A 72089-nucleotide genomic window follows, 5' to 3' on the forward strand; every position below is an offset into this window, starting at 1 on the left:
AAAAAATCAACTACCTACTGTATAAAGACTATTACAGGCATGATTTAGCATCGTTGCCCAAACATAAAGAGAGAAAGCAGATTGCAACGGAACATAAAGAAGATTATTTATTATTAATTTATTAAAAATTCGTTTTGATATTACTTTTTAACTCCGACAATTTCTTGAGATAAAAATACATATTTTCATTATTTCACTTTTCTGTTATTCTACTTATTCATATTTTCTATTATTTTTTATTTCTCAAGAGAACCTTTACTGCAATTCTTTGCTGATTCTTCATAATATCTGCCTTGTCTCGCGTTCTCGTCGTAAAAGTACAAAAACGTTTATTTATCTGACAGCTCGGTCACTGTCTTCAGTATTTTCGCTTTTTACTTGCTGTATATTTTTCTCGTTTTTCTTTTACTTTTATTATGCCACTTTTTTACTTATAGAGTGAAGTCTCACTTTAACAAGATCTATTTTTTACGTGTTCCAATGCATCCTTATTTGAGATAGCTTCATCTTTTTCCGAATAATAGAATTTTATTTATCAAACGATAAAATATTCTATGCTCATCATTCAAAGCCTAATTGATATATCTTGAGACGAAAATTTCATTTGTTCTACGCCTTTTTTAGCACGCTCCTTCTTCGCTATTTAGACTACATCAAAGTTGTAATCAACTCTAAAATTATGTATTCGATTATGCCCGAGTAGAATTTATTCTTGGGAAAGAGTTTGCACCAAATTCTAATTTTCTTAATTCAAATTAGATGCCAAGTGAGATACCACATTAGGCCCACATTAGGAATGTTATGTTTGTCTCCATTGAGACCAAGTGATGCAAGCCTAATTAAGGCAAGATAAATATAAAAACAAAGTTGTTTAATTATCTCATTTCTAAAGATTTAGTATTATTGAAATACTTAATTTCTGAACGTATTTACATTGAATTTCCACGAAAAAATACATGCTGGTATTTGTTCCCTGGGAGATTCGAACCTACGATCGCTAGCATGTACGCATATTAGACCGGTGACTTTTTTTTGGAAAGTTTTTATTGCAGAATTTCTATAAATATTTACAGAGATCAAACACAATTAGTAAACATTAACTCACACCTTTAATATCACTTCCGATCTCGAATTTTAGAAGTGTTTTAATTTAAAACACTTAAAGTATTTTAAAATGATGTCACTCATTTGATTAACATTGTAGTCATTTTTTAGACACTTCCAAGTATTTAAAAAGTGACTACAATGTTAATCAAATAGGTGACATCATTTTAAAACACTTTAAGTAAGTATTAGAGGTTCAAGTTCAACCATTTTTTTAACGCTATAGCAAGCCCAGTAATGAGAGTGACTCATGAATTATTAATTATAACATAGTGGGAAAAATAAAAAACATTTACATTGTTATTTTTAAAAAACCACTGAAACTATTTTATAAGAGTAGAATGCAAGTGAATTGCTGTAGGCTACATCTCTTATAGAGATATGTATGAGGAAATATCTTATGAAATTACCGTTATCTTAATTCTAGTCAATTTTAAATAATAATTAGACCAGTGTTTTTACCCGCTCGGTTATTCATTCAATTAGAAAATTATTACCATTGTACTGATATGAACAGATCAATATGTATAATTTTTTAAAAGATTTACATTAATCTTGATTTACTTTAAATCTCATTAGTAAATAATATTAATGATTTAAATATTTTCATACCTCTCAATTAAGTATTCTCTCTCAAACTACAATATATTTCCAGTCAACATAATCTAATTAAGGTTCAATAAAAATAATTAACTATTATTTAAAGAAAAAAGGATATCTGAAAACATTTTTATCATTAAGAGATTTGTTATTGAAATTTTAAAAAAATACTTAATTTAATATAGATCTTTTACACGGAGAAAAAATTCCAATAAAAATTACCGTGCTCAGCACAACAATCCACGCGCAAATGTCAATTCCCTAAAAAATTAAGACAACCTTCAAAGAAAAATTAGTAATCCTTTTAAAATTTTTATTATAGATTCAATATTTATTAAGAAGAGTAAAAGTAAAAATTCTTATGCAGCACGGTAATATTCGATAAATATTAATTTTTATTCAAACTTTAAACAAAAATTAGTAAGTGACTAGAAAAAAATGAGAATCTGTATATAATTTATTATGATCCGTGTGGTAGGAAAAATTCGGGTGCTCTCCTATAATTTTTTCTATTCTCGAGAGTTTCCGTGCTGGGTCGGGAATCTTCGAATTATCGGTCCAACACAATCTTTCTTTGTATTGTAAGACCGTTCACACAATCAAAAACATAAGCCGTAAAACGTACAATTTAAGACGTACGCGTGCATACTAACATCATAATAAGTTAAAAATTGGTTTGTACGCATGCGTACATCTTACGGCTTTTGTTTTTGATTGTGTGAACACCCTCAGTGCTATAGTTACTTTTTCCATATTGTAAACAAAGATGACATTCATATTTTTCGTTACGATTCAATATTGGCGGCAACACGTTATATCTTAACAATTTATGATAAGCTTAAACGGATTGACGCGGTGGACTCATGGGTAAGCGTCAGCTTGACACACGATGGGTCGCGGGTTCGAGTCCCGGCCGAGACAAAAGTCATTTATATGATTTTTCTCGGGCCACCGTGAGCGGGAGAGGAAGATCTCTTCGGAGAGCCGGGTGGTTGTATCGACGACACAGGTTTTCTGCGTAAGATCCCGATCGTAGGGATAGGGGGGGGGCAGTATTGTAAAACGTGTGCCGTATTTCATTCCAACGAATTAATTAGTTAAGAAAGTTAATTATCAATGAACCTAATTTATTTATTTATTTGTTTATATAACCAAAAAAATTATCACTAAACTTAAATAAAATTGTTTGTCGGTTACGTAGTTATCACAGCTAACGTTACTAAATTTTCAGGTGCTGTGGAACACTAAATTTTCTGGTGCTGCCAAAGTAATTTTCAAAAAACTGAATGATACATTTTCTTATGTAACTTATAATTTTTGTATGTTGATCATTACTTTTTACTTTTCAGTAAGTTTGAACTCACATTCTTGAGCAGCACGGTAATTTTTGTATGGATTTTTAAATAAAAATTAACGGAATTTTTTCTCCGTGTATATTGTAACAAATTCATTTTGAATTCATCCTTACAACTTTTTTATTCGTTCTTCAAACATTTTAATGAGACCAATGTAATAAGTACCTAATTTAGATGTAAGATGTAATTTAGATGTCATTATTTAAATATTATTCATTATAATAAATAACTAACTAAGACATCATTTTAGTTAAGTTCACAAGGTTGTAATCGGAAATTTATTAGATAGTGAGAAACTGAAAAAATTTTATTGTATCCGAAAAATAAATTGATCAGGCATAGGTTGGGAATGCCTAATTTACGCTAACCTATTCAATTTCTAATAAAGGCTTAACAGATATTTAGGTATGCCTAAAATAAATTCTACTCGGGTGCATCTACATATAAATTATAAATGATAGGAAAATGAATACTAAATATTTAATAGAATTAATTGAAATTTTTATTAAATAAATAAATGATGACATATTGAGAAAAGATGTCTGATCAAGGCTGGTCTCAATCAAACACTGAACATAAACAAATCAGTCAAGCATTGCTTACATCAAAACTGTCGACTATCCGAAAAATACAAACTTTAATAAAATCAAATATTTTATACTACATATGATTAGAAAAAGAAAATAGGGTAGAGTAAAAAAGAGTGAAGAAAAATCGATAAGGAGAAATGTTAATATAGAAAAAAGTCTCATGTAAAGTTGTCAATACTATGGAGAACCAATTATTAAAAATAATCCAAAAAAAATGATGCTGATTAATATGCGGTTAACGATCGTAGTTGTTTCATTATTTATTTCAGTAAAATTATAATAAAAATGATTATCTGATTTTAGACATTGAAATAATCATCTAAATAGAAATTGTATTGACTAACCAATCTCTATAAAATTAATAAATAAAACTTCTCTATTTTATCTTAACTCTTTCTTTGTAATTTATTCTTTATTTTCCAAGTGTTTATTAATAACTAAAATTGCCTTTGCATAAAATCCACTAATATCAAGCGATTGAATTATTTTTTTATTGATGCGTTCCTTTTTAATGAAAGCAATTCAAACAATAGTTTAAAATTCTATTTAAAAGAGTTGACTACATCAAATAATTTTCTTTTTTTTTCTGAATATCTTTCATGTGCTTTTTTGTGAAACTCATCATATCATCATGCAGAAAACTATCATTTAAATTATACTTTTCTCAGAAAAAAAAAAGTAGAAAAAGCAAAATATATTTTGCGTGTTTCGTTTAATGAAGAATGCATAGATCTATGAGTATATTTATTCGCTCAGACTTTAATGCTAACTCTCCAAGGATGTGAAACAAGACGCATGCGCGCAGGTGTAAATGGTCCGTGCTTGAAACAGAGTAAGAGTGAGCTTTCGTAGTCCGCATCCGCCACTCGCGGCGCCAACTTTTTCTCCGTCACCACGTGCGTCGCGAGACAAACACATTTCGAACGGAAAGTTTCGAGTAAAAGGGAAGTTATTTCTAACGAAAAAAATTCTAATGTATGTTTAATTATGATGAACGATAGTTTTTTTCATTCAATTCATTTTTACTTGGAAAAGTTGAATTTATAAAAAAGAGTGAAAAAAGTTTAAAGTTGTTTCCTATGCAGATATGATTTTTCATAATTTATGAAACTCATATGTTCTGAGAATTGACTGAAATATTGTGTGGCTAATGAAAACAAGTATTGTGGGTCACATAAATTTTTCATCTACTTTTATGACTTGTGATCATTGGAATAATGTGGAGATATCAACGGCTAATAGTTTATTGATGTCATGACTCTGTTATTGCCATAAGAGTTTAGTATTGAAATTTATTTCACTCACAAAATTCAGTCTCAATGAAACAAAAGAAATATTTACTACAATTAATTTAATTTAAAACACTGTTCATTAGATAATTAATGTGCAAAATTTAAACGTTGATTGATGATCATCTTGCAGTTTCTATCATTTGATAAACGGTTAGACAATTAATGAGCTGTGAAGAAGTTTATTCGAACTTACAGTTTGCATTGGATAGCAAGTTAATTGTTCGAATGCACCTGGGTTTGTTGTTTAGAGAACAATTATTGTCTAGTAATGATGCTGTAAACAAAGCTGAAAATAAATTCTGTAGAAAACTAAAATAGCATCGAGCGCTTGCAACAAGTTGCATTGAAAAGGTCCGGTTGTGTAAGGCTTTCTGAAAGCTTAAATTCCAACATAAACCCTCCGGCATTCTCTAATCTCAGTGGTTTGTATTTTGTACGAGTTCACGTTAATAAAATTGGTCGGTTTGGACAAATACCAGAAGATAAGATGGTGTTATATGATTTGACGGTCATAGAGGCATGATAAGGATAAATAGTGGTTAGTGTAAAGTTTGGGAAGGTAATTTTGGGTCATAGTGAAAAGTATTAACCAGTGAAAAAACTCAGATCGTTATACAAGAAAATTATTCGTGGTTCCCAGATCTTGTTTCGAAACGTAACCCAGCAGAGTCATTAAATTTAATTGACAGTGGAATAACAATGTGACAGCAATTAAGTTGTACTACCCCTCGGACAGAGGGTGTGTTTCAGTAGTGAGTCGAGGAGTATGCCGGCCTGTTCACTTATACAACTGTAATCGACGGAGCGGTAATCGAATTGCCACTAGCAATCTTTTTTATCTGAAGTGAAAAGCAAATTTCTACTGATAGTGTGAAATAAAAATTATAAAAAAAAAATAAAAACATGAAACAAAAATTATTGACGGGTTCTGATAAATTTTCCGCTTGCAAAAATGACATTTTTGATTGAGGTGTAAACGAGTAAAGAGGTATAAAATTGAAGGATCTGAAAAATTTTTGTCGACGAAGAGAAAAATTTATCGAAGCGAAACCACGCGGAAGGGTAAACTATTGTAGCCCCCGGCGATGGATTTGGTGATCTTGCTACTCTTCCTACTTCTACGGCATGAAGGTGAGTCACGTACGATTTTCACTATAAAAAAATTCATATAAAAGACTAACTTTTTCTCATTTTCAAAAAAAAATTATTTTACTCAAAAACTACGAGCATATTCAGTTGAAAAGTTACAGAAAAGATCGTTACAGATTTATACGACGTATTTGGCTTCAAGCTAACTCCAAGAATAGTTTAAAAGATTCAATCTCATATTTAAAGCTTTTCCATTTAAATAAAGTAACACAACCTCGAGTTTAGTCGTCGAAACTGATAAGTTTCTGATAGAAAAACAAGAGAACTCATTAATAATTAAAATGAAACTTTTCATGCTTATTATCCTACAACTTTAGAATAAATTAAACATTTGGAAGAATAACTAATGAGATTTTTTCGAAAACATCCTATGGTCAGATAGAGAGTAATAATGAAAAGAAAGAGTTATAACTAAAATAAGTATATAAATATCAATAGAGTTGATAAATGATAGAGTGAGTTCCGCTAATACTGAAAGAGTTTATACAATGAAATATTGTTGGATTAAGACAACCAATAACTGCACCAGAGTTTATTTATCTTTAGGAAGTGTGGAAATAGTCTATTGGTAGCATCGATCCTAGTTGGTATGTAATTTTTATACATAAGTAACGAAAAATCGATATTAATTCGTTCGGTTTATTTTTATATCCTTGAAAGAATGTTATTATTTCTATTAATATTTATTCAATAAACCACATCCTCATCATATTTCATTTTATTTTATTAGATTCCTTTTAATATATGTAAATAACACAAAACCGTTAATTTCGATTTTTACCAGTGGGAAAAAATTGAAAATCACTCTTGGCGGTAGGATAGGATGTAAGGTAAAATAAAATATACCTCTGGCTCATGTGTTGATCGATATGTAAATTATTTCATGGGATGTCGCTCATTGTTGTCTGAAAGGATTCAATACACTTCCTCCATTTGACAAGTATTTTTCTTTACTTACGAAATTATTCTAACTATGTTGTTGCCTTGGATTGCAAAAATAGAGAATACAGAGGAAACAAATATTTGTTTTTTATGACCTAAATACAACTTTGTTTTTTTCGAAGGATTTTTATTAAGTAGGATAATATACGACAAATCCTCTTATTCATTTATAAAATTTTTAAACGTGATTTTGGCAGTTAATTTATTCCATCAAGTTACGTTTAATGGACTCTGAAAGAACAATTTTCTTTTTTCAAAAAAAAAATGCTTGATCCAAATCATTTTTGAATATTAATAGTAGCATCATGATGCAAGTTGAGTTTTTTTAATACGTTTTCCTTTTAAAATGGATAATTACTTTTGAATAAAAATTAATTTATACGAATGAAAAATTTTCAAATATTGTTTTAACAATCGGCATTAATATTTGTGCTAAAAACTCTGGAAAACTTTCATCAAAATATAACTCTATTGACTGCTCATTCATAGATTCATTGTATTGAAATTGAAAAATCTTGTAAATTAGTATCAACAAATTAAAAATAAAATAACAAAAGTAAATGTTGATTGAAAAATAACTATTAATGATCATTAAAATGAAAATGGTATTGAAAATCGAATGTAACAGTTTTTCAGTGCTACTAAATTTTTACAACAGCGCTAATGACATTACACTGCAAACCCAAGTATTGAGAAACTAAACACTATAGTTGACTCTAAATGCTTTTTGTCGTTTACCAAAATGCTATAGTTTGTTTATGATGTTCAACATGGTAAACACTTTGGTGTTTAATTATTAAACACTTTAAGTGATTTATCACTAAACACTTGAATTTTCTCGGACTTGCAATGTATCAATTATCGAAATTAACTGTTTCAGCTTTTTACAAAACTATTATATGAAAAAATATTTATTGAAATAAATATTTTTTTGACCAAATTTTTAATGAAATTTCTCATGCAAAATTATAAAACGTGACATAGTCGGAGAGTTTTGCTCTATCATAAAAATCGGTTTGCTTTTCAGCAAAATCTGAAAAATAATATTTGGTATTAATTGTTACAGATGTTTTTTTCAATTGGAATTTACAACTAAATTTTTTTTTGCCGATTAAATTGTTTTGAATGGAACCGTTCTTGAATACTTCAATAGAAAGTTTTGCGGTCATTTGAATTGATAAATCATTCTATAAAAATTTTGAAATCAATATGAATGTATTTTGCATTCAGCTATTACGCTAGAAAATTTGACCACTTTTGAAAAAAAAGAAATAAAAACAAATCAATATTCACTATTTTACCAGGATTTTTACCTTTTCATTGTTGAAGAGTAGGAAGTAAATATTTACGATCAATTTTTTTTAGTGTATATTTGACGTAGGGTCATAATTAATAGTGGAAGAAATAAAATTCATGAGAATTAAAGTAAACTGTTACTTCTCAATTCGACAATAAAAAGAATTCCTGACGTGATAAAATGGTTCGATGCCACGCAGGGTTTCATTTAAAATTTAACATTAATATTTAATTAATATGAAAATGTTAACAAACGTTATTTATCTCTCATTTGTATATTATTACTACGTTTCATGATGACATCAGAATATCACTTTAAAGACTCCTTGTTAACATTTGGTGGTTTAGAAAAAAAAATACAAGTGTTCTAATTTTCTTTGTTAAATAATTTTTTTATTGTATTTATGACAAGTCTTTTGATTTTATATCAACATTCAGGGTCTGGTTGGTTTTTAAAATACTAAACAAATTATTGCAGTAGATATTGGTGAATGAGTACAAAAATAAAAGCCGACAATCAACAGAAAAGAAATAAAGAGTAATTCTTGACATAATAACGTTTATTTATTTCTTTACTATTAAAGTAGATAACTTGACCTTGAGCATAATTCAATACAAGTTGCTTTTGAGTTTATCTTGATAAGAATTGAATTTTCTCAATGATACATCTTTTTATCTTGAGTTATTTAATTTATGAATATTAGGTTATTATGATACTTGAGAATTTTTGCAATTATGAAATGATCAAAATTATGCTGACATTTTAAGCAATTTTTTCCTAGAATGTAGTAATTCGCCAAATGATGTTTATATTCCAGTTGTGGAGAAAGTAGAACACTGTTCCCTCAATGGTGTCATTGCCTGCTAGCAGAGAAAACTAGATTGCAAAAAGTATCTGACAAAAATTGTAAAAAATTACCATTCAGAAATTTTTATAACTTTGAAGTATTTCCAGGTTGTAGAAGTTTGCATTATTTTTTATATTAAATGAATTCATGAGATGCTTTATAATATTTATGCAATGTTTAAACTTTTTTTTATTTACTTGAACTTCATAAAAAATATTTCTTACATTCACTAAACACATTAAAGTTAAAAATAATTTACAATTGTACTTAATTAAATGCAGACAAATTGATATGATCATTACAGTTAATATCTAAGAACTTATTGATTAAATTCATTCCATTATTTGCAATGTTGAATTTTGTTTAGAGAATATGTTGAACTTATGTACAAAAGTTCAACCTTTTCTCGTAGGGTTTATAATTTTAAAGAAAATACTTTTGAAGATATAAAATTTAGTTAAAAGCTTTATAATTATCGAAAACTCTAGACTGTGTTTCTATGCATTCAGTTAATAATATTCGAATAAACGCGCACTAAGCTTAAAACAATTGGCCTAGATTGGTATGCTACCAATTTGCAACTCTACATATTTAAGGATTAATTCATAAAATCTGCCAAATAGATACATGAATAGATTAATAAATAACAGCTACGTTGATTAAGCAATTAATGAAATAATTTTTAGAATTCATAAATAATAATCCTCAAAGAAGCTTTTTTTTTGACTAAGTACTAAAATAAAAAAAACTAAACATAAAAGTGATAAATTTTCCAAAATCATGAAAATTATTATGTCATGCTTGAAAAAAAATAATATGCTTTTTAATTCGTTATTTTGCTAAACATGTCTGTGATTAATTACTTGGTTCAATATAACATACAATTGTAAGTTACTGAATTTTAAAATGAATTCAAATACAATGATTAATCAGTTTAATAATTACAAATATTTAAAAAAATGTATAGTTTTACGAGAAAAATTTGCAATGCCTTAAATAAAAAAAATGTTTATAATTTAATTTGATGTACTTAGGCAAAATATTTCATATTTCTTAGTTCAACAATACAGTGTAACGAACTGTGAGCGTGGAAAATTGCAATTAATTTTACTAAAATCCTCCAATCACGTCAATCAATAGATTTTATTGGCCATTTATCGGAATCACACCAGGTATAAGATCGCCGATGCGAGTCAGTCAGTCACTAGACTACACGAATAGAAGTTAGTCAGTCAGCAGTGCTGTGACAGTGTCAGCTGATGTTATTCGCGCCGTTTGGGCAGAATAATCAGCCCTAGCCATTTACTCGACATTGTCAGCTGGTTCATCCAACGGGATCCGTCGCCTTATTATTGTCCGAAGACGTCCTTTTCAAGGTACGGCTCAGTATAAAATTGATTGTACATTAAATTGTAAATTTTTGGCGATTGATTCTGTCTGGTGCCCGATCATTGTCTTCTTATTGTTTATTTATGAGAAAGTTAATTGCTCATTAATTATAAATTTACAATAAAATCCCTATCAATAATCGCCCTATGTCCAAAACCTGTTAGCTTGTGGCACAACAGACAGGCTAGCACGGTTTTGTTGTTACAACAGACATAATGTAAAAAAACCAGAAAGATTTCCGTTGAAGAATATTGAACAATATAATTTATTTATAAGTGATCAGTCAGCCCAAACAGAACTACAAAAATATTTAGAACAGTTGAGAGGATAAGACATTAAATTGACTTTAAATAATTTCTTTTATCAAACAATATCTATGAAATTTTCTGTTAGTTTTAATTGGACTAGAAATATCAAGAAAGATAAAATTATGCTCAAAGATTCTAAACTGAAAGATGTGTTTTTGAACGTTCTATCCGCTTATCAATTTCCACCGTCTAATAAAAAAATGATCGACAATTGTATGATGCAAGCATTGAAAACTCTAAAACAGCGTTATTATGATTCACAGAAGAAAAAAGAACCTCAACCCAATACAAATAATAATTGTAACAGTAATCATGAGAATGATAAATAAATCAATGTATAATAGTAAAATAAAAGGACAATTATAATGACACAATTAACATTTATAATAATTCAAGTACGATAGGAATAGTTTACATACATTAATAGATAATCTGTCAAGTATGCCAATTTAGGTCTAAAAATGAATTATTGTTAGTAATTAAAATCACTTACCTTTATTTAATGATGTCTGAAATGTTAAACAATTCACTGCGAAATTATGTATATATATATATATATATACATAACAATATATAATTATAATAGATTTTAAAAAATGTATATTTTTTCAAAAATTATTGTTTTATGTAATTATTTTTTAGTCTTGTTTATGTTTTATTATTTCTAATATACGTTTGAATTGAGATTCTACTTTACTTCTGTTAAAAGTTTGTTATAAGACTTCATATACATACCAACGACAGAATCTCACGTCTGTATTCTTCTAGCAGATTCTGATCATAGACTAACATCAGAAAGGAAAGCAGACGACCTCAAATCTGATCTACTTATCTTATATTAGATCTGGCTACATAGGTATGAATGTTACATTTATCTTTTCGAACTGATTTTCCAAAAATTTGGATGTTCCAATTTTATAATGAACTTACTTGAAAATAATTACAATTACTGTTTAAGAAATTTCTTGTGATAAATAAAAACCATTGGATCTGGACAAATATATTAATACATTTAACTAGGTCAGTGATAATAAAAACTTAGAGAATCCATAATAAATTCTTCTCTCTGTATTCCTCACGATCTTTTCATAATACACTATGAATTCCATTAAAGAAATTTTTAATAAAAGTATTTTTCTATTGAATACACAATAAAACTGGTACCAACTTAAGATGAAGAACTTTGATTAAATATGGCAAATAGGCATAGGTTCAATTACCGACATTCTCACAATTTATAAACGTAATAACCTACATTTGAATTAGCTGTATCTCTATAAAGTTAAGCACATTAATTTAACTCGTCTTGAATATTTGAACATAGTAAAACGAAACATTTTCACCAACTTCTCATAGAACCAACAAACTTAAAATATGGATACCTACCTAGACCACTCAAAGATGCTTGAAAAATATAACGAAATTTTAGTTGTATTGAATGTTATTGATTTTTAAATATTATCATCATACCGAATATATCTTGTTTAAGAATAAAATTTATACGTTTGAAAAATGACTTGATATGTTTGACATCGATAAATAAAACCTTTTACAGTATTTTTTGGTAGTATACTGAATATCACTCGACTATCGAACACCATAAAAAATAGAAAACAATTTTTGTTGAGTGCATTGAACAATATTTGTATCCCAACTTAGAGCAATATGTCTACCATCTCGTTTGGAATATAAAATCGTAAAAGCTCGAACATCAGGAATGAATTTAACATAAATAAATAAAATATGAGTTCGTTGGATGCAATTGAGATCATAAAATACAACATGTTGGTTATATATATATTAGAATTATTGTTGAAAAACGATTCCAAATTGAAGTCAATCAGATACTCATAAAAAGTATTCATAATAGAATTCTTTACGTGAATTTCAAATATTTGTGCAATTTTCGACACGCACGAAATGAAACTTTTATTAAAAAATTGTTTTAGTCACAATTAGTACATTATAGCTCATAAAATGCTTAAATTGAAAAATCGTTGAAATAAAAAAATTAAAATGTTAGTTATTTTTTAGAATAACTGTAATTTTACAGATTATAAGAAAATGATATTTAATAAACTTTCGTGCTACTCTATTAGCTCTGTATTTAGATTTAGGTAGCTCGCAAGCTAGATTTGTCCGTAGGCTACCTTAAATGATATGTTGCTTAAAGGTTGATAAGGATTGCTGCTAGTTTAGCCTCACACGAAGTTTGTTGCTTTGCTAATTTGACAATTAGAATTATGTGCGGATGAATGACTGATCATATCACGTAATGAAAACTTACTTCACAATTAAATAAACTCATCAGTGACCTTATAATTTGGTAGCAATTTGAAACAGAATTATGTATTTATTTTCTTCAAAGAATGCGAAATTGGGGATGTTTATATTTTTTCTTCTGAACATTTTTCTGTAGATTACGGAATTAATTTATTAACTAAATTTGTATCAATTAAAATGTTTGAAAATTCTGCACAATTCTTCAGTTTTCGTTGTTTAAAAAGAAATTGATATCAAATTTATAATATAAATTCAATTATTGTGATTTTCTAATTACTAGCTATTATTTTAACAATTACTACAAAATTTTACCTACAATTTTTTTCTTTGAGATATCTTTACGTATACGTTCAGCTCCTTAAAATAGATTTTTTTATCTTAAATAGTAAATATATTCACTATAGTATTCTATTTCAAAAAGGTATAAAAACTTTCGATATCAAAATAACAATCAATAATCAATTGAACATTATTGAATATATTTTTTTACACATGAAAATATGTTTAGATGTTTCAAGTGTGATAAAATGATTCTAGAAGAATTAATGCTAGTGATAAGCGTAACGTCGTTGAAGAATTAAAGTTGAGAAGTAGAACTAGTGAGGCTGACAGAGAAGAGGAAATGCTTGTAACGCCCACAAATATGGAGAAGTTGCTTGTCGTAGAAGCAGATGATGCCAGAGCTAATAACGAAGAAGGCGTCAAATTAAAGTAATTTACCAAGTAACTGTAGCAATGGTCGACAAGGAGAACTATTCCTTAAAAGCAAGAACACTTAATAAAGACTCGTTGAAAGCATAGAAAAAACTGATAAATCCTCGAATTCTAAGAATGGTCCAGGAGTGACAATTCGAGAGACAAGTGAAGGTAAAAAATCTCACTCACCTTCGTCATTTCACGTGATGAAAGTATTCAGTTGGAACTGGTAAAGGTAGCGGGCACAATTTAACAACTTGTAATGGTTTATTTCTAGTTTTAAACTGTGAAAATTGGATGTATTAAAATTTCAATTATCAGACGATTTAACTACTAATTAATCGTTATTAATTATTATGATTAATTAAGGAGTAAAATTCTCTTGTCTCTTTTATACCTCTAAGCTCGGTTAGACCAGGATTTCATGATAGGAAATAAGACAAGAGCCCATAAAAGAAATTTCGTTCTCCAAACGTTCTTCAGCGAGGATGTTCCTCTCGTGGGACTATGGAGAACGTTTAGGGAATCTTCGGGGAACGGAATTTTTTTTTCTTAAAATTTTCCTCTCTACTTCAAACGTTCGTTACTTAGGAAAACAACAAACACAATGAAATCAATGAAATATTTTTACATATCAATTTAAAGACATTTTTGACATTGACAATTAGATTAACCCTCAATCTCTCGCGCTATCTTTTGAACCTAATTCACTCTAACGTTGACTAACGTTAACTCAAAATATTCGTAAATGGTCAATTACAGAAAAGGTTTTACATGTGAGCTTGATTCATGAAGTTCTTACTTGGTCTTCAACCGGTGAATTTCATGAGAAAAATAGTCTTCTCAAGTTATTATAACCTAGTACCTCTGGAAGCCATCCACTTCTACAGATGACACCGGTGATTTCATTGAGACTTCTGATTGCTTTTAAGTTGTAAGGAATCGGCAACAAAGACTTTCTTCGAATACAATACTAACCGTTGACTTCAATTAATAATTCTTAAAAGCGCCAGCGGTAGCAATGTCCCTTACAGCAGTGATAGAGATGGTATACAGCTTACATGGTATATACATATGGTATATAGCTTGGTTGGGCGAGCATAGGATGTAAGGTCGTGCATAGCGATCAAACAAAGACTTGACTCTGAAACTTCGTTACCCAGGGTTATCGTGAACCGTAGACCAGTTCTTCTGGTCAAGGTCAACGTGATTGCATCTGACGATTTGAATCAAAAAAATGTTAGAATCATCGCACAGGTCTGACAAGGGAATATTTACGTCTTATCAATTGAATCATTTCTTCAACTAATTCTACTTAAATAAAATGGCATAAATATTGATAAACTAGTAATATTTGAAAATCGGTGGATTTCGAAAAAACAAAGAATAAAAATGATTTAACATTAGTAAGATTTATTGAATTTCCATTCGAACTTTTAAACTTCTTCAGCAAAATTACTACAGGAAGAAAAAGTGAGTTTTGCAGCGTAGTTGGAGTTTCTGTACGATGAAGTGCACGACTGCCCTCAAGCCCCCAACCATGATGAAGATAAAACGGAATAATTATAGAGCCTATCGGGATTGTAACTGAGGTAAATTTCATAGAAACACGCGAGAATGTTGAATAGTATACAAAGAGTAACAGCAAGATCAGTGAAAAAAAAACCTTCTTTTCCCTCTTTTTCCATATTGTATCAACACTTCTCGATTTAATCAACAAAGGTAGAGCACTTTTTTGCTATTAAAATTGAACTACTCAAATAAACGGAGACTTTTCTATTCTGTATAAAATACAAAAATTTGATATTTTTTTCATATTATTTGACGTAATAATATATTAATTACACATCATAATGTTTGTTTTGTAAAATAAATTCAATGTGAATTTTTGACAACATTTTGATGGAAGAAGAGATTTATTTATAAATTTTGAATATGTTCATTAACAAAAGTTTTATGCTAATTTGAAAAAAACATAATTAAGGCTTGAGTTGTGATTTTAAAAAAATTTGTTGAAAAAGTTTTTTATGTTACTAATCGTATACGAATGCATGGACTAATAGCTATAGATTGGTAATAACAATGAAAGATTTTATCACGTTATTACCATGAATTCATGAAATGATAAATTCTGATGGATAATTAGTACTGCAATTAACAGACATATTTTTATGCAATAAGTGAGAGTAAAACAACAATAATGACTTTTATTAAAAATTAATTGTTGGATTGAGTGAGAGAGTAGTTTTGCTCAAAGTATCTAGAAGTAATTTAACTCGCTAGAATGTTTGACACATTCTTCTTTGACTCATAGACGTAGTTGACCTCTTTTAGTTTTACAGAAACTTTTTTTATGGAAATTTCAGCCTAATTTTGTAAATAAATGCACAAGCTCACACCTGCAATTATGAAACTATCTCTAATGGAGTTGTTCCCTTATTATCATATGAATCAAATTACTAGTTCAGGTATTTTAACACCAATGGACAAATTTGTTGATACAATTTTATCGTTACATCAAATAGTATTAACTGGAACACCAAAAAACTTGTTTTTTACTTATATTCTTATTGTCTCTGAGAGTTAGCGAAGCAAAGAAAATCGAAACAACGAAGTGATGTTTTTATCCACTCTTTCTACAACCTTTTAAAGTATTAGTGCCATGAAAAATTTTTTTTTTCAATAGCCTTCAGAAAAAGATTAGTTCAGGCTTCAAAATGTATCTTTTATCTAAGTCACTACACGATTACTTTCATGAATATTATATTTGTTTGTTATAAAAATTTTTTAAAAAAATTTTTTTTCTGAGTCTGAAATTCAGTCCCCGAGTCGAAATATAAGTATTTTTTTTAATACTTTAAAGCCCTGATCAACATTTCAGAATATAGTTTAGTACTTTTTAAGAATTATCGATGAATTCTTCTGTGTATGCATAAATAATATAAACAAAAAAAAAATTTTTTATTTACATTCGCTTGAGGTGCATACTTGAGTTTGATTTTATCGAAAGAAAAAATTTCTAGTCATTTATTTGCATCAAGCTCTCTTTTATTGATATTGTAAAACTTATGGACTGTCCATAATATTATTGAATTATTTTAATTGAATTTTGAAAATTCCTATATTAAATTTATATTTTTTACAGAAAAATATAAATGTTTTATTAACCACGACTAAAAATAACTGTTCTTGAAAAATATATAACTATATATACACATTAGCTGTTAAATATTAAAGAGATGATATTAACGATTATAACCAAAAGAAAAAATTTTAAGTGTTAAAACAGACTTCAGAAGAGGCAAAAATTGTCTGAAAAGACTTGAACAAGCACCTATATTTTAACTCGAGTCTACTGAGAAAACAAATAACTTAGATCTACGCAATATTTTTTTAAATAGTCGTAGTTTTGTTCTTTTCATTACTTCGCTCATGTCCTTTCTTCTTCAGCGCTTAGCCTTCAGGACTATTATGATAGGTCTATGCAGTAGAGGTGATCGTCTTAGGCATTCTCTTGTTGGTTCAACTTGGCTTCATTGCAAAACTGCAGAAGCTTAGCTGTATTAACGTATGTGAAAATAAGTCTGCTGGTTTTTAGGTTTTTAAGGAGATGCCTCGGTGCCTTTAGCCCCACAGTCCCTTAACGTGTGAAGAAGAATCTCCTCCAGTGCTCTCCAGTACCAGCTCACGGTCCTCTCTGCACGTCCCTGCATCTTTATCTGACGTCAGATGAACTAGTGTCTCGTTATGGTGCCAGTAGCTACCTGTAACCGTTTCTTACTCAGTCCAATCAGGTTCTTACTGACCTGAGCTGTGGGTTCCCTGACAAAAGCCTTGGGTGCCTCATCCCTAAGGCCTCTGCATAGCAGCTAGAGAACCTTCCATACGTGCATTTGTCTCCCAGCGCCTTTACAAGTTCCTCAAAGACACATATCTTTACTGAGCTCTTGTATCCTCCACCCATGGCACTTATACGGACCAGTCTGTCAGTTTCAGTGTTGCTGCGTATACCGCAATGACTCGATACTCGTAGTAACTTTAATTTATTGCGCCACTGCAATCTTTCTTTATAACATGATTCACGCAGATCAGGATTGAGTTAATTTTTGGTTGGAAAACGGATGCATCCGAGCCCAAAGTCTAGAACTCCTTCGTTCTTGGTTCCTCGAATTATATTTCGACTCCAGCTCCTCTTCCTCAGTCTTTGCCCTGTCAGCACCCCCTGTTGCCTACTGAGAAGCGCTGAACGAGCCTTCTTCGCTCAACGCATTACGTCAAGAGAAGAAAGGAGGGTGCAACCCTCCGATTTTTGCCTTTTGGATTACTTTGAAGTCTCTAACTTCTTAGAGTTAGTGACTTCATTGTCAACTAGAAGTTATCCCAGTTCCGACTGAAGTTGCATCGCTTCCGGGGATTCCACCGCTTTTCTCAACATCAGCTCGACCTGTTCTCCTGCTGCTTCGGCTCTAGATTTCTCCTGGTCCCGCAGCCAATTGCCGCCTCCTCCTTTTTGCCCCTGATAGCCTGGACCTTGCTGGCGACATATCGCCCCTGACTGATCAACTTGGCTTGCGCCTTACTCTACATACACCCAACTACACTTGCCAGCGGCTTCCCTCGTGTTCACACTCGGTACCACCCGGACAATGCTTCCGGGAAATGCGACCAGATGGTACTCAACTAACGTTCCACTTTCTTGTTTATAGAGTTCCTTAAACCTGAGATAGTCATAATCAATTTCTTTATTTCTTCGGATAATATTTCATCAATTCCATTGTTTATTTAATATTTCAAACAAGAATAATTCTAAGAAAACAAAATAACTTTTAAAAAAATAATATCCTCTTTGGAAACTGATCAAATGTTTTCTAAATTCGTAAAATTTTTTATCATAACTTTTTACCAAGATATCGAATCAATATTACACGCAGATAATTTTTGCACTTGATGTAAGTGCAAAAAATGACAAGTGCATGATTTAAAGTTCAAAAGTAAAAATATTTCTATCTAACAATAAATTTTGAATTCTTAAGAGTAAACTTGATATTTAACAGGTGTCTTGGTAAAATAGTTACTCACGACAACCCAAACTTCACTGCTGAATAAAAATATTTGTACTTCTATTATTCCGAAAGTGCACTTGTCATTTTTTACTCATGGCTAATGCAAAAATTCTCTCGGTGTAGTATTTTTTTCCTGTTATATTACAATTCCAAGAGAATTTAAATTTGTATACCTATGTAATTAGTTATTAAAGTTAGGACTGACGCATAGCAACAACATCTGTGTACATGACCAGAAATTGATGGAATAATTTAAACGATAAAATATAGGTGAGCATATAAAGTCATAACAATAAATAAATGGATTAATGAAATTGAAATCCCTCTTTTTAATGTTGTGAATAAAGTAATTCTAACGAAATGGAAATGCATTGATAATAAATGTAAAATATAAAAACTTTTCATCGTATTTTGACTATTGCAATAAAGTGATAGGATGCATTTCAATAGTTTGTTAACGGATGGTAAAGTGAAGGTAAAAAGATTCACATCACAGGAAATCGAGTTTCGTTACAAATTTGAATATGCTACTTTAAAAATTAGAGGGTCGCATAAAAACTTATTACATTTTTATAAACAAAACGAGTTTTAGTTTACCTTCACTTAAAAAAGTAAATATTTAAAACGAATTTTTTTAATCTTTCTATAAAATTAAGATGAAATTACTAAAAAAAAAGGAATAATAGAGAAAATTAATTTCTCTACTTTTATTTCAAGTTCACGAACGTCTTTTGTGTTCTTTTTTCTATTTTTTATAGAGTGATAAAAGGTAGTTGAAAATTTGTTATAAAAATTTTTTTCAAAGTGAAAGGTGATGGATGTCAAAGTGTACTCGTGTAATTTTACAGTATTATTCCATCAATTATAATTTCTTCCGAAATGGAGTATGTTCTAGAGATGATCTTCCTAAGTAAAAATATATATATATACATTCCTTAACATAGTTTTTTTATGTTAAAGTTTTGAAAATCATTATTTCATTTGTAATTCAATTTCATTGGAACATGATTTGTTTCAGTGGTGATTAATGGAATTAATTATACAAAGTGCATTTTTCACTAATGAAAAAATATCACTTGAATGAATAAGATAGGAATAATAAGGTGGGGGAGGGGGTGGTAATTTGAAGCAATATTAGCAAAAAAAAAACAAAATTCTCTGTAAAGTTTCTTTGCATATATTTTTGATTTACTTTCTCACCAATTTTAACATACTCTGAAAATCTTGAATTAACTTTTACCAGAGAAAAGAAATATAATATAACCGCTCTATTGCGTGGCCCCTCATACCCAAGATATATCCATAGCAAGAAAATTAACCTCGCTCTAGCAAGGGTGAGGATCTGTAGGACGAATTTTTCGGGACACATGAAATTTTAGCAATAGTTTTGTATCCCAGCTATATATCTGCTCTTACGCACGAATTTCCAGCCGAACGCCATCTGGCTGACGAGCGTAAACTACTTAGTCTAGACCTCAAAACTATATAGAAACACAGATGACCCTCGCAAATGCTATTATCTGAAATTTTGGAACCGTTACATTTTTTCATACAAAATTCATATTTTTTATTAAAGTTCTAAAATCTTTTGAAGTGAGCACAGAAAAGTAAAGTGAATGCTGAAACAATCATCAGTATTTTTTTTTACTTTTTTACTACATTATCAACATAAACATGTTCTAGCTTTGGTTATAGTTTCTAGTTTTATTTTCTATCGGTGAAAAACGAGTTCAGAATCGACCAGATCTATATTACGATTTAAAGAAAAATACATAAATTTCCTTGAAAAAGAAATCAGGTTTAATGAGATCTATGAAAAGTCAATCATTTTTGTAAACGATGTAATAACAATAAATAGCCGCAGTTATACAAATAGATAATTTAAAAATAACATCTTAAGTTTTCTGGGTTAGTATAGTAGTAATTATGCATGTCTACTGCAATTACGAGGGATCTAGGATCGAGTCTACCTGAGTATCATTACTTTACCTCAAAAACTATTTTCAGCACAGGAATTAAATCATAATCATGACATTAAAATATTTATTCAATAATAAGATTTAAATTAAATAAATAATTCATTTTAATTAGCATTGTCTTTTGAATTGATATTTAGATGACATTTGATCTGAGCAGATCTGAATTTATTAACAAAAATAGTCCCACAATACAGATCTGCTCAGATCTGAAGTCGTTTTTTACGGATAGCGTCAAACATCGGTGCCTTTATTTACCATACTTTAATGAAAAATAGAATAGAATATTTAAGGAAAAGAAAATATGAAGGTTTTCAGTACTCAAAAGTAACTTGAAACAATAAGAAAAGCAGTCTTTTATGCCAATGAATAATTTTAATCTACCAGAATGCTTTCTTTAGAATTAAGTAATGTAAAAAATAATTTTACTTCTTCAACAGAGCATTTATGGCTTTATTATTATTGTTAATCTAAAGTTTTTTTTATTTTTCATTAAGCCATTTCAATGTAAATAAAAATCAAGATCTATACGTTTATAATTATCTTAAATCGAGTACGAGAAAGTAATCAAATGTCATATAGCAGAAGTACGCAATATTTCTCGGAAGCACTGGTTAGTGCATGAAATGAGAAAGTGAGTGAATAACGCAGACTCATGAGCACGCAGTAAAGCAGTTAATATTAATATTTTACCCTATAGCGTGCGTTTCTCTTGCCTCAGACGTGACCAACTATGTCTGCGTGACGCTTAGAAACTTCTATAGCCAAAGTGGCATAAGGAGTAGAGGGTGAGAGGCATCTTGACATAACGTGTAAAATCGATATTATGATGACTAGACAAAAACTTGAAAAATCTTTGTTATTTTTTACATCTACTTTATATCCAATATTCATTAACTAACAATATAGCTGGTAAAAATAAATTATATTACAAAAAATCATTTTTTGGCGGGTTATCTTGAGTAAATAACTTTATCTGTTTAAATTTAATTAATTTTAATTTTTATGTGTATTATGCAAGTTAATATTGACTAGTTAATTTTTAATGCCATGAATATAATTAAACAAATTTAATCAATGTGAATTATGGTCAACGGTAATATTTTTTCTGTATCGGGGATTTAATAAAATTAAGTGGATACTCGAAATGGAAACATATGGCTTAGGAAAAAATTAAAGAAAAAATATATAAACAGATGATGTTTTTAAATAGGTTTTAGAGTATGCACGTGTAGTTACAATTGCTGGTGTTAATTGTTGGTCATATTTAATTATTAGGTGAGTATTGTATTCATTCTATTTAGCTTGAAAAAATGTCTTGGTGATAATTACCCATATAATATAGGTGACCCAGAGATAATTGGAATATATAGAAAAAATAATTTCTATTTTCTTTTGTTTTCACTTTATTAATTATTTCGTTTGAAATAAAAATTGTTTGAGGTCAGGACTGGAACAATTTTATATTAATTAAAGTAAAAAAAACTTATGATGGACTCGAACTTGGATCCAGTGTCTTTTTCACTTGGTTTTATATTATAGGAATCATTATGGGGTACTGGAGGTGTTCAGCTTTAAGCTATTTTGATTAAATTTGATTTCTTTTGAAACAATTTTATCCATAAACAAAGCTACCCAATGCATAGTGATATCTATTAAATGTAATACAACTCAATTAGCAATCAAATGAATGAATCTGATGCAATTCAATCATAAAAAAGATTCTGTGTTTCAACAGTTTGGATGTCTGCATATACAATAACCTTTATTCCTGTTAAAGAAATCTATAAATACATCAAAATAAAAAATAGTTTTAGCTATAAATATTTTCAATTCAATGAAAGTCAATGGCTTGATATTCAAAATTATTTCATTTTGTTGATGTGAAGTATTTTAGGACACTTTGAAAATTTTGGGTTTGTAGTATTTGTGTTAGATTGTAATCATTCTTTACATCACATGTTTTTTCTTTAACTCAGTATAATTAACGTTAAAAATATTTTCGACCACAATTCCAGTATAATTGCTTTCATGCAAATACCAATTTATTACCTCAATTACAGCTATTTATCCTTTGTTTAAAACATGTCTATCTATCGGTCTCTTTACTCCAGACAAAAAAACGGGTAAAAAAGACCTTAGTATACATTAGTCGAAGCTGTTAGTGATATATTAATCGCAAATAAGGTCAGCATTTAAATAAAACATCGAAAAATCTATGATAAATTCGATATATCTTGGAAAGGAAATTTATCTAACTACAGAGGACATTGGAATGAATAGGGGAAAAAATCAGAAAGTGTGGTGAACTTTGAACTAACGGCAGGCCAATAGGTCACGTCAGACTAAATTCTAGTAAAAAGAAAAAAGTGTATGGTCGAAGAAACAAGAGTAAAAGAACTGAAGCTGACGAGATGGCATCTAGGGTATCCAAGTACACAGAGGTAAAAGGTTGGTGAAGTAAAACGAGAATCGGCGATTCGTTCTGCTTGCAGCCCACGGTTGAAGATTTACGAATGAAATCCTGCTTTAGATACAGAACAAACCTCGACAGTACCCGCAATGCTGTGTGATACTGTAGTGATACAAGCACCGTTTATTCGTCACGACTATCACATCTGTCACTGGCTTTCTCGTCAAAATAGATCTATCAGAACAACGATATTTTCTACTCGACATTTTTTTCGTAATAAAATAAAGCTTTATCGAGAGACAACAATCATATTACACAAGATATGTCTACTGACTTTAATGACAATTCTCATATTCCTGTTACTAGTTTTAATATTTAAATTGTTTTCTCTTGACTTGACAAAACCATTTTATCAAACTTTCAAGTTAATCATAGTGCCACATTCATAAACCACCTAGTTATTTTGCTCATGACTATGACACGTGAGTGAAAAGCCTCATGACCTATCTCACTGACGTCGGTTTTGCTACTGGTCCTGGCAATTAGCTATCATAGATGCTAGAATTAGTGACAAAAGGAGAGAACCTGTTAATTAAAGCCGACAACTATTTTTTATTGAAAATATTTTTATAATCTCATTAGTCATGCTTCAAATCGTGTAATAAAAATATCATAATATTCATGTAGTTGTAGGGGAAAAAGTTAGAGTCGTTAGTGTTGAAAAAATATTTTTGAGAGCAGTAAATGGATGGAGTGTTTTAGCCAACGTAAAGAATAGTAAAACTTTCACATAAGCTTATAAAAAAACTTTTTTAACTATCTATTTTAACTATTTTTTTTTTTACTTGTATGCATAAAAGTACTGTTGCTTATGGTTTTTTTATTTAATAGTTTGTCTTTTCGCTGTTTTTTACTGTTATTTGCTGGAAATGTATATTAATATTGTAGTTAACGTGGTGAGTCAGAACGTAATTGATTTATTCTACTTTGAGAAATTCTTGAATGCAGGAAAAAGTAAAGGGATGAGTTAACTTTGATGGAAAAAAAATTTTTTCAAATTATTTCTACAATAATGATGCAATAGAAAATGGAGCTTAAAAGTGGATATTTTTTGAAATTTTTGATAATTTTAAAATAATTGTTCGATAAAAATAATTCTCATCAATCCAATACCATTCGTATCAGTTTTGCTTCATTGCGACTGTTGGTGAAATTGAAATATTCATATAATACTACAATTTCCATTTTCCAAAATATATTTTCATTATAACATTACTGTTATTGATATACAGCCTTCAATTTTATAAATTTATCAAAAATAGCTTTACTATTGTGAAGTAAATTTCATAAAAATTATTATTTTGTTTTCAATCTTGTCAAATCTCCGTACTAAATAAAATCATTCGAAATTTATTCTCGTTTATTGTTAATCTTGTTTGAAAACAAAATACAAAAGTTGAATAGCAAAGTTGCTTTTTCAAATTTATTATGCACTTTATGTAAAATAAAAATTGTATTTTAATCAAATGAATTTTTTTATGATTTTTAAAGTTGTGAAAATAATCTTTTTTGCTCTTTACCTCGTTTATTAAAAGTAAAAATCTTCAGATTGAATGAATGATTAAGTGAAACGAACTTGTCATCTTTTTTTAAAACTATTCTAGTATACCTCGTACTAAAAATAAATTAATTGAAATTTATGAAATATATTTTATTGAAATTCAATAAATTTTAACAGTCAGTTACCGATAATTATCGAATATTTGAGAGCATTAAAAACATATTTCATGTCGACAATTTTAATAGATTATAGGCTTTAATTAATAAATCTTTTATTCAATCAATTTTCTTTACTTTTTTACAGTAGATGGCTTGTGATCTCTTGATTATTCACTAATACCTATGAGTTGTGAGAAAAGGCATCTATAATAGATTAAAGCTTTCATAAACTATTACCTAAAAGGTATAAGAATAATTTTCTTGCTATTAATGTATTGCGCACAAACACATGTTGTTAAAATGCTTTTTAGAACAAAAGGTTCTTCTGTGGATAAAATATTAAATGAATACTTTTAATTAAAGTTTACTTACTATTGATCTTTTGATATATGATTTTCAATGATCCATTAACTCAAGCTTTTTAATTCGATTGAGTGAATATTAAAGTATACAAACTTCGTCCGTTATTCATTTTATTGCATCATAATAAAAATAATGATTTCTTGTTGAAAAAAAATGATTTGTTAACAGAGCTTAAAAAATGTTTCCACCGAGAACAATCTAATTGTTAAAAGCAGAACTACGAATATTTTGTAAAAAATTCATAAAAAATTATCTTTTTTTTGCTCGGTCTGTTAAATCACTGCAAATTGTAGTATTACACTTAGTGTTTTGAATTGAAACACTACAATTTACAGTGAATATGATTCATTATTTGTTGTTGATAGTAAAATGATTTAAAGAAAATAATAAATTTCAATTGAAATGTTTCACGCCTTTCGAACAAAATTATTAATGTACTAGAGTCTGAAAATAATATTAACAACCATTAAAATGATGTTCAAAAAATTTTAACTGTGAAATACATTGAAGCAACTGCATCAGAATTGGTTATTTTATTTAACCTTTTTTATTCAATAATAAATCTTACTTAATCATCATAAGTTATGGATCGCATTGACTTTAATTGAATTTATTTTATTACAAGTTTGATAGTTACTTTGTTTATTCAATGATTTATCTTTTTGTTCTATCTAAGTATTACACTAATAGCTTAGACAATTTTTAGACCTTTGAAGTACAATTATTGTACATGAAAGAAAATAAAAAATTAGCATGATCAGTTGATGTAGTTTTTATTCTAGTCTAGCATTCTATCAACCTTAAGGACATCAGCTCAACAATTAAGATTTTATATGAAACTATTGACAAATCAAAAATAATATTAAACATTATGATTGATTAACTAAATTAATCCTTTGGGATAGGTTTCCCATTTATTTCATAATTAAGCTTCGATTATCATTGACAATTATTCTATCATTCCTCATTGAAGCTGGAATATATTTTTTAGGTCTACCTTCACTGCCCAGTTAATGCATAAATAATACTCTCCGATGTGACACACTGGTGAGCAGAAGTTGCCAACGAAACTTAACTCTGGGCATAGCAATTTATTATAATTCATATTCGCTAAATTTAAATCTGATATCATTAATCTTATCAAAACTTTGAGGTAACTAATGTCAAGAATAATACACCCGAGTAGATTGAAATTTTTTTACGGCTAGAGTAAAAAGCGAATAACATTACGTGATAAATGTTAATGAAGTACGATAAATGACTGTACGTTTTCAGTGGTGGAAAAAAGTTGTATTCATGTATAAAATTTATATATACATGTACCATACATGTACATATACATAAATATACATTCCATAACTAGTTTCTGTTTATAACGACCTGCGTTGAAACCTGCGTTCTATGCATTCATATTAAATATTTAATATTGGCGCACGCAACGTTATTTCGCGAAAGTGTTTGAGAATTTTTAATAGGCGACTATGCATATCCGCCTTTCCTAGCGAACGTGAGCATCGCATCGTCCTGAGGCCCATAAAAACTTTTACTGCGTTCTTCCCTTTAATTCGTCCGCCCCAAGTGCATTTATGTACTTACCAACGGTAAAAGTTTTACATATAGATTGCAACTGACTCGTAGAGTTACAATTATAAAATAACTCTATAAATGTAGTTATTGTTTAATATATTAACTATATCAACTATTGTTGAAAGTTAAAAAATTTTTAATTTTCCGCACAATAATTTTATCAGAAAGTTTTCTAATGAAAATACTGCAAAGTATATAGTGCATGTATAGTTTTCTCATTTTCTCCTCGAAAATATCTTTTTGAGAGATAAATCCTTGTATGTTTTACTATAAAACTTTTGTTCTGCAGGTGAATCAGTACCTTTTATTGTATTCGTCTTTATTCGAGAAAAGCTCAGCTAAGTAGAAACATCTCCGACTTGTTTAGACTAGAAATAGAGAGAGAGAGAAAACTTACCTACTATGGTATTGAGGCGATCGATAATTCTACGGCATAATTTACGAGTCCTCCAGGAGTTGGAATGACTAACTTACAACGTAAATTTTGTACGTTGTATTAAGCTTTCCACGTTAAAACCTTGTCCGAATATAAAGTTTGCTTTAGTCTTATATTTAAATCTCTTTTACATAAAGTAAACTTATCGACCAACTCTTATGTATTGTTTAAGTATATCCACCATATAGTGGAGTCATTTTTAGAAAAATAAGTAGGCTTCAGGATGTTTATTAAAATCATAGGAGATGCTAGCTTACAATGAATCCCTTAAGTGGCAAAAAAAAACATAAATCGATTTTCTAGCTGGCCTATGAAGGAGGGCGTTCGTATTTGGCGTGACCATATAATAGGAGGTCGAGTGGTCATGCAATGGCTAAGGGAAGTGTTCCCCTCCGAATACTTCCTTTGTGACTCCAAGAGGGTCAAGGGTCAGGGCGACACGAGTTCGGCCTCCTAAGCTTTACTTTGAGTTGCATAAGACAAAATCAGATTAAATTTGCTACTAATAACTATAACGTGATGTGTTGTAATATTTTTTTTCAACGTAAGGTTTATTCGGAGAAGAAAAAAATAAGGAAGGTGATTGTTTAGAAGTTGAACTATGAAAAATAAACGAAGGAACATTAAAAATGATTGAATGTGTTTGGCCGAGGCTCTATTTTGAAAAAATTATGATAGATTTAATCTTGCCATTTTTTACAGTTAACTCTTAGAGTCTTGCAATCTCATTATTCTTGTTTTAATTAAAAGTTGCCTTTAAATAACAAATCTTTTTTTTCGAATAATTACTTATTTTTATATCAACTACTTGATATGAAAAGTAGTTTTTCTAATTTATTTATGGTATTTTTGATTTAAATAATTTTTTTGTAAATGAATTGAATTGCCAACAGCAAATAAAATTTTAAAATTTACTTCTTAATTGTTTGATGCATAAAAATTTGCAAATCTTTGAATCTCCTTGAAAATTTATAGTGTAGAAACAATCTTTTCATGATGGTTTTTGTTTCTCTTAATTTAATGCTTTTTCCAATTGATTATATGTAACTCGAATCTATAGATACATACTAGAAACGTTGTTTAGAACATATTTGTTTAGTTTACTGAGTGCAAACATTACTAACATCTGTAACAAACAACGTATAAATAATTTTATGTTAGATCTTTTTAGTTACGACAAATTTTTACATAATTCTTCGAAAAAATTAATAAGCAATAAAATCTAAAAAATTTTAATAGAAGATTTTTTGAAAATTGTAACTTATTCAAGTTCTACAAATGTCCTCATCATAAAAAAAATAAACTAAATCGTCGAAATTTTGTTTTAATCATCTAATGTAAATATTCATTTTCTGATTAATTATTGGAGATTTTTATCTGCAGCATAATTTAGAAAAAGTTTAAAATTATCGAATTTTAAATATTGTATTATTATTCCATTTATGATAATTGAGCTTTACTCAAAATAAGTGGGTACATTTTATATCCTTATTCATCAAAGTCTTTTTAAACCTCATTTATACCAGCACGGAATCTAAATTAAATTAAAGACTACACAAATTCCTGCTCGAGAGATTAAAAATCAATTAATCGAACCTTCTCTCGATTAGAATAGAAAAATTAAAAAACTCGTTTCCATAATTGATCGAAATTCAATGAAATCTTGTAAAAAAATATTCAAGGTTTCTCTACGCCACACTGTATTTTAGCAACAATTAAAAAATTTTTTCATCAATTTCTATTTTTGTTTCAAATATTTAAAATAATGCTTAATCAATTTGAACTCAAATTTGGACCAGAATAAATTATCAACTTCGTTTTTTACAATATTTTTTATTTATTCTAAATTGACTTATATTTGATGAAAGTTGAATTAAAACTCATCAAGTCATACTTAAAATATTTAAAAACCATCGAACGAATTTCTTTGAAAGTTTAATCAGACTTCAATCACTGCGAGACAAATCGACCAAGTAGCTATATACAAAAAGGTCAATTTATTTTTTGAAACATAATCGATAAAATTTTTATTACATACTAAATAATCTAAAATCATTGAATCGAACAATGGCTCACAAAAGGCTTCAATGCTTTCAATGACCAATTTTTTGATGCATTTCACGGTAACTTGAATCTGATTAAATTTGGATCCATTAAATTGCTTTCAGGGTATTTAAGTAAATTTTTTTACCCTCGATTTTTAAATGATAAAAAAATAATCTCACTTCTTCTACTGTAAATTAAATTGAAAACTTTTGTCACAAACATGGACAACTTTTATCAACAATATCTCTTAAAATGTTCCAATTGATTTTATTTGTTAGCTGATTTCCTGAGATGCATTTCAAAGCAATCTGATTAGATTTTGAATGAAACAATTTATCAAACCTTTCTAGTTTATTTCACAAAGTGTGAAAACGGATTTAAGACTAAAGTTAACTTTACAAGAGACCTATACTATCAAAGCTAAAACGACTCACGATTCCTTTTTTTTTTCTATTTTCTTCAATATTTATGAAGTGATGTAGAATAGTGATAGACATAAAATTCCATCATTTTGTGCTAAAAATTTGTAATATTTTACAAACGTAAAATATGTTTAGTTTACATATCTATTATTTGAGTATCTTTTAACGTGCTTTTATTTGCTATTTCTATGTTTCAGTAACCACACTAGAGTTGCACTCCGTAGACGTGCCACCATATATCTTCAGAGGTGAAAGTGCACATCTAGTTTGTAGGTGAGTTATTGAGACATAACTACGTATACTGTATCTATTCATACCAGGCATTTTGTATGTTCACACAAATCAGTACGCAAGGTATTATTTTTGCCTGTACCTACACTCCCACTTTTCCTGACTTTCCAGACAAAAATCACTCAATTATTTATATTCCAATTTACCAACTTACTGAGAATTATTACGCCTGCTATTTGGTGAACATTCTAATCCTATCAAGCGTGAAGGCAAAATTCTATTTTGTATTTTCTCTCGGAGCTTAATAATTCTATTAATATGATGTAATGGCAAAGTTGTTTCAATTTTAAATCACCAACTGTGATATACATTGTTATAAATGTGCTAAATTTCATACTACAATAATACCAGATCCATAATGTAATGGAATCAATGATTGCAACATGGCATGGCACATTTTGACTCATAAACTCTAGATCGTTCCATTCTTTGAACATTCTGTCAACGTGTTTCACGACTCACGTACGACAGGAATAACAACCCACATCGGATGTCACGCCTAATCAAGCAACTCTTTCTCTTTCTCCCTCTTGTTCTATTTATACTCACGTTACTGTTTGGATGCAAAGCGAATCGAGTATCTATTTCAATGGTGCTGGGTAAAGTAAAGGCTCTAATGCTACCGAGTATACTAAACTAAATTGAATCCTGAGCAACAGCACACGAAATAAATAAAGTAACAGTCATCATAAATTTTGTAAGAGTTGAGCCGCACGTTTAAGCTTTTTCGATTACACTTTTGCTACTACTACCACTTGCCTATATTTTAACAACCTCATAAAACGTTCCAAGGAATTCAATATTTAATTATATATTATATTTAATGCGCTCAATGTTGCGATAAATAAAGCAATCGAATTTATAAGGCTCAACTTATGTATATTTAATTTATTCATTTTACCAAAGTTTAGACGAGGATTCAGTTGACTTATAACTTCAAAATGAATTGTTTATTATATAGCCACGTTAAAATAAGGAGATGTTGACAGTGGAGCAACTTCATTTACGAAAAGATAGGTTCTTGGAGGCTGATGGTGACTTGATGAGAAACTGGGACTAGTGGTCATTTCAATCGTTATTTATATTGAGGTGTGAGTTCTAATGAGGTTTAGGTACTCGAAGAATTATTGAAGATTAAAAAATAAGGGTACACCGTATTTTTGAAGAAACAAGTCTGTATATTTGTTTGAGCATCAAATTCAAACTGACTCAAATTCATTTGTTCTAATTACATTCTCTTACTTTGTATTTATCGTCTATGTATTAAGCCATTTTATTTTCATTTCAATTTTTTGATGGAATTTTAATACAATTGATCAACTGATGGCCAAAGTCCAACTGTTGCAATTAGGACGTATCCTAATACGCAATAATTAATCAGGCTTCAATTAGGATTATTGATTTTTAGATAAGTGCTGATGAGGATCGATCCAGTTTGATGAAAAAATATTATTTAAAACTAAGTGTACGTCAGAAACATAACATATATTACGTAATATTATTTTGTAAAATAATTGCACACTGAAAGAATAACATAAGAAAGATTCCCATGGTCCCTAGTTGTTTGAGGATGCATGTCTCCATTTTTTATGCTAATTGACAAACGACTGAATTTCTTGTTAGCAACTCTTAACTGATTTGTTAAAATTTTTTCTCAAGCTATAATTTTATTCTTATTTCACAATATGATACCATAAATTTAACCCCTGATCCTCAAAATTTTATCATTTTGGTTCTTCAATATTTCCAGGCACAAAAATCTAGTCTGTGTAAAGTTATTCAAATTTATAAGATCGTTTTTATGCCTAGAAAGATTGGAGCATGATTGTTTTTATTTATAAACTTTCATTTATAAATTTACAGGAAGTTGTAAAGGACCCATTTTTATTAATCAAAAATTTCAATATATCTCTACATTAAGGACCTTTAAATCGGAATGCATCATTTTTAAAGGAATATTTCTAGGGACTTACGTGTGTTTGTTTATGAGCTTTTTTTCCTCCTAATTATTCTAAGAAAAAATGATGATGTATTGACACTGCTCGAATTTTTATTTGACGGACAATTATATAAAGATGACCCAATAAAGTTTGCAAAAATTTAATTAAAGATTGGCAGTGTTGACAATCCAATTTTCATCCAGACCTCTTTTTATTAGATTAAAACGATAATTATTATGATAGATTATTTCAATATAACTCTCATAATTTATAATTTTTTTTTAAAAATATGAGTTGATTAACTACATTATTAAACATTAAGGAGCTATGAAACTTATGTATAATGTTGAAATCGATTGTTAAAGAATTAGAAATGATCAACTCTCCTAAAATTAATTTCAAGTTATAAATCTGTACAGCTCATATCATAAAATAGTCTGACCTGAAAAAGAACGAAAGTGTAAGTTGTGTTGGAGGTCGAAATTGCACGAATCGTTGAGAAAAACAATTGTTCAAAGGTTTGTTTAGTAGTTGTACGTACGTTGTTAAAACTACATCTTATGCATGCAGTCAATGTAAAGTGATATTATTGTCTGTGTAGTAATAAAGTTATTTTTCACCGAGGCCAATTTTTCTTCTAAATTTATATTACATTCCGGAGTATATTTTCCACGCTAGTAAACATTACTACTCGATGGCTAGTAACTGAATTTTATATATGATAGTCCATTTCATTCGATTTTTCAATCTCGTTAATAATTCTGATTCATTTTTTAGTTGACTTGAGTTGAAATAATAGCCAACAACTTTTTTTTTAATCACAATATTCGGATATATCTTTCAAATTATTTGGATTGATTTCGATGGAAATCCCTATTATATTTTTTCTAATATTAATTTTCTTTTTACATTTGTTTATCTACTGATAATTATTAATGAAAAATATAGATAAAACTTCTTATAAAAGTTAACAAAGGTGAATATAATTCGTCTATTGTAATGGACATTTAGTAATAAAATCGAATGAATATAGGCTCTATGAATGAATGAATATCCTGTTTGAAAATAGCAAATGTTTCAGTTAATTCTTTAGCGAAAAAAGTTCCGGAAATGCATATTTTTCGATGCTTGAAAGGGAAATTATCTCTCAACATCATATTGAATAAATTCAAATGTCATAAAAGTTTATCATAATTTTAATTTACTTAGGGAATCGGTAATTTCACGTGAAACAAAATATCATGTGTAAAGCAATTTTGTTCAGTTATGTGAATTTTTCGAATAAATAAAAGTTTACGTTACGAATAGTACACATATGTCTGGATATTTTGACCAGTGATGCATTTTTCGATATTTTTTTACATTTGTAGCATTTAGAATTTGTTTTGTGATTTTATTTTCAAAATAAATATGAAAACTCAGTGCACTTTTGTCATGACTGTTAAAAAAATTTTTTTCATAAAACTCACTTGATATTATGTAGTAATCGAAACTGTGCATTTTTTTTATTATTTTACCATTGTAATTGTATCATTCAACGAATTATCATGCATGGATAAGTCCTAACAAACTTTTGAATTCTTTATCATTATTTGAAAATAAATTTTCCCCCTTTTTTAGATTTATCCACATAAAAATTATTTACCTTTTTTATTCAATTTATTGTACAAATTATTTTTATAACTAGAAAATGTTTCCATTGATTTTTATTTCTCTTTTAAGTAGTATAATTTTTCTTAAGTCAGACACGACCAAATTACATATTTATTTATTCATCTCTTTTTTTCTGCTAGCAACCTTTTTCTAAGCTGATTCTATTTACATAAATGATCCAAAGAGTACTTACCTTCTCCGTAAAAAAAACATAACAATAAAATTTATTTGCTGTTTATCTAAAGTTTTTTCTTAATCATACTTTCCAATTATATTAGTTATGTCGAGCTAACAATGACTTAAAATACGGATGATACTTCTTCTACACTATTGTCAAATAAGAAATTAGAAATCAGCAAACTTTTGTGATAGAATTCCTTAGCTTAATGAAACATTAAATCGAGAAAACTTTGGGCTTGAAAATGCATGGTCTAATTGAAAATTTATGTGACATTACGACTAAGTTTATAATCTGATGACTGAGCTTCTTAAAACATCCAAGATGTTATCATTAGCTAAATCTCTTCTCCACACTGAAATTAGAATTTTTTATCCAACTACATCCCAAAACTTCAAAATCTAGTTTTCTTTTTTAAACATGATTTCATGAAATGTAAAAATGTAATTTTCTATCACAATATATCTATATATATTCTACAAATAAGTAGCCTACTGTTTTTCTAAATTATAATCTACTCTCATCAGTGAGATTTTATTTACAATAAAGAAACTAGTTTCCATTTCTAAACCCTTATATTCCATTAAAAACTAATTGAAATACAATCCACTGTTTATAATAACAGTATCTAAATATAAATATACAACAAGAGAGTATTTTTACAAGTGGAATTTCCTACACAAAAATATAATCACTCTCTTCATCAGCTTAGCTATAATTCCCTTAAACCATGACTCGTTTTACTAGTGCGCTACGCTTGCACATTTTCAAGAGTTCTGCAAAATCGAGAAAAGTAAAAGCTTCTCTTTCTCACCGTTATTTGTGCACGTTCTGTCAAACCCCCATCTCATTTCTTTGCGTTTAATCTTCAAAGATCGAAATGTTGCCGCCGGCTCGTTGGAGAAACTCAAGTGCCAACGAGACAGGCGTAAAGAGATACAGGAAAAACAGTTAGTCAGCGAAAAGTTTTTTTTTATTAAAAAAAAAAGAAAGAAATTTTCGTGAAAATTGGATAGATCAAACTTTTATTTCTAGAATGTTGAATTTATTTTTTAAAATTCCACCAGACATTTTTATTATGTACCTGATGTAGAGAAAGTAAATATAATGTACGTAGATGTAATCGGTGCAGTGTCAGCACTTTGTATATACTGCAACGAAAAGTCAGAGGTCGCACATTTGAGGAAAATAAGAAGCTGACTCAATATAAAAATAGTTGCGAACACATTTTTCAAAGATAACATATCAAATTATTATAAATTTTATATTGTTTGACAGAATAGTTTCATTATGCTGAGAATTAACTCTCATGTTTTGCTGATAAAATTGTGAATTTATTGGTGTTGAGTGAATTAAGTTAATCTTTTACGTGAAAGAAAATAAACATGAATCATATAAATAAGATTCATTGAAATCTTTGATTGGAATATTGGAAAAATGATAAATTCACTGGTTATAGTAATGATAAGCATAGACATTAATGATCAGAAACTACTTTAAAATTGGGTTTCACTAAAATACAGATGACGATAGTACTATCCGCAAACTTCCGCATTCTAAATTACCTGCAGTATTCCAAATTAACTTCTCTTCCTGAAACAATTTACCACTCAGAAACTGACCGATAAAACGTGGTGTAGAATTCAAGAACCAGTCCTTTATTTTTAGGCAATGATCACGCTGTACTAACTGTTTTCACTTTAACACGACGTATCATGCTCCGAAAACCTATCTTGCAATAAAAAAAAGTCAAATTGATTATTAATAAATGACGCAGGTACCTGGAAGGTTAAACACCCTTCTACTGGGTTGATAAGTACGTGAATGAAGAACTTGTGTGTATATGACCTATTTCAGGACGTCTATTTTATCATAGTATTAAGCAAGATTAAAATAATTTAATCGAGACTTGGAAATAAAATTATAAAATTGGTATCAACAATTTATAGACTGATAAAAGAGATATTTAATAATTACAAAATGATTTTTTAACAAACGGAAGTTTTTTTTAAGCTGTAAACAAATATTTTATTACCGTGAAGAAGCGTTGGTTATAGAAAAATAAATCGTTTAAGAGTAAAAAAAATGCCTTGTTTTATTGTAAAAAAAAAGATTTTTTATGTTAAGAAATATTAAATATTAATATAACAATGAAGACAATAAAATTGACTGCAAAATCAGTGAATCTTTATTAACATCCCATTAGGAAGTTTTTGTAATGGGGTTGATTTTTGAAATTCGTAATTTTATCATATTTTCACGTTTTAAAACATTTAGAAGCATATTAGAAGGTTTGAACATGGATGTATGTATGTACGTACGTAGATGTGTGCGTGCGTATGTTAGGTTTTTTTTTCGTTTTCGATATCTCGAGAACTACTGAAGATATCGACTTTGGACAAATTTCATTTTAAAAATTGTACGATCAAACGAGCTCGCCGAAGGCGAGCGAAGTTCGATCGAAATTATATAAAGTCTCGTTCGAAAGGATTACAAACGTAGTATCGCCTTCGTACTACAACACAACCACACATTCAGAGATAGAAAAAGAGAGCCCTCTATGACTCTCTACCAGCTTCCGGGTAACTCTCATAATTTTTACAGATATGAAAAATAAATAAACTTGGGGTGGGACTTTTAAATATTATATTATACAATTAAAACTTAAGGGGTTGGGATGTAATCCTTTCGAACGAGACTTTATATAATTTCGATCGAACTTCGCTCGCCTTCGGCGAGCTCGTTTGATCGTACAATTATAGTCGTCTCGTTCTCAGGATTACAAACGTAGATGTTTAGAGTCCTAATTTTTTGGGTAAAAAATTTTTTATTTATTTATTTTTCCAATTACATATTTTCTTACAGCATTACTTTACTTAGATTATAACTGAAGGCAGAGTATTTCAACTTAATAACTTATTATATTAGCTGGAAGACAAACTGTTTCAGCGAATATGCTTTTCGATACTTTAATTGGTCTATTGTAAAATCTTGCGAAAACCTCTGACGATTTCGTCCAACCAGCCGTTGACTTAATTGTGTTTATGTCAATTCCTTTTTTATATGCAGTTGATGTGGATGCATGTCGCGTTGAATATGCGGTAAATTCTTCTGGAACACCACTTTCTGTTAACACTGACTTAACCCAACGACTGATTGTTTGAGTAGACGCTTCTTTGTAAGGTTTCTTAAAAGTGATTAGCAGTTTGTCAACATTATTTCTTAATGAATTAGTAGCCTCAATATATTTTTCTACTGTGCTTGCAATACATAGTTGAGGTTTGTCTTTAAAATAGGGTAAAAACAGCAATGGTTGATTTACACCTTTTTTAGATGTTTTTGTAAAATCTTCAATTTCTATTTCTAATCCTCCTTCTACTTTTTTGATTTTACTTACTTTAATTAGTGCCAACGTTTGTATTCTATGAGCAGTGCCTAATGCTAACAAGGTTGCTACTTTTAACGTTAACCTTGACAACTTTAAACTTTCCAAGGGAAACCAAGTTTCTAACACATCTAAGACTATCTTTGGATCCCAGGTTTTATCATACTTCGGCCTTAGAGGACGATTTCGATAGACACCTTTGAAAAATCTATTTAATAATAGACTGGATGATAGGCTTTTTTCTGATAATAGGGATATTGCTGCTCTCATTGAATTTAGGGAGCCATAAGCTGCTCCTGCTTGAAACTTGTGAGATAAAAATTCTAATAAATTATTTTCTGTGATATTATATGGATCTTGCTTCTTTTCTTCGCAAAATCCAAACCATTCTTTTATTGGACCAGCATATTGTTTTATTGTTCCTTCTGCAAGCGATAGTATTACAATCTCTACGGCTGATGACGGAAGTCCTCTTTTTTCGAACGCTGTCCGGATAGCTTGCCGACAATCAAAAACATTTTTTGATGCAAGGGATGATTTAATGATCTGCAAGGTGATAACAAAAGTTTTTTAGATGGTTTGAAAACGATAGGTTTTTCTACTAAAAGAGTCTCGAAAACTGGAAACCAAGCCTGAGTGGTCCAATAAGGGACTACTAATATACCCCGTGCTCTGTCAGATACAATTCTCTGAATGACCCTAGGAATCATAGCAAACGGAGGGAACGCATAGAAAAACCAGTTATGCCAGTTGATTGTAAACGCATCTACGATGAAACTTTCTGGGTCTTGAAACCAGGAACAGAAAACCTCGCATTTTTTATTAATTCTGTTCGCGAAAAGATCTATTTCCGGTGTACCATATTTTCTAACTATTTTACGAAAATATTCGTTTCCAATCTCCCATTCAGTGTCGACATTGTTTTTTCTTGATTCTCGATCGGCATCTTCATTTTCTTGAGAGGGGATATACGATGCAAAGATCCAATTGTTTTTCTGTTCACACCACTGCCAAATTTCTCTAGCAAGAATATTTAAATTCTGATGTTGAATACCACCCATTCGATTTATGTAAGAGATTGCAGTCGTATTATCAACTCTCAAGAGAATGTTACAATTGTAAAGATCCGAAGCGAATGATTTTAAAGCGAAAAATATTGCAAGCAACTCTAAATAATTTATATGGTGTTTTTTCTCTTCTACAGACCATGACCCGTGAGTACCAGTACCTTCACAATAAGCTCCCCAACCTGATAGAGAGGCGTCAGTAAAAATAACCCTTTTATAACTAGGTAATTTAAAGGAGTTTCTAGAGTTCATAATATTTATTTTCCACCATTCAAAATCCTCTCTCAAATGCTCTGGCAACCTCATGACGCAGTCATATTTACCATCCTTCTTCAACAGCGACAGAAACTTCTCTCTCTCTAACTTCTTTGTATAGAGCCAACCATATTTTATTGCTGGACAAGCTGCCACTAAACTTCCAATAAGTTGAGCTAATAATCTGATTTTTACTTTTTCCTTATACATTATTTTTTGAATCTTTTCTAATAAATTATGTTTCTTTGACTCTGGCAATTCTAACGTCATACTACTTGAGTTTATCAAAAACCCTAAAAACTTACACTCTCTATCAGGTATTAATTGACTTTTTCCCTTATTTACGATGAATCCTAAAGACTCAAGAAGCTGCACTGTTGACTCTACATTCTTTGTACATTCTTCATAAGTGTTTCCTACACACAAAATATCATCTAGATATGCAATTAATAGTGAACCCCTCTTTCGTGCAACATTAAGTGCAGATCTTAAAACCTTAGTAAAAATGAATGGGGCTGTGGATAAACCAAATGGTAAACAAACAAATTCGTACAGTTTATTTTCGAACCTAAATCTAAGATATTTTCTACTCTCCTGATGCATTGGTATAAGAAAGTATGCATCCTTTAAATCAATTACAGCCAAGTAGTCTCCCTGTGATATAAGTTTTGAAGCTATTTTTATATCTTCTAGCTTAAAATGACTAGTGTCTATGAATTCATTGAGATTTTTTAAGTTTATTATAAATCTCTTTGTTCCATCTGGTTTATCCACTAGAAAATAGGAAGATATAAACTGTCCTTGAATGTCAGAACAAAGTCTGACAGCTCCTACTTCCAATAACTTATTTACTGTTATTTTATAATTTGTCAAGTTATCCAACTTAATAAGGTTAGGACTCGCAGGTTCCTTAGACTGATAAGGAGTTTCTCTAAACTCGATCTTATAACCCTCTATATAACCTATGATAGTTTCATTGGCAGTGACCAGTTTCCACGACTCCAGAAAGGATCCTAACCTCCCAGCATGGTGGGTTACCTCTATTTGTGACGACGATCCGATGACCGGTGAGTTGTTTTGGTTCTGCTGTGAGAGCTCGCATATCTCGAGTCTCTCTTGGACGTCATTCTCTGAGTTTGGGGATTGTACATCTTCTGTCCCATCCTCGAATATCCCAGATTCTTCGAAGATGGGTTCTTCCAGTTTAAATGATTCTGTGATTTCGAGGGAAATTTTTTCATTATTTGCTTAGGCTTAAGTTCGGAAGCCGCCTTTTCAATTGTTTTCGTTGTTTGGATTTTTTCCGCTAATTTTTCACCAAACAGATATTTGTCGAGTTGACATCTTTCGAGAGCATCTTTCCTGGATTTTTCTAATCCTGGCAGAATAAATGCTCTTCTGTTAATAGCCATTTGATGATGAGTTTCAGCCATTAGCATCCCTGCGTCACTTACATATTCTAACAACAGATTCCTGTGCTCATCTTTAATGACCTTTTCCTTCAATATTAAGGAAATCCCCAGGCCTAGGGCTATCATAGCTGAACCTAATGATTTCTGTGTTTCGACAGCATGTTCATCTCGCTTCTTTGCCGCTGGTTGCATTATTACGGCGACTTCTTCATTCAGAATCTGGGGTTCTAACAGAACGTTTTCAGCTCGTGGATAAGCTGCAATGAGATTCTCCTTGATCTCTTTTTCAAGACCCTCTGGAATCCATGACGACCATCTCGCTGCAACTTCTGGGTGTATTGAAGCTATATTTGTATTTTTAAGTCTTGGGTCCTTTCCTAAAATATGTTGAGTCTCCTCATCTACCTCGGTTGATGAATCGACCTTCTCTGTTTCCGCCATATTTCTTTCCTCAGTGTCCATTAGCGTACCCTGTCGCGTGAGATTTGAATTATCTTGCGGTTCAGGGTGGGTCGGTAAGCTATCGGCTGGATTATTGATTAGCTGATCTCCAGTACCATTTCCCTCGCTTGCACTCTCTGCAACAAGCCATGTAGACCCCAAATTACACCTTGCCACTCGTGCAAGTATTACTCGAAATGAACAATCTGTCCCACCACTCGTGTGGGCACATTGTTTTGAATTTTCTATTGAAATTCTTGAGCGATCTGTCCCACCACTCGTGTGGGCACATCGTCATTAAGCAACCACTCTTCTTTTTACACTCACCTGAATTCGAAGATTGTTCGTTAGCAGAGTGGTTTTGCTCGCTTACTATTGTCCCTGTAATTTTATGTAAAAGCGATTCTAATCCTTTTAACTTTTTCCAAATCTTTTCCCGTTCTTCTCTTTCTTCCTCTCGCTCACGTTTTCTTTTACTTTTTCCCATTTTTTCCTCTTTTTTGATTAAAATTTCTTACTTGAATCTCTGAACGTGTGACCGTGCCGCGCACAAAAAACGTTATGAGAGTTACCCGGAAGCTGGTAGAGAGTCATAGAGGGCTCTCTTTTTCTATCTCTGAATGTGTGGTTGTGTTGTAGTACGAAGGCGATACTACGTTTGTAATCCTGAGAACGAGACGACTATAATAATATAGTGAAGAAGATCTGAAAGAAGTTTGAACAAATTAAGTCCAGGTGTTTTTTTTTATAAACAACAAAACCAAAAGATGACACAATTAAGGATTTTAATTAATGGGAAGTGCGCCATCAGGGCACAAACTAAGCTCCGACCCATTTTTCATTTTACAGTCAACTTCATTCTTTCCATTGTTTTATATTCAGAGAATATATACTCACACTTGTCTCTACGATTTCACATGTCCAGATGCTCCAAATCGCTGAGAGTATTTTTCTCCCATCGCCGTTGATTCACTAACTATCTTTTGTAGCTTCTGAATTTTCGGCTCTGCAATACTGTAACAATGATTGAAGATTATTTCTGCGTGCCGATTTCTTATCTCTGAACCAACATTTGTTACTGGTCTTCCTTATTACTTAACTCGCACGAGTTTTTCTTAGACTCACAAGAATTTCATCAATTTGTAAACGGAGAGAATTTTTTCACTAAATGTACGTGCAAAAATGACAAGCCCAAGTTTCAAAATTTATAAGTAAAAATAGTTCTGTTCAACAGTGAATTTTGGGTTGTTGTAAGTAATTTTTGAGTTATCTTAAGTAATTCTCTTACTAAGACACCCTTTAAGTCTCAAGTAAGCTTTCAATATCTCAAAATTTACTATCGAATAGAAATATTTTTACTTTTAAATTTTGAAACGTGGACTTGTCACTTTTGCACTTACATTTAGTGGAAAAATTCTCTCTGTGTACTGTATTACGCGATTTTATGCTTAGCCGTGGAAGGCTATATAAATATTTCGAATGAAGCAGCTGTGAGACATAATGATTTATTTACAGTTGTTGAGATGAAAATTCTATATATTAGTAATATATAAATAAACATTTGTAATAATCGTTTTAATTAATTAGAGTAGCATTTCTCTTGCACGATTATTAAAATAAACATCTTTTGAATAACTAAGACAATATTTTTTCTCTTATATAACATATGTAATTATTATGCTAGCTTCATTTTAAATCAAAATTATGAATAATACTTGCATAATTTATTTACTTAATTATTCAACTAAATTAAAAATTAAATAGTTTTTAAATAACTTGATATATAATATGAACTAATTTTATATGTAATTCGATTGAAATAAGACACAGACGTATTTATTTTTTATTTTTACTAATCTTAAATCTATTGAATAGATTAATATATAAATATTGCCAATTATAGGAAAATTTTATATGATTTTTTATGTTCAATGTACAATTCAATCAATGATTCTGTTTGTGCAAATGTAAAAAATTATAAGAGTAGCGTAAAGAATTATTCATCGTGCAATCAGTAAAATTCAAAAAAGACAATCTCACTGAATGTTATGGACAGATGAAGCTTCTGTTAAATAAAAATCATGTCGGAAATCAGAACTAGGGAACCTGCTATCAATAGAGTTAGTCGAGCTTTCAGAGACAAAAAAAAACAAAAGAGAATATTTCATTTCAGTTTGCCCACTAATTCCGAGCTTTCTTCCTATCATTTCAGTATTTCGTCAAAATTTCATTCAATTTCATATTTCTCAGCTTTAAATTGAACCGAAATCACTCATCTAATCAGAAATCATTGAAGGAAGGACGTTTCGTCAATTTATAATTACATTACAAATCTAATAAAATGATGTATTTGCAAAATGTATTACCCGAGTAAGAATAAATAAGTCTAATACAGACCCGATTGAAGCCCAATCTTGACTTCGAGAAATTTTCAGTGCCCAAAACGAGCCCATTACAAGCCTAAATTTCGAAGGAGCCCAATTCAAGCCCAAAAATTATTTTCCAGGCTCACAACGCGCCCAATTCAAGCCTAAAAGTATTTTCTGTGAGCCTGAAAAATGATTTGGACTTGAATCGGGCCTCCTTTGGGCGTGCCTAAAAATTGATCATTTTTACTCGGGTAAAATAACATACAGAAATTTTTAGTATGAGTAACCTAGTATTGATAGATCTGTTAAATTATAATTAAGTAATTTTCCATACAAAGATGGACTTGGGCAACTACTACATAAATGAACAAGTATTAAGAAGCTTACGTTGGGAAAAGGCTAATTGATGAAAGATGTTATACGTATAAATCTGAAAGCATGAAAGTTATTAACTTCTTAGTGGGAAGTTATCGCAATGAGTCTGATTTGTTGAATCCCAAATTTTGACACATTTTCGCGTTTCAAGGTCCCAAGAGTCAAATACAATAGTTGTTAAATGGACGTCTGTGCATGTATGTGCGTACGTCTGTATGTCTGTACGTTCGGATTCAATTTTCGTCTCGATTATTTCGAGAACAAAAAAATGATATTGACGTGGGACCAATTACATTCAACAGATAATTACACAACTTAGAACTGATTCTAAATCCAAGTGCATTCTTGTTACACATCTAAACGTGTTAAATATGACATCACCCATTTGATTAAGAATGTTGCCATTTTTTATCAACTAGAAACGCACTAAAAGTGACTACATGTCAATCAAATGGATAACGTCATATTTAACACATTTAGATGTATAACAAGAATGCACTTGGATTTGCAGTGGTTTTATAATAAATTCTTTTTTTAAGTTTCAAACATATTTTTCGGCTTAAATTAGTCGTCTTGTGGTCCTAAAAAGTAATTTTAACTCAAACTGGGTGCGTTGTGATCCTGAAAACTAATTTAGGCTCGAATCAGGCCGCCTTTGAGAGCGCCAAAAAAATTGATCATTTTTACTCGGGTTTGGTTATCTTCAATTGCACGATAATTTTTGAACTATTGTCAGACTGTTATTATAGTTTGGTTGAAAATCAGTCAAAATTGAATGTAATTTATTGTTTTAATTTTTTATGATGATTTAAATAGTATTCAATTGATAACTATTTAAATTATCATAAAAGACTGAAACAATAAAATCACAAAAAAATTACATGTTTATTATAATAAGTAGGATATTTATCATGCTATTAATTAGAAGAATAATATTACAACAACAATGTATGAGGATTAATTCAAATGAATAATGAACAACTTGAATTTACGAAACGTTCTGTGGTTGGAATGGTCACATGAGGAAGTGAAGGAGTAATTCTTCTCTTTTACTTCATGAGTCTCTCTCAGGCCAAGAGTCATAAAAGTTGACCCTCTTTCCTCTGTGTTGATCTACATACATAACAATCCATGGCATAAAAAAAAAAAACATTTAAAAAAGTTAAAAATAAAATTTGTGTTACATTATTAAGTTTCTTTTTATTGACTTTAAACACATTCAATAAAGAATTTCCAATTTTATAATGATGATTTATTTTATTTTAATAAATATATTACTTATATTTTGTATTCATCAATACCCTAACTAGATGATGGAAAAATAAGAAATATTTTAAACTTTTCTTTGATGTTTTTAAATATTTGCATTTTTTCGTTCCCAAAACTTTAACAATTTATTAGATTTTTGTGTAACTTTGTTAAGACAAATTTGATTAAACATTTTTTTCAATTAGAATCGATAACACATAACTTGTATTTTATTGATAAGATACATAAATTTATTAACTCTTGACTTCGTTCAAAAGAATAATATTAAAGGTAAATATTTCTGCAATGTTCTTGAATGTAAAGAATTATCTAGATTGCATAAAGTTAATGTAAATGGTTCTGTTGTATCAAGAGAAAGTTTATTTCAGAAAAATATAGCAAAGTAATTGCCAAATAACTTACACGTATAAAGGATAAGCATTACTGTTACTGAAAAGGATATCATTATTAGCATTACTGATACGAAATAGAATCAATAAGTTATGACTTCTTATTTCTAGAAAAAAGCACCATAAATGATAATCCTTCTTTACATGCTAAGATCAGAAAAATTCGTTCTTTTTCTATGTCTTGCTTTCTCAATCAATTCAATTTAGTGTTTGCCATAATTTATCTTCATCGAATACATTTCTAATATTTCCAAAATAAAAAGAAAGAAAAATGTATTTAATTGAATTCAATTAATTTAAAATGAAAGTTCTTAATAATTTATCAAGAATTTTTTTAAAACTTTGAACTATTAAATCATCATTAACCTAGAGTATTTAAATCGTAATTTATTCCTGAAAATTATTTCAATTCTCACAAAGCTTTTTTATTTATTTAAAAAAAAAATTTAAACGAAGTTTTCAATTCTTTTCTATTAAACTTACTTTTCGTTTTATCGAGCAAATTACTGAATCGACCGAAAATAGTCATTGAAACTCTACGTGGAATACAAGATCTTGATGAGAGAAGACTCTAGAGGGTCAAAACGTCTCGCAAGTCTCTAAGGATATGATCTGACAAATGAACCAACGGATGCAAATCAATCCCACGGTACCAAGCCTAAATTGTACTAAACCTGCTGTAACTAACTGTGGTTAAATTCCTTTTGCAACAGACCTCAATTCTCACAAGGATAAATACAATATCAGTTTCGAACTCTTAGTTCCATTATGATTCAAAGATACTAGTGCTCGTTTGCTGATAACAAATACATCGTATAAATCTAAATGAAACTTTCCTTACGACTACTTAGTAATAAACAATAAATAATAAATACAGTAATAAATAATTCTCCAAGTTAATAATTAACTCATCAATCTTCATAGACTTTTTAAGATTAAACTCTAAGTTCAGTGGTATTATGTATAATCTGATCTAGATATTTTTTTAAAATGACATATTTATTTATTTCCATTAATTCGGATGACTTTTCAAAAATATTATCTTTTTATTAGTTATCAAAAAAACTTGATCTGCAAAAAAACAGTAATTAAACAATAATTATAGTTTAAATAGCAACTATAGCAGAAACAAAGATTTGCTCTTTCCAAAATGATAAAAAAAATATATCACTGAAGTTGAGTACGAACATTCTTTTCTTTCATTTTCAAAAGAAATACTCTTTATTAATATACAATCATGAGTAATTTTACGATACCATCAATATCTGATGGTGTATTTTTTAGCTTTTCTTTTGCCTTTAAGCATACAAATAATTCGAATGATTGAAGTTACATATCCTTCTATATATTTATGGTTCATGTTATGTAAAATAAACCAGTTCATAGAAGAATATTTAATACACTCTATGTGTATGTAAAGAATGCATTTTATAACATTTTGTATATTATCAATCTGTCGATATTCCTAACTTTCAAGAGACATGAATACATAAATCGGAAATACCTATGGAAATGGATGCAGCTGATGTCCACTAAGATCTCTATATCACAAAAGAAGTAGATTACCTCAAGAGATTGGAGGAGTATTTATGTAAAAAAGCTGAGAGACTTCGATTTAATTTTATTTAAAATGATTGTATAAAATATTAAAAAGTTTCTTGCATATATTTCCTATTCCATTATTTCGGATTTATAAATTTATGGAAGTTGATGGAGAAATTTTTCCGCTAAATTTCAACTGTGAGAAGTGTAAATTCTTGTAAGATTCAAACTGCTTAAAGTACATCTTAAATTTATTGAAACTGTTGCGTCAAACTATAGAGAATCTAGACCGTGAATATATCAGTAACTTATAAGTTACCTCATTTATCCTCTGAGTTCGTTATCTATGTATATGGGTATTATATACTTGTTAATATTGCTTCCTGAAATTTACACCAAATTCTATATCATTTTATCAATGTTAAATACAAATTTAAAACTTCTACATTTCAGGTATAATTTGCAATCCGACCAACTGTACTCAGTGCTTTGGTATAAAGATAATGATGAATTTTACAAGTACGTGAACTCGGATCAAAGCCAACACATTTACGAAGTGGAGGGCATCAACGTTTATGTGAGTTATTCAAAGTACTTTACGAGTACTAGTTTTTTTTTTTATTACTTCTATGTCAAGTTTTATCTTTATTTCTAAGCTTAAATTGACAAATTTCATTATTTAAAAATGAAAGCGATTTTATTCACTGTAATACAAGTAATTCTGAGTAATCATCATTCCATCAAATATAAGAATAATTAATTTTTTTCTGATTCATTTGATTGATAAAAATTAAATACCCACTGTCTAAAATCGATTTTCAGTTCAGTGACGATTTTGAAGCTTAAATTAAATTTGTTACTCTGATAAGTTTAGATGTTTTTATTTCTTCTAGCTTAAATAATTAATTCTTACCATAAACTCTATACTATAAATAGATTGTAAGGCTTGTTTATTTATAAATCATTCCAATCAACCATGGCCAAATGTCAGTCCTAGAATATGTCAGTCTCGCTTTTTATTGAGACACCTAGTAACTTAATGTGCTATTTATTATTGAATATCTTAATATTAATAGAAATTAAAGACATTTGCCACTTGTTATAGATTATTTTCACCTATTATATCATAGTTATTTTTAATAAAACCTTCTTTCATAATTCATGTTAAACTTACCCTTGAAATATGCTTGGTCCCAACATTCTTCTATCATCATTCTTTCCTTTCCTGTTCAATAATAATCCAAATCCCGGTCATAGCGATGAGCCTAAGTATAAAAGAGAAAAAAATATAATATCACATCACGGAGAATGTAATTTTTCTAGCTTATTTGTCCAACTATTCCAAACATTGAATATGAATTCAGTAAAGCAATTTATACTGTAAAAGAGAAAATATAATTAAAATATTTCAAATTGTGCAAGTTATTCATGTAAATGGTAAAGTGAAATTAAATTTCATCGCTCGAAGTCAATGATTATCACTGGAACTTAAAGGCAATCATTTTGATTAAATATCACTTACGTTAAACTCGTTTATTTTCTAAATAAAGGTTGGAAAAATTAGGCTAAGGATATTTATTTCTATGAATAAATAAACTCATTTTGCATTATATTTTAAATTCCTTTATTGAGTTAAAACAAGATTCAAAAAAGTATGTTCTAACAGACTGAAAGACTCTCATGAACTAACTTCAATGGTATTTAGTCTACATAATAATCTTTTAAATCAGTCCTCAATATTATCTTCAAAAAATAATAATAAGAACATTTATGAGAGTAATATAAACTTAGTCTAAGACGTAGTTCCATCATTATTAAAACACTTAAATATCATATATATAACGGTGAGAATCTTTATTGTGATGTATTATAAACTAATATAAAGTAATGGTTGAATTTTGTTATAAACTCCGACAATAAAGAATTTTAAAAAATGATTTAAAAATTTTTTTGTAAGAATGTTTCAAAAATCATAGAAAATAAAACTTGCTTGCAACAATTTTTTCATATATATATAAAATGTATGGATTTGAATAAACAAAAACTTGAAAAAGCTTTTTTTAATTTAATAAGTGTACTGGGTGATTTTTTTCTATAATTAAAAAGATAAATTCAAATTTATGAATTCATTTCATTATTTATTAATTTATGAATAAATTAAGTTTGTAAACTTAGACTTCGTATTATCGAAAGAATAAAACTTTAATTAAATCGTAAAAAACAAATTTAATCCAATTATTTTAATACAAAAATAATAAAGACTTCATTTCCATTATTTCTAAACTAGTTCACAATAAATTATCCATCTAACATAAAAAATAACCAAGCGCAATATATGTTGCAAAATCTTGCAGATCTGGTGCGCGTGCTTATACTTCATAATTCCTAAGCTTTCCGCTTCATTTTCTCTTTATTTTTGTATCATAATCTAGGAACGTTCTATGCCAGAGGCCTATCTGCATAAAGTATTTTGCAGTTTATTTTCTAGGAAGATATATCAATATACGGACGCTTATAATAGACTTATGCATTTAAAACAGCAATTAAAATAATTATTGTATATATCCACAGTCTTTGCACGAAGATTTCTTTTATATTCTATTTATTTTAAAGCAAAAACTATTTTCTATTGTTAATATTTTTTCATTTCTAACATACAATGCTCTTTCTAAGTACAAATTCTCGTCACGAGCATTTTACTTTTATGATTTTCCTCTTATTTTTGCTCTTAAAAAAAATAAAATCAATTGTCTGGACAATTATTTTTATCTTTACAGCCTCATAAGCCTGATAGTCAGAAGGTGATACTACAGCAAGTAACTTTGGATGCTACAGGAGTATATAAATGCGAAGTTAGCGCTGAAGCTCCGCAATTTGCTACAGCTCATGGGCAAGCCTACATGGAAGTTATTGGTAAATAAAAGAAAACTTTGAAACGAGTAAAAATCAAATGATCTAGAGAGATGTAGGAAATGAAATTTGGTAAAAAAAACAAATATTTTATCACCAAGTAATTATCTTGGACGACAGTAGCTATTGATCGTGAGCAATTTGTTCAACCTTATCGCCAACTTGTCTTCTCTTTCATGTATTTTTATTGCTACTAAGTATCGAAGTTTGGTGACTCAGCAAATCGTTTACCTTCATCGTGACCACACGAGATCGGTGACGTGTTTACGAGTTTACCTCGCTGATGTTAAATTTTAAAAAAAAAAAAAAACAACAAATTGAGAAGAATTATACTTTTATGATATCATTTACTAACTTGTCCATGACACCTTTAAATATTACGTAAAGCAATAAAAATGCTGGAATTCAATCAATATTGAATAAATACTTAAAAACGAAAGTGCCACCATTGAGGTGATATTTCTATTAAATTTTTTGAAAAAAGAACTTTAAGAGAAGAGTTGCAAATTTTTATTTTTTTTTTTATATCATAAGTGCAATTCTTGTGAGAAGTTTCTTTTCTTTTGTGGCAATTTTTTTACTACCTCGTAAAAGAACAGTCGAGGCATTTTTTTCCTTATCTAGAGATATATTCGTTTTATACCACATTATTATGTAAAATAATAACCAAATATAATTTATTAGGTTATTATTCTTTTAGTAATAAATTAATTCATCAAAATATCAGTACACTGTAATTAGAATTCAAGCTTTTTGTAGGGATCTATAGATCTAAACTTGTAGATACTGTCGTTTGGCTACTGAGAAAAAAAATTTATTTCAAAAATGAGTTAATCAAAGTAATGAACATTATGGAAATTTACTGTTTTAATAGTAATACAATGTAATCTTCTTAAAATAGATTCAATTGACAAAAAATTTACAGTTATTACAGAAAGTTCATGTCGCTCTAAAAAAAAAAGTTTCGATACTATCAGAAAACAGTATTATTCTGTAAGTACTAGCTGTTGTAAAAGCAAAATGCTTCATTAATGTTTTTTTTAAATCAATATCATCAATAAGTGAACATAAAAATAAAATAATTAATTAGACAATCAAATATTTCAAAAATTCAGACTAAGAATTTTTATTCATGACTCTAAACATGAGAAAGTTTCAAATTCATTAGAGTGTAATTGAAAGTAAACTTTTTTTTAATGTAAAAACTTTATCCTATTAATCATAAGTATAAATTGCATTCACATATTCAGGAAATATATTTAGAATATCATTGGTGTATAGAAGAGACTGTGAGAGTTCATGTGCAATTAGTATTTAGTTACGTGAAATCATATCTGAACCAACGGTGTATATTATTTCTATCGAGATCCAAACTCTCAGCTCTGAACTAATTTAGATGCATTCAATTTAAATGAATATGATCAGATCAAGTTAAATCTAATCAAGTTTGAAAAATTCTATAATCGAAATCTAGATGAATTAAAACAGATTTAGATTAAATCCAACTATTTCATGGTATACTTATTTGAAAATTAAAATATTGAAAATTACAATAATTTGGTACTTCAATAAAAAATAAAACTTTGAATCAATCTGATGATTATCTTTGATATATTATTGATTAAACTTTCATTTACATGGCTATGATCGTGATAAAAAATTCAAATTCATTACAACAACTTTTTTACCCTTATTATTGAAGAAAAATAAGCAGGTAAATAAATAGTAATAAAAATGGGATTAATTCTAGCTGTTATATTACCCTACCAATCACATTTATTGTACTTGACCCTAATTGTTATGATTAAAAAATGAGGCTTAACTGTATAATTAAAAATTCCCATGACATGAGGCAATTTTTTCTTCTAATCACAAAGATTGCTAAGTGAGTTAGTCGCAATAAGTGGCACATCATAAATAACTTTCTATTTATTTTTACAAAACAATCATTTCAAACCAATTATAAGTATCTTTTTTTTATTATTTTTCCATCTAATTGATAAATTATTGTTTCAGAATATTTTTCTACAAACATGATTTCACGAAAAAATTAATAAACTTCTATGAGGAAATTTGGCAATGTTTCAGTTTATTTCGATTACAATGAAGTTTTAATGAAAATTTTACTTACTTAACTTCGAATCAAAGTTTGATCGATTCAATAACAGAAACTTTATCTTTGATTTGTTATCTTTTAATTACTTATTCCATAATGAAATATTTTTTCCCTCATAAACGTGAATAGATTAAGTTACTATCATTATGCAAACCAATTGATTTTTTTTAAAGATTGAAATTCTATCAGATAAGATATTGATTTATGAAATAAAAGTAGCATTATTAAAATAATTACTTACTCATTCCATGATTTATATATAACAAACTTAGTTTAGAAATATTAATACAACCTTCGAATCTTTACTAAGTTTATGTGGTCAAAATTATACAAAAAAATAATTATATCTCACAGGCTTCTAGTGTGCGATAATTGTAGAACAAAAAAAATGCCCTCAGGTGGTTATTTAATTGAGATTCCGGTTTCAATAGTGCATCGCGTGAGTCAAACTCAAAGCAATTAATGTGAAGAAGTAATGAAAAAATTGTAGCATACTCTCGTTAAATTATACCAGATATATTGTGCGAAAAAATACTAAAAAAGAAAATATTTTTTTATGCTCATTGACATACAGCTCCTCCAACTGAGGGCCCGACTATCACAGGCGTGGAAAATATATATGCTACTGGTGATATTCTGGCTCTTAATTGCACAAGTGGAAAATCTTATCCAGCAGCACAAATCACGTGGTTTATTAACGATATCAAGGTTGGTATTTCATCCATTTATTAATTTAAAATACATTGAATTTTTTTTATTGATTCTCAACTCTATGAGTGAAAAAATTAGCTATTGACAATTAAACTACTTTTATTGCAAAAAACTATGGGATAAAAAGTTTGTCGATTGGACAAGTCTACAAAATTTAGGTCACAGAAAGTTTTCCATGTTAATAGAAAAATTTAATGTTAAAAAAAAATTGTCGTTCGATATCTAATAGAGAATTACTTGGAAGTTTATTGACTAACGAAAATGGACATAAAAAATGTTTACTAAAGAGAAAAAATTGATTAGGAAATAGTTGATTGAAAAGATTATTATCTCATTTAGGGAACTTCTTGAATGCAATTATTATTTTATGTAAAAAATAGTTACTACACAAACGTATATATGAAAAAGAAAGTAGAATTATGGATCACTTTTTGTTTTTATTCAATTACATTTTACTCTGTTGAAGTCTCACCAATTGTCACTTTTTGAAGTTTGTGTTTATTTCGAAAAAGTTACTTTTTAATATTTTTCTGGGAAAAACGAATGAACCATATTAAAGATTGGACCATAATCCTACATTCTTCTCTATATGGATAATAATTTAAATGTCATCTTTATTAAACTAAACTTTCAACTAAATCACCCAACAAATATCAAATTATGAAACAATAAATTACTTGCAAACTTTCTCGTCAATTAAAAAATAATTAAAACTATCAATTTTACTATCATGAAATTACAAAAATATATTAATACAATTTTCAAAAATTTTGAAATTTAAATTTGCACTATGAAAAATATAGAATGATTTTTTTCTAATTGATGACCTAAAAATTATTTTTTATAATTATACATTTCAATCTAGAAATATAAATCGGCAGGTTTATAATAGTCAAATAAATAAAAAAAAATACTTATTCAGCAGAAGTAATTAAAAGACTTAAAGTAAGCACTCTCTATAACTATCATCAAAGATAAGTTAAATTAAAATTACTGAGCAAACGTTCCAATTAACGCGCAGCAGTTATTTCAATTTTGTTCTATACAATTGCAATGCTTTGATCATAATTACTCACAAAAAAAAATAAAAGTAAAGCTGTAAATGATGGGCAAAGTTTTTGAGAAAAGCTTCTAATTACAACAAAAATATTCTTACAGGTGAAAGCAGACTCTGAAATGATCATCCGCCATCGTGATCTCTTATCAACTGTATCAAGTTTGCGACTTGAAGTGGGTCCACATCATTTAACTGTTGGAAGGATTAACGTGAGGTTAATAACAAGTTTCTAAATTCTCTTTACACTTTATCTTAATCGTTCTAAAATAAAATTTTTGTTAATTTTTAAAGATGTGTATCAATAGTTAGAACGAGTGAACGAGCTACTGAACGTTTTGAGGACTTAAGAGAAACCAATATTTTAGGTAAGTCATTTGATATATGTACCTATGTGTCAGTAATCAATTTACGAATATTTACTTCAATCAGCAACAATCAAATGGCAAGAAGTTGATAACGATGTAAATTTATTGGATATTGATGTTTTTCATTATTCGCTTCGATTCTCTAATTATCGAACTAACTGAGAGTGCAGGTCAAATTTAGTTCCAACCACCAATCGTCGATGGTAAATTCAATTTACTCGACGTCTATAACTCGCTATTTCGTTATGAGGATTAGTAACGGGAGTATTGGTATAACACTTATTTATCCCCACAAGCAAATCTATGTAACTTATTATCCAAGTTTTAATAAACATCAGAAAATAGTGGAAAGTATAATACAGTAAATCTAATATAATCTTTTGTTTTCTCTGATAACAGTTGAGCTTTTTCAGAGGAAGTAATTCAACAAAGAGTTGCATTTTCGTTTTGGTGAAAAATTCATTGATTCTAACTATGTGTCTACATCAGACTTACGTGTGGTGTAATTTTATGCAAATATCTAGATGATATGAACGTTACATCAACTCTAACAGACAGCATGACTAGCATATTGCTGAGCAACACATTTAGATGGAGTTGAATGAAATTATTGAACTATTTTTACGATCAATTAAAACGATTTAAAATGAGATAGATTAGATAGTGAAAAATAACACAAGGATATTAGCAGATTCTGTTTGATGGTAACTCATGGATACGAAAAAAAAATCACTATTCTATATTTCTAGCCTAAAAGCACGGTTAACAAGTTCTGATCCAACATTGAAACATGATAGACTTGATCTGATAGTGTGGAGCTAGTGATGGCTATTCATGTTTTCCTATTAAAAAGTAGGTTCTCCACAATGTTCTATATATCCTAAGTGTTTATATTCCATGTTTGAGTCTGGGCTAAATATTAAAACTGATTTTAAGGGTTATTCACTAGTTGAATGATGGCCAAACCTTGTATAAGAATTCAGAAGGTCAGTCTTGTTCCCTTACAGCATATACACTGTATATGTACAATTTATCAGTTTCATCTTGATATGTATATATGTATCAATCATTCTGTCCGTTGTTCTTTTCAATTAATTCAGTAAATATTAACTTTTATTTAAGCATAAAATTATTTAGTCAATTTAGTAGTAAGTGTTAGTGAATATTCACTAATTCAATCAGAAAAATATTAGTAGGAAACAAAACTGACTCAATTCTAATTCATCAATGGATGACAGTTCATTATATTAACTCAATGTTGGATCAAAAATACATTTGTCTCGCTTCCCACATAGAGATAATACTCATATATAAGTATGTGTTTAAATGGATTCTAGGGTATCGAGGTCAAATATAGATATAAAAGAAAATTATACAGTAATTATCCACTTTGAAAAAGAATTTTTTGTTTTACATTAACAGGATAAATTTATTAAAATAATTTGCTAAAAAGATTTATTTATATTTTCAATTAACCTTTTATAAAATTCCCAATATTCATTTTGCAGTCACCTTGTTCATTTAATCATCACAATATCAGACATCTTGAAAATTCTGGCATACATTAAAATATCCAGAGTTCAAATAACCCAGACAAAATACCCTTTAATGAAAATGTGTCACGACAAGCTGCCTTGTAACGGATTAACCGCGTATGAAAATACCCCAAGACAAAGTATGTCTTTTAATTTATTAATCCACAGTTCCTACTACGAATATTTATTAACTTTTTCGCTCAAGTTTTAAATTAACTGAAAGTTCAAAATTCACATTTAGATCAATAATAATGTAAAACCATCGAGTTACATAGTAGAATAATCTATCATTCCTTACATTAGAAATTCGACATACATTTCTCCAATGAAAATTAATTGCACACAAAATTACCAATCGACTCAGTGTTGTTTAAAAATTAATCGATTAATAAATATATGATGTAGTTGATATATAATTTGGATTTTCTTAGATTGAATCCTTAATGCAAGATTTTTGATCACAGTTTTCATTAAATATCATAGAAATAAAATAACAACGTGAGAAAAAAAACAGGAAATAAGAAAGAAAATACAAAGCAAAAAACATTACGATAAGAAATAGTAGTGAAAGGCAAGTACGTGCGAATGACGATGGTGTGGAAAGCTCGCGGCAAATCGGAGACGGATTCAGGTGGTCACAGGGGAAAAAAAGAAAAACGAACAAGAAAAATAAAGAAACCGGAAAAGCTGTGGAGCGACTCAAAGAAATTGCTCTTAACCATCTTCGATTTTCTCGTTAGACGAATCATTCCATATATATATATATATATTTCTCCACATGTATATATCTCTTGAAGACATCTATAGACAAAAATATATACGCTAGTTACATCTTTCGCATTTTCCATTATGTCCTTTTTCTTCTTTTTATATTTATTTTCCTCTAAAGCCAACAATCGTGCTGGTTTCGATCAAATTGTTAAATAATCGTTTCTACGCCGTTCAAGATCCCACTCATGATTGACAGGGGTTATATCTAGTTAAAACGGCCAATTGCGATGGAAACAAAGGATGCTTAACATCACGTTCATACAGGGAGCGCTAAGTCACGATTTTTTTTGTTAATAGTATTTTTGTGCTACCACATGGGAGTAGAAAGTCGTCACGCACTTTAGATTATTACCATAATTTAGATTAAATAACGTTTATTCATATCTGAAGTGTAAAATCTACTAGAGTGATATGTACTTGCAAATAGCCTTTGATAGTTGGTCATCCTTAATTATTAAATTGGCAACAAATTGTTTTATAAAACTTATTTCTTTTAAATTATACACAGAGAGAATTTTTTCACTAAATTTAAGAGCAAAAAGTGACAAGCCCACGTCTCAAAATTTGAATGTAAAAATATTTCTTCTATTCGATAGTAAATTTTGAGTTCTTATAAGTAAACTTGAGACTTAAAAGGTGCCTTAGTAAAATAATTAATACAACAACCCAAAATCCACTGTTGAACAGAAATATTTCTACTTCTAAAATGAATAGAATGATGTCTAATTGAAAATAGTCTGTATTACACTCAATAGTTAATAAATAATAACTATTGCATTTGATAAATTTAGTAGATATGATTCGAATGAATGTCAATCAAATTAAATATACCATTTTAATATTCATCTTAGAAATTATATAGATGAAACATTCATGGAAGTGTTGAGACTTGTTGGATCTCATTATTGATATTAGCTATAAATAGTCTCAGAAACTTACTTAGAGAGTAGAGAGATTCCTTCTAAGACTTAACAAAATTAATCAATCAAATTCTAATTTATATAAAAGTTTCACTATCTTTTTATTGCAAATAACACATTTAAAAAATAATTGTAATAAATATAATTATGAGTTATAAAATAGAATTTTGAAAATTTTCAAAAGAATAAATAATTCACTGTTCAATTCGGTTCAATGAGCAATTTATTATTAAAAAAAAATCAAGTTGCTTCTATCTTACTTGTTAGTTAATGTTTATAAAAATAAAGATTATATTGGATCAATTTTATCCAATAATATATTACTCAATGGTATTCATCAGATTATTATTAAATAGTGGATTAAAAATGTGAACAATAGATAAAAGCTCATCGAATAATATTCGTTAAAAGTTTCTTATAATAAAGTATTTTTAAATATTACGAAACAATGCTATTGAATTGTTATAATCCTATTATCAAATGGAAAAAAATAGATGAATAATAACAGTAGAAAAATTTTTTTTCATCATATATAAAGCGAGATATCATTGATAAATAACAATAATATAAAGCTTTGATGACATAAAAAACACAGACGTTTTATTTCAGTTAAATAATTGTTTGACTTTGAATATTCGCACTTTTATTCAAACATGTTTGTCATTGTTTTTTTTTTTGTTAAAAAGACTATGAATAATATAGAAAGTAATTATCGAATGTTATTGTAAGAGAACGTGTGCTTGTAAGAAAAATAGAGAGAAAAAAAGAAAGTGTAACATCAAAGTTCTATGTGGTTTGTGTGAATTTTCCTCGAAAAGAGAAATTAAAATGAATTATTCAAATAGGTTTCAACTGGTATCTATTATTTAAACATTAAAAAGTATTTTATTATAATAATGAGACATAGTCGATTTAATAAGTTACATTTTCGAACATTAACGAACTTTAGCTTAAATATTTTATTACAACTTTAGAGTTACAGTGTCAAAATAGTGACAATTTGCTTTTTTTTCTTTTCTGAATTCATCATTATAAATTTATAAATAAGGACCATTTGTGTCTAGAATTATAATGTATAAATATAAAAAAATAAACTATGATGTAGGAAAAAAATCAATGATGAATATGATAAAAATGATATGAACTTCCGTAACTGTCAGATTTTTAGTACAGAAAATATTAATGCATTCATATATGATCACTTGTAATTTAAAATATGTGCTATCATACGGCAGTAGTGTCGTACATTTACATATCCCAGGAATCAAAAGGATTTATTGGGAGTTCATTCTAAAAAAAAGTCAAACCATCGCTGTTTTTATTTCTTTGTCCTATACAAAATGTGTGATATAGAACAAAAACTTTATTCCCATAATAAAAAAAGTCATAATTATTAACTTGAAGCTTCAAAAAATATTATAAAGTACTGAAGACTAAATCAATCTTTAAAACAAGTCTAAAACAAACTCATTACATCAAAACCGTTCTCATAGTTTTCTTAATCAATAAACAAACGTCAAAACTTACCACTTCTTATTAATAATCGATTTTTACATAATCACGCATACATTGTAGCTCGTCATTCACTCTCTTCATCAATGCATGGTGGTATAATTTTTGACATCGATATCAGTTCTCTTTACGACTGTTTCTCATTAGTGACAGCACAGTCTTTATTAATCTGTACTTGTTAAATATTTATAACTCATTGAAAAAAAACTACTTTTCTCTAATATGTTTTGTTCTATCCATAACTTGTGAAAAATAAATGACTGAATAAAATTTAATTTCATTGCAGTTCAAGGACGTACAAGTTTCATCGGACCCTGTCTTCCACTCCTGATAGCAATGATGATACTACATCAAACACTTGTGATGAATTGAATCCTGATGAATAAAACAAAGGGTTCCATTCTGTGTTCCAGGAGCCTTAACAAAGACAACGAAGGCTGTGAAGATAGAGAAAGCATGTGTAAAAAATTGAAGGAGTGATTACGACATATATATGGGAGAATGTTTCGTGACCAAAGACAATCATGTTCCAATAATGAAAAATTGTGAAAAATTACTGAGGGAGTCATTAAGAAATTAATTATAATCGTTATTGTACAGATGAGAATGTATGATGCGTTTGAGTTATTAAAGATCAGCGATTTTCCTCTAAGTTTCCACTTATATATCTTTCACGTTGTTCTTTTAACGATACATATATATTTACACACACACGTCCGGTTTTATTACACTCGAGACGTAAATCGAGTAATAAATTGTTATGAGCACAATACTACTATTATTTCAACAGCTTAATGAATATTTACAAAGATAGGAGATACAGTGGAGTTCAACATTGGAGGATCTTTTCAAGAAAATGGAAATTTTTCATCATTATTACTTTTATTTCTGCTCCATAATCGTATTTTAATGAACCAGGATACCAACTACAAGTAATTGTCCAATTTTGTTCTTATTATTTTCAACAATACAAGACTTTAATAACAAAAAATGTAATTACCTTCGAATTTCTTTGGTTATTTTACCAAAATTATTATTTTTTCTGTTTAAAAAACGACTGCTGATAAGATCACAAATAAAATTTGTATCCCTCAGTTACATGTCAGATGCTCTACTGTTTGGGCTTTCCCATGCTTCTCTTTTTTTTCATTTACACATTTTACTATGTGATAATTTTACAAAAGAGATCAATACTTTGTAAAGTCAATAATGAAACTAAATTGAGAGGTAGAAATTAATGTTAGTTGTGTACATAAATTTTCTAAAAAATATTTTTCAAAATTTTATTCTTTTAAACTGAATCAGTAGAAACAACTGTGAATGAACGATTGAACTGGTGCTGACAATCAGTAAATAGTTAGTGATTTGAATCAGGGGTGATCACAGTGGTTTTTACTGATTTAATTTGAGAGAGTAGAAACATTTGTTCGGTCAAAATCCATTGGGAATGATTTTGTGTGTTTTTTTCAGAATTTATACACAATAAACAAATAGTAAAAATTGATAATTAAAATCTAAATCAACATTTTCTACAGTGGAGATTATCATCCCAAAGATGTTTCCTGGCTCATAAACAAATGGTAGGGGGCTGGAGGTAAAATAAAGAATGTTACACTTAATAAAAAATAGAGCTAATAATGATAATACGTATTATTTATGTGTATTCTAACTATTCCAACCAGAAATTGTTGAAATTATAAAAGCTTTCGAAAAAATTATATCTTCCCCAGGTAGAAATATATCTAGTATAAACTACTCTGAGAATTTTTTTTTTACATTTTACTAAGTGTCCCAGTAAAATTTACTAGGCTGCTCAGTAAAATGTAAAAAAATTTTTCTCAGTGACGCAACTAGGTAGGTTTTTTATAGTTTTATCAGTCAAGTATTGCAGAATTGAACAAGCTTGAGCTAGCAATTGCCATCAGATAAAAATTTTTGGATGTTTGAGTAATTAAAGATTCTACTAATTAAATGATCAATACATACTCTTTCATAATTGCATATTGCTTGCAATTGCAATTGCTATTCATTTTAAATAATTAAAATCCCTTTTATCTCTTTTTTAAGGATTAGATGAATTTGAAAAAAAGATATGATAGGAAATAACCATAAATGTAGTTTTTTGATTGTGTATTATTGATAAAAAAATTGAGTTTGTTATTAAAAAAGAATTCATTAGTCTGCTATTGTTAATATTTTCTGATCCATTAACAAAATTTATTTTTTCATAGGTAGAATTCTTTTTTTATTGCCTATTAGAAATTGCAATTGTTATAAATAATATACAATTGTTAAAAGACATTCGAAATTATTGACAACAATATTCTATTGATTTTTTCCTAATCTCATTACAATATCAATCATTCAATAGATAAAACCTATTTTTAATGGTTTATTATTTAGATTTTTTTATATAAAAGAAATATTTTTATCGAATTATCGAAATATTTGTTTGAAGTCTATTTTGGTCTTTCTTATCCCTTTATCTTTTGAATGAAATTAAAAAAAATGTATGTATAACAATTTTATACAATAAGTTCTATAATTTCTGCAAAGTTAAAGAAAACCTTTTATTAAAAAAATCTCATTATTGGTGAAAATAAGCGTAACCAAGCAATCTCGTGGCTAGCGCCAAGATAAAAGCTATGAAAACTAGCTTGGCGCGTTACCACGCAAACTTCTATCAGGGTTAAAATAATAACACCACCAGAAAGTAACATTAGTTCCCTGGATAGGAATTTTTGTTAGATAATTAGAGCCTTTATTACTTGAAAATTTATTACTTGAATGATTTTTAACTTAACATCGGGCCAGGTTTACTTTCTACTAAAGACACTCCGAAATATCTGCATCCTTTATTATATTATTATTTTTGTGACATTCCTTTTTTTATCCTTTCATTTTTCAAGTAAAAATTAGAAGAGACCAGGGTGAGATAGTTCTCTGGTACAAGATAAACCCTCTAAAATAAACTAAAAAACCCTAGCAGAAACATGTAACAGGTTCATCATTGAGACTGGCATGAAGTTATCATTCAGTAATGGTTTTGTCCTCAACCATGACTGGACGATAACTTCATTAATTGACAAGTCTCACATACTTTAATAGAGAAAGACAAAGGTAAACGACTTACTTTAAAAATTACATAAATTATGAAGAATTAAATCATTTTGATCATTTTTAAAAAACATGCAAACCTTTGTATCTTTTTAGGTAAATAATCTTCTGAAAGGTACATGAAAATCACCATTTTCTTGTAATCCATAATTTTTGAACTCCACTATACTCTGCTTTGTGATCTTCGGTAGATGTTCAATTGAAATAAGTCGAAAGAATGTAAATAAATTTTGGCATTATTTATAGGTGGAATTATAAAAATTGTTGAAGAAAAAAAATGTTAAATCTTATAATAAAATGTATAAAGAGTTATTTTTGTCTGAAAAAGTATTGGCAGAATCAAACAATAGAAAATAAAGTAGTGTAAAATGATTCTGACAAGAAAAAGAATGGATATATTTGACGCTGACGATCTGTGTCATCATATCATATGATATATAAGGAGCTTAAATTTATGCTAAAGTCATGAGGGAAGAACATCTACCAAGATAAAATTCGCAACTAACAAGAAAAAAATCACTGTGGTAGATAAGTTGAGATTTGAGATAAAATAAAACATAAATGCCTCGGTAAAGTATGCAGATTGGCAGATTAAAAAATGGCACAAGGAGAAATCCTCAATAAAAGATGAAACCACTCAGCGAGTGACGTCAATAAAGAGAATTAAATATCGTAAAAATTTTGACGCAGTAACAAAAAAATTACGTTTTCACTAGACTTATCTTATCAGCATCATATCACACGCTAAAACCGATAGAATATTTCAATAAAAGTTCTATGTATATACATCAATTAAAGACAAAAAAAAAGATAAAAATGAAAATATAGATACACCCATAAATGTAAAATTGGCGTTGAAACAATACGTCTGAAAAATAATTCATTATTTATATCATAATTGCATCCAAGTGGAATATTTCAGGATATATTTAATGCATTCACGTCCTCGCGCTGTTTTGTTGAAGCATTTGATGGTGAAATTTCGCTTTCGGCGGAATATTGTTAATCGTACAAAGCTATACATACTTGATATTAATAATTGTACTTTTAATCCCGCTTGTACATAAATGCATTTATGCGCCCCGAAAAAAAAATGATATATATAAGGATGGCTTATTGTCTAGACAAGATGACAGGAGAAAGCTCGTAGAATAATTATTGCGTGTTTCCAAGAGCAAAATTGTTTGTGCTCATCTCTAGACAACGTCTAGGCGTTCACTATAAATATGAAATATTATCTATTTATGTGTATGGCCTAATGTATATGTACATAATATATACTTTGCATATTTAGTGATAAATAAATATTTCATAAAAAAAGAAAACAACTACCCTTTTATATTTTATTCACTACTTACACTTATTGCAATAAAAAGCTCTTATCTGGACACTTCAGAGTTGATTAGCTATAGTCTCTTGAACGTCTAAAAAAATTTCCTTGGCACAAAAAAATATAATCAGTTCTCAAGAATACATTTCTAAAGTAACTTAATTCCGGAAGATAAAAACGTCGAAGTCTGAGTATAATCAGCCAATTTTTCTCTAACCAGAGATGCCTGATTCTACCCAAGCTTTCGCTTTATCATTTTTTGCTCAGATAATTCAGAAAAACCCATCAACCAAAGTGTAAATGTGGATTTTATTTCAAAGCTCTACATGATAACCTGATTTTGTAGATTTAATTGCATTTTTTGAATGGAAAGAAATCACTGCGACGAAAAAGAACAGTAAGTTCAGGAAATAAAATAAAAATCTTACTTTTTTTTTAGATAACTTAATTTTTTTCTGACCATGAAACTGGAAAAAGTGTTATTAGCATTCGAAAACAAGGCAAGATAAAGCAGCCAAGATGCATATCATTCCACTTCTCAAGCTTTCGTTTCTGTTTTCGAACAGCTTAAAAAGGGTTTAATAAATTTTACTTAAAACTCGATCAGTTTCGAGTAATCATTATAGAGAGAATAAAAACAGGTGAGCAAACAAGATCGACCAAACCATGCTCGATATTGGCGGTAAAAAATTTGTTCACTTTTATACCGACAAACGGACGTAAATACATAGATTGGTACGTATGTATGCATGCTTACAAACAAACAAATAGACACGAATAAATACAGCCAGACATAAATAGTGTGTGCATAGACATATGTATATCACAACTTATGCATATGGACACATTAAAATATATATAACCCCTAAAAAAAAGCAAATATCTGAAAGTTGTATCCATAATACGCTTATAGTGAAAATAAAAGTGATGGTCGTAAGTAGACTTACAGTTGTAAAGTTTCTATACATGTAATTGTGGTCACTAGGATGTTGATCTTCTTTTTTAGTAAATATACACATGTACCAATGCATCAACATACCTACACACATTGATGAATATTTTACCAAAAGTTTTATCTCAAAAACATCTCCATCTATCTACTTTAAACCTGTATTGATTTATCGATTGACTTTTACTTACTAATTACTGAAAATTATTAGCATATGCAACTCGATAATGTGCATTAAGATTCATGATCTTGATTGGATCTGATTAAGTTCTAATACTGAAGTTTGATTTCATGTACTTGAAAACCCCCTGGATCTCAATATTCCTAATTATTGTTTTCTATACAAACTCATTATTGATTGTATTCAATTAAGTCTGAATAATTTTTATAAAATGAAACGAGATTAGAGTGATACACACAATTGACCCTACTCAGATTTAATGGAATCTAAACATCTTCATCTGTTTCTTAAATTTCGTCTTATCTGATTAGATTCAACTTAATCAAGCTATTTTTAAGATTACATCAAATCTGATAAGTTCAAATAAATTTGATTAATTCCTTTAATCTGCTCAGATCTTAGAAAGTTCATGATTACTTGAAAAATATTTCCAATAAAAAGTCTATTCTTTCTCTACTCTACTTCATTTCTACTAGATTTATAAATTGTAAAGTAACTTCCAATCAAACCATTATTATTTTTATTTTTTCTCAAGTTCTATTTATGATTATGAAGAGATATTGTATAAAAAGAAATAAAAGTTTAAACACTACTTCTATCAAGATCTAATATTGTTTGATTTTATTGTTTCATGTAATCAATAAGAAAAAAAAAACATTCAAATATTGAATATCATTTTTTATTTCCTGTTATTTTTTTAAGATATAAAATTTTTTTAGTGGAAACATTTTAATACAACCAACCACGTTTCTTATCATACATCAATATGGTGACTATGAATAAAATACTTGAATATTACGACAAATATCAAATGTAAAATTCCCACATTTTTACGTCTACATATAGAGTATTAAGAGATCATAAAAAAAGGTCTGAACAGAAATGACCAATTTCCCTTGCATATTGAAAATTCACTTAAACAATCATCAGTATTAATGATTAGCAAATCATGATGAGCAGTGTCTACAGTCGAGGAAATGTCAACTTGCTGCTAAATTATATATTTACATTGGAACAGCGTCAAATTATCATATAGAGGTAAAATGGATTTTCATCATGTACAAAACCGTAAATAATCAACAAACAATCAATAATTAAATCATCAATCCAATTTCTAGTCAAATTATTATAACTCAATAATTTATATTTCACTAGTTAAATACATCATTACTCTAAAAAAACAAATAGCTTGTTTCATTTATATTTAATTTGTGTTATTTGACTGGAGTTTATTATAGCAAATAATAGCAAGTTATTACCTAATTAGATAGTTTTTAAATGAAATCATTTCACGCTGAGATTATTTGATAAACAGCTCTGTATATTATTACATTAACTCATTACGTACGTGTTCAGAGCTTGCTATACGTTTAAGCTTAAGGCGAGACTGCGATAAATTATAATACGACGTCTCATACTAAGTAAAAAAAAAAAAATTAAAAAGAACTAAGCTGAGTAGAAGAAAAAAAAAGTAAATATGTTTTTTAATATCATGTTCTTATTGAAATGACGAATGTGTTATGGTACGTATTCAAATAGAAATATTATATCGTCGGTCTTTCAGAAGACGCTGCTTAAAGAGAATAACTACTTTCTCAGTCAACATCGATCGACTTGAACTTGCCTAGCTTATCGTTGCGTTATTAAAATTATGCTAATATCACCCATAAATCCGAATAAATCAAAAGCGATATAATCATCCATCATCGTTATAGCATTATTCGTCTAAAGAGCTAATCACGAAATTATGATTAGTTTACGAAAATTAACTTGACAGCTCGGTTAATTGATTTCCATGACTGACGACTTTTCAAATGTTGCTTTGCATTATCAGCAGAAATTCTGAGAAATTTGGATATTATTCTTGAATATAATTTTGCTTTTAATTAGAAGGTGTATTTTTAAAGAAGAAGCATTTGATGGATTAAAAAGGAATAGTTACACAATATCTTGAAATAAACGTGATGAAAATAATAATAATTACGTTAATGGATTGAATCCATAATTAATAAGAACTTGATCATTATTATGTAGTTTGAATTATTTTGGGTTTAATAATAAAATTCATCCCAAGTTGTATTTATAATTTTATGGGTTTTAAATAGAGGAGAATCAATTAATTCTAGCATAATTGGTATTGGTAATAATTAAATAATTTGAATAAAATACTTATAATAATGATAAACTAAATTATATGATAATCTCATATTAATGCTAGATTCTTTACGGATAATTAAATAAAATGGTATAAATTGAAAAACTTTTTAAAATAATGTTTGCTAAATATTCATTCAACCTAAAATTAATTTTTCAATATCTTCTTCTATTTGTATTCGACAACATTGTCTTTTATTTTTAATTATTTATTTATTTATTTTCATTTCTCAACTTTTATTAGAAAATATTTTTTTCAAAGGAATAAAATTTTTGTGAGATCTTTAACATTTATAAATAATGTAAAAAATGTTGCAAAAGAGAATGTCTTGTCAAAAGTTTTCTACACTTTATTAAATTATAATAAAATGAACATCAAAACTCATCTTTATGTCATCACTGTACTGTTTTAGTTTAATAATGATAAAAAAGTCAAAGTTTTAGCAGCAATAATAATTATAATAATATATTACATTATGAATAAAAAATATATATATTCATGCACAAGCTATAATTAGTTGATGAAAATTAATTTGACAGTTCATTTAATTGATTTGTATAACTGACGACTTACCGTATGTTGCTTTCGAATAATCACCAACCTTGAAAAAAAACTTTTACTATTTACGCATTAATCATCAGTGATTTGAACAGCTACTACATCTAATGGTGTCAAGGATAGTCCAGTGAGAGAGGTGACCATTGGGGATCATTTATTGACCCTATAATATACATCCTATATTCGATCCTCAATTGTACATTAACGCGACTATAAACACACTATTAAAACTATTAACTAATGAATCGACATTATTAATTGCTGCATATTTCACCACATCATCATAAAACATGCTTTAATTATTTAGTATCGTAGAACGTGTTAAGTATCTTCAGAATATATTCCAATTGAGTCAATAAGAAATACATTCTAGTCCAGTCAATGTACATTTTAAATACGAAATTTCGTGATTAAAACATTCTTTAAAGTATAAGGAAACAATTTTTTGGCTTCTTTAGCAAGGAATAGGTTCATTGAATTCAGCACATTTTTCTCTATAAAATGAGCTCGGTCTCGACTTGTGCCACGAAATTTTTTATCAACCCTGTTTTCTGCTGCACATTGACTGGACTATTGGGCAATTTCTAAGATACAGGGACAAGTATTTCCAAATTTTTGGGACTTAGTAATTAAGGGTAAGATATAGGCCTATTTCATATACGGAAAAAGGTAAGCTTTATGTCATCTTTTTATCTTTTGAATATATTTAATTTATATTTTCAACATATCCTGAAAATCTATTCTTTCTATGTGAGTGGGTAAAGGAAAATAAGAATTGTCTGGATATTTCTAAAGAACTAGTTTATTCGTTTTTAAAGAGTTAATCATCATTTAAAAATTTACTTGTCATTTTCCATAAACTTCGTTTTTTTTTCTAATCACTTAGCTCACCGTATTTGTATCTTTTAAAGAGGATTTTACAATTATTCTCACCAGTTCTTGTTCATACGACAACAAAATTGAAAGAGAAAAAAATAGTTATAAGATATTTATTATCATAAGTCTCATATCATTTTATAGTTGTAAAAAAAATTTAGTACCAAGTTACAGCTGGTCAATGTTTCTGTCACGAAAATGTTTGTCAGTACTTGGGTTGTATCGGTACTAAACATTCGTGATGTACAGTACTTTAGCCAACGCAGAGGTTGTACGAACACGTGAGGAGATTCGAATCAGTCTACAGGCCTACGACGCTGGGGTTGCACGAAGAATGGGGGTACATACTGAAGGAAGAGAACCTGCTGCAGATATCGATTTTCAATTACATACCTATTCGTGACTCCGTGCAATGTCCCGATGTGAAGTCCCGACGGCAGCCTTGGCATAAAATAAAATACTATCTCAAGGTCCATCTCATTGCAGGGTGCTGCAACCCCATCGATCCTAACACCCCAGCCTATGTTTCGCTTGACACTCATTTCCTTCCTCCCTACGTCCTGCTATTCCCTGATCTATTTGACTGATGCAATCTAATTATTTATTTCTTATCTACGTTTTTATACAAATAATAATCATGGTAAAACCTTTTCTTCTTATTTCCAATACCCACTTGTAAAAGTTTAACAGTCCCTCTATAGCTTTGCTGCATTTTAATACATTGCATAATCGATTCATTTGTGAGAGTGCGTGTTCTGTGAACTTTCCATAAAGCTTTACGCTTTTACTGAGATCGTTGCACCGGAAAAATTATGCAGCACACGATTCCTATCTGAAATTATATAATAAACATCATAGAATAATAATAGAAAGTTAGGAAATTGATCAAGACGTGTAACATTGTATACTTTACTTGTATTCAACCACCAACTTTTACGATATAAGTTTTCGTTGAGTTTTTTTCATGAAATCTCTTTTCTGCCTCTTTAATATCATTTTTTCTTCACGGTATAATTAAATAGCAGTGATATTTATTGATTATGATGATGCATCTCGGATTTATGCGCATAAATCATGTGTAGGGTTGCACATTTTTCTTTATTACTTTCTGAAAGAAGGTGTCGTCGGTGTAACATTTGCATTATGACCTTTGTATAACTTGCTGCGTGATTGATAACATGTTGAATAGTTTTATAAATTAGTGAGTTTGTTTTTATGAGTTTTTTAGGAATTTTCTACATTGAAAATGGGGTTACATGGAAATTCATCATGATAATAAAATATTTGGAATATTATTGTGCAACAAAACGCTAAAATACAATTATATCTAATGACAGAGTTTTTTTATCTGCTATATATCAATAACACATAACAGCTTCTCTAAGTATCTAAATAATGTTAACATCCAAAACAAGTTTAATAAAGTTAAAGGAATTTTTAGCTGTATGGGAATGAACAACGAGACCATGATTGAGTCAACATTGACGATGGAATGATGTTATCATTTAGTTATGACCCAGTCGTGTCCTGTCACTGTAAATCCAAAGTGTGTTACAGTGCACATACCTACATGTGTTCAATGTTAAACCCCGTAAACAAACTATAGATCTTAACACACCTTGAAGTGTATTAGAAACGACTACAAGGCTTTATAGTTAGTATATAGCTCAAGGTGTGTTATTTTAACCTACCTTAGATTTATAGGGTGCTTAAATAGGAACCCTATGCAATTATCAGGTTAAATGGTCAACTTCTACCGCCTTCTACTGCCCTTTACATAGGATAAAGGGAAGTTATTCGGTGATAGATTTTTAAAAAGGTTTTAAAATATTACATATGCACACAATTTCGCGTAATAATATGTCTTGTCTTACGCCTTGTTCACCTTTGTGGTGAACCGGTTGTACCATTCTGCGTTACTGCGTACATAGGTAACGTTTTGGAACACTTTTAAGTCTATCACTAAGTTACCTGTATCACCAAATAACCTCCCTTTACCCTACAACTTAAAATCGACCACTCATCATTCAGGTGGTATTGTAAAATAATAATGGAATAATTACTCTATAAATAATTTTTATGAACTGAAAGTTGATTTAAATTGACAGTAAAGACTTTTGTGATTTAAGAAATAACGTCTATTAGGCTAAAATCAAACATCACCAAACCAGTCGACCATCATTTTACATTATATTCTCGAGACTAAATTTAAAATTCAGTTTGAACTTCAAAATCTTCAATTCCTTTGACGTTCTAGTTATTGCCTATAATTCCACTTTGAGAATCATAAACCTTTTTGGAGATTTTAATATTTTAGATTGCTCTAAAAATCTTATTTTAGTCGTCAATTACTGTAAATCTTAGTTTTCCAAAATGCGTTATTTTAGTGCGGATAAATATGTTAAATATGACGTCACCCATTTGATTAACATTGTATTCACTTTCAACGCATTTCTAAGTGTGTAAAAAGTGACTACAATGTTAATTAAATGGGTGACGTCATATTTAACATATTTATCCGCATTAAAATAATGCATTTTGAAAAGTTAAGATTTACAATGATGTCATCATAAATTTGGAAAACATTGTTTGCATTGCATTGATACATTTTTGAGAATCAAAATAAGTTTTATAAAATCCATTTTTAACCTCAACTTTGTTAAAACGGACGAAATAACACAATTAAAGTCGAAAATGGGCTTAGATTATATGTATGGTGATATACTTGCAATTTAAATTTCAACTCCGAAATTGTAATTGAAGACTTTGAAGTTAAAAAAATATTTTAAATTCTGCCTCGGGTTAAAAATCAACTTCCATTACCTTCAAATACACTTTTCATTGAATTTTATTGATTATTTTATTTTGCGTTAAACATTTTGTCGTTAAAAATGTTTCAATAAGTTTCATCGAACCCAGCACTAGGAATAGTACGAAAAGAACATGTATCACTAGGGATCAACAATGTTAAAATACTTAGATCCCAATAGACTCTCTTGGACATGTTTTTTTGTTTTTCCAAAACAGAACTACAATCTATTAATTTAATAAAACAAATCTCAATTTGTCATTGTTACTTTTGACAGATCCATGAGCTACGTTTGCACTTTTTGACAGCAAAAAAATATTTTTTTCCTTTTTTCTTAACCAGTTCCAATCATTGATTCATAATGTTTATAGCAATTTTATTTCTGCAACAATTTATCAATTTTGAAGATTGGTCAAACAAGAATCCCTCGAGTTCAATCGATTAGTTCATGATTTCAAATTAAAGGGTTAGATACCTTGAGAATTCACGAAGCCGGAAAGACAAAAAAGAGAGATGGAAGAATACAGTGTGGAGCTGAATGGTAGATTGAACGTAAATTGATCAGAAAAAAATATTCATGAGATTTTTTTAGAGTAAAAACATTACTGTCTTTTCAATAACCTTTTTTTGTTGATTGTTTACCAACTGAATAATTATGTAATAGATATTTTATTTCATTATTTGGTGAATTCACTTCATTAAATTGAAATCCTTCTTTTCATAGAACATTGATTGATTTATGCATCTATTGAATGAAAGAAAATTGGTTCGTATTACAGAAAAAGTTAATTAAAAAAAGATTTTCAATGCATAACTAATTTTCTTATAATGTAGGTCAATGAAGAAAAGTTAATCTAGACGTAGTTATAGATTCATCTGATTTTTTGGTAGATTCTAATTAAACCTTTGCTCGATAGAGGTTAGATTACTTACCAGTTCAATCGAGGTTTGACGTAAAATTAAAAATAATTTTAATTTTTACAGTAAGCTTTCTTTGAAGGGGAAGCACTTGACTGCAAACTCATCAAATAGCGTGACTTGTCGAAGCTGTAAGATTGAAAAATTGTTGAACGATAAAATTATTTATAAATGAACAATCCAGTGGGGAAATTAAAGACGTCTATAAGCTTGATATCCAAAGAAAAATGAAACCTCAAGCATTTTTTCAAGAAAAAACAACCCTGCGGGTGTACCAGCAGCTTACGAATGAAATTATAAAAATTATCCGGCAGCAAGAAAAATAATTAAATATTTGAGAAATCGAATAAAAGAAAAAAGATTGCGTTTAATATAATTAGTTATATCATACGCTAACTACCATAAGTTAAAATGGTAAACTTACTCGAGCGATTTTCGCGGTCGAGCAGAAATTTTTTCAATAACTCAGTAAATTGTAGGGATACTCGAAACCAAGCAAAGGCTAAACTTTTCGTAATTAACACCCTTAAAATTTCCTCAAGGGGTAATATAGGATTAAATTCTCCTTGTTGGATCTTTATTTTATGATACTAATTTTTTAATGCTAAGTTTATCTTGATTAAAAAAATTATTTTACAAATAATCAGTTCATGGTTTTAAAATTATTGTTTTGTCCTAATAAAAGTATTAATACTTGGTTTCATTATCATATTTCATCTCACTTTTATTCATATATTTTTTTGTTATTTTTTTTTTTTAGAATGATTGTTTGGTATTATGAGTATTCAGTAGATGTACATAATTCATGATGATTATTTATACAAGAATCTAAAGATAAAGAGTCAATTGTTAGATT

General features: G+C 29.0%; 2 protein-coding genes across 2 annotated transcripts; one reads left to right on the top strand and one right to left on the bottom strand.

Annotated features, from left to right (window-relative positions):
• Positions 1–4514: 4514 nt before the first annotated feature.
• Positions 4515–60339, top strand: LOC118070049 (cell surface A33 antigen-like). The gene is made up of 8 exons (XM_035088467.1): positions 4515–6072; positions 30075–30150; positions 46897–47020; positions 49221–49356; positions 52044–52177; positions 53339–53451; positions 53529–53602; positions 58627–60339. Exons 1-8 carry the CDS (start codon positions 6027–6029, stop codon positions 58710–58712), a joined length of 789 nt encoding a protein of 262 aa, XP_034944358.1. The 5' UTR covers positions 4515–6026; the 3' UTR covers positions 58713–60339.
• On the bottom strand, positions 37565–40870 carry LOC118070039 (uncharacterized). The gene is made up of 2 exons (XM_035088457.1): positions 39685–40870; positions 37565–37870 (listed from the first exon to the last, which is right to left on the bottom strand). Exon 1 carries the CDS (start codon positions 40518–40520, stop codon positions 39687–39689), a length of 834 nt encoding a protein of 277 aa, XP_034944348.1. The 5' UTR covers positions 40521–40870; the 3' UTR covers positions 37565–37870; positions 39685–39686.
• Positions 60340–72089: the final 11750 nt, after the last annotated feature.

The sequence above is a fragment of the Chelonus insularis genome, unplaced genomic scaffold, assembly GCF_013357705.1.
Source record: "Chelonus insularis isolate UGA/USDA-ARS -01 unplaced genomic scaffold, ASM1335770v1 contig_129_pilon, whole genome shotgun sequence".
Taxonomy (NCBI): domain Eukaryota; kingdom Metazoa; phylum Arthropoda; class Insecta; order Hymenoptera; family Braconidae; genus Chelonus; species Chelonus insularis.

What these genes read in the sequence shown, in the direction of transcription:
- LOC118070039 (XM_035088457.1), bottom strand. Translation starts at nt 40,520, where the DNA reads ATGGACACTGAGGAAAGAAATATGGCGGAAACAGAGAAGGTCGATTCA.
- LOC118070049 (XM_035088467.1), top strand. Translation starts at nt 6,027, where the DNA reads ATGGATTTGGTGATCTTGCTACTCTTCCTACTTCTACGGCATGAAG. An exon ending in AGTGCACATCTAGTTTGTAG is followed by an intron (nt 30,151 to 46,896) that starts GTGAGTTATTGA and finishes TCTACATTTCAG; the next exon opens with GTATAATTTGCAATCCGACC. An exon ending in GGTTTATTAACGATATCAAG is followed by an intron (nt 52,178 to 53,338) that starts GTTGGTATTTCA and finishes ATATTCTTACAG; the next exon opens with GTGAAAGCAGACTCTGAAAT.